Source organism: Amblyomma mixtum, chromosome 2 (genome assembly GCF_055824585.1).
Source record: "Amblyomma mixtum isolate Tamu chromosome 2, ASM5582458v1, whole genome shotgun sequence".
NCBI lineage: Eukaryota > Metazoa > Arthropoda > Arachnida > Ixodida > Ixodidae > Amblyomma > Amblyomma mixtum.
In genome coordinates, this window is record NC_143013.1 from 191,690,613 (window position 1) to 191,761,291 (window position 70,679).

General features: G+C 49.1%; 4 protein-coding genes, 1 long non-coding RNA gene and 2 pseudogenes across 5 annotated transcripts in view; 3 read left to right on the forward strand and 4 right to left on the reverse strand.

The window, feature by feature from the left end:
- Positions 1-6,613, forward strand: part of LOC149361916 (P2X purinoceptor 7-like) — a 9,162-nt gene extending 2,549 nt beyond the window's left edge. The window contains exon 4 of the mRNA XM_089568182.1: positions 6,430-6,613. Within this exon, the coding sequence (XP_089424308.1) occupies positions 6,430-6,583 (154 nt within the window). The 3' untranslated portion in view covers positions 6,584-6,613. The remainder of the gene's footprint in view (positions 1-6,429) is intronic.
- A 10,287-nt stretch (positions 6,614-16,900) lies between these two features.
- LOC149361917 (uncharacterized) lies at positions 16,901-31,124 on the reverse strand. Its single transcript, XM_089568183.1, has 8 exons — positions 30,972-31,124; positions 30,462-30,626; positions 30,190-30,376; positions 28,825-29,088; positions 28,402-28,573; positions 21,030-21,178; positions 19,880-20,053; positions 16,901-17,157 (listed from the first exon to the last, which is right to left on the reverse strand). The coding sequence occupies exons 1-8, from the start codon at positions 31,122-31,124 to the stop codon at positions 16,901-16,903; spliced, it is 1,521 nt and encodes a 506-aa protein (XP_089424309.1).
- Positions 31,125-33,452: 2,328 nt separating this feature from the next.
- On the reverse strand, positions 33,453-35,001 carry LOC149361918 (uncharacterized; the record flags this gene model as incomplete). Its single annotated transcript, XM_089568184.1, has 4 exons — positions 34,915-35,001; positions 34,761-34,836; positions 34,207-34,386; positions 33,453-33,493 (listed from the first exon to the last, which is right to left on the reverse strand). Coding segments are annotated over exons 1-4 (384 nt in total), but the record flags the coding sequence as incomplete, so codon positions are not given.
- A 3,780-nt stretch (positions 35,002-38,781) lies between these two features.
- Positions 38,782-40,364, reverse strand: LOC149361919 (uncharacterized; annotated as a pseudogene).
- Positions 40,365-42,534: 2,170 nt separating this feature from the next.
- Positions 42,535-43,379, forward strand: LOC149361920 (uncharacterized; annotated as a pseudogene).
- Positions 43,380-57,810: 14,431 nt separating this feature from the next.
- LOC149361921 (uncharacterized) lies at positions 57,811-58,824 on the forward strand. Its single transcript, XR_016288462.1, has 3 exons — positions 57,811-58,014; positions 58,209-58,301; positions 58,433-58,824. It is a non-coding gene; the product is annotated as an uncharacterized LOC149361921 (long non-coding RNA).
- A 5,597-nt stretch (positions 58,825-64,421) lies between these two features.
- On the reverse strand, positions 64,422-69,145 carry LOC149361922 (uncharacterized). Its single transcript, XM_089572873.1, has 3 exons — positions 68,935-69,145; positions 68,111-68,330; positions 64,422-64,626 (listed from the first exon to the last, which is right to left on the reverse strand). Exons 1-3 carry the CDS (start codon positions 69,099-69,101, stop codon positions 64,441-64,443), a joined length of 573 nt encoding a protein of 190 aa, XP_089428999.1. The 5' UTR covers positions 69,102-69,145; the 3' UTR covers positions 64,422-64,440.
- Positions 69,146-70,679: the final 1,534 nt, after the last annotated feature.

Genomic DNA, 70,679 nt, shown 5'->3' on the forward strand with positions numbered 1-70,679 from the left:
ATTTCATGAAAAAACTGAAAATTTAGCCGGTGTCTAAAAACCTCTGGCACCGCCGTACGGTAGACACGGTAGCTGGCAACGGTTATGCGTTTCCGTGCGGCTGTCCCCGGCTGCGCTAAAGCTCTCCATTATCACGGGCGCGTGCATATTTCCGCGCGCGCTCTAGAAACACAGTAGTAGTAGTAGTGAAACTCTACTGCATTAAAAATGCATCAGTTAGCTTTTATGAGTCTGCATTTACCTATTGTTTTGTGCTCCCCGCAGGGAGGCGTCTGCAGCATGCAGACGTTGGTGAGTGGCGACACCACGGGGTTAACCCGAGCATCCGCAGGGACATCCCCGCAGGGGGATGATGGTGAACAATGCGTCACCACGGACCCGAGCATCCGCGCTTAGCCGTGCGTGGCATCGCCGTGTCCGGGGAAAAGGGGACCCTGGTGGTTGAGCCGATGCCGAGCGTTTGGACCCTTAAGGCCCCTCGGCGGAGGCAACACACCACTTTGGCCCCAGCTTCCTGTAGACGGCACCTCCGGCCTGACCCGACCGGGGGAAATCGGCAGTCGCCTTTTCCTGTCCTCCCCTCTATCTTTCACTTTCCTATTTCCTTTCTTACAACTTTCCTGTATCCTCTTCCCTTCTTGTTTTTTTCCTCTTTTTCCTGGCGGCGAGGGTTAACCGTGTGTGACCAACTACCCTGAGTTGAGTCATATTAGGTTATAGTTAAGGTGTACAGCTGGCTTGGGCAGGACTTGCTTTCAAGTTCCTGTCGCGTCCCCTTGTTGGACTCCATGGTGGGTGGCTGGCATAATGACCGAAAAACATCAAATATTTATGGCTCCCCCCCTTTCCAAACCTGATCGCTCTCTTAAAAGAGTGCGGAACGAGGCAGCAGACTTTTTTTCGAAAAAGAAACCTACATTCACAAAATTTCATGTAATCCACAGCAACTGTGACGAAAAGCAAGCCCGAATCATATCCCCATTCCTTGTTACCAAATGCTTAACAGATACCTTGGGGCCTGGCTACAAGGTATCAAAAATGGCCAGTGGCGACCTACTCCTCGAACTGCGTGAGAGCATCCAATGCTCAAAACTCTCAAACATCGATTCCATAGGGGACATCTCTGTCTCCGTGACTCCCCACCGATCCCTCAACACAGTCAAAGGCGTGATCTCAGAGGCTGACTTTATCCACCTAACAGAAACTGAAATGCTTGAAGGACTATCCGAACAAAATGTAATTGATGTCCACAGGATCAAAATCCGCAAAGATAACAAGGAAATAGACACCAAACACATGGTGCTCACATTTAACACCAGCAGCTTGCCCGAAACAATAGATGTCGGATACTTGAAAGTCAACGTAAGGCATTACATACCCAATCCCCGTCGCGGTTTCAATTGCCAGAAGTTTGGCCATGGCTCACAGAGCTGCCGCGGCCGCAAAACCTGCGCGAAATGCGCATCAAAGGACCACCAGTCTGAGGAATGCGACGCAGCACTACGCTGCGCAAACTGCGAAGGCGACCACGCTGCGTACTCCAGGGCGTGTCCGTCCTCGAAAAAGGAAAAAGAAATCATCACCGTCAAGACAAAAGAAAACATTTCATTTAAAGAAGCCAGACGGCGTTTTGCAATGACAAATACATTCTCTTTCACAGCGAAACCAAACTTCGCTGAAGTGGTGCGCGGGGGCGTAGCACCACACAGCGCTCCGGCACCTGCCGCGGCCACTTCCACCGCGCCTGTGGCAGTGCCATCCACGCGCCAGGCCGAGACAGCGAAAGCTGCTCTGCCAACTACAAGCCAGGGAGTGCCGGCCCACAGGTCAGCATCCCGCAGGACTTCCCCCCGTCGGGGGAGGCCTGACACCCACACACCCGCGGCTTCTTCGCGGTCGTCCAGCACCTCTTCCGAGGTGATGGACCAAACTCCCAGCCCACCTGCTTTACAGCGGCGGAACAGCTCTCTTGAGCAGAAAAAAGGCAGGGCTACCATAACGGCCCCAGAACATAAGTAAACCTCTCGTTGCTCCTACCCCAAAACATAAACATGGCTTTTCTAGTTCAGTGGAACTGTAGAGGAATATTGAGAAATTACGATGACATAAAAAACATTTTAGGGTCAATGTCACCCGTAGCCTTATGTCTCCAGGAAACCAATCTAGGTCCACAACATATGAACATCCTGAAGCATTATAAAACTTTTAGACGCGATCGTGAGCAGGCAAATAGACTCTCTGGAGGCGTCGCGATTATCGTACAAAGCGGCGTTCCTGCTCGAGAAATAAAACTCAAAACAAAACTTGAAGCCGTTGCGGTCAGTGTCGTCAGCTATAAAACAATTTCTCTCTGTTCTCTATATATTCCTCCACATTCTACATTAACAGTGCACGATTTACAAGAACTTATCAATGAACTTCCAGAACCGTATCTAGTAGTTGGGGACTTTAACGCTCACTCCCCTTTTTGGGGAAGCGAGCACTGTGACTCTAGGGGTCAAATAATCGAAGATTTTATCCTCACAGACAATGTATGTCTTTTAAATACAGGGAAAGCCACCTACTGCGCCCCTGCTTGGGGAAAATGACCTTTTTAGATTTGTCTTTTAGCTCCCCTTCTGTTTTTAATGATTTTAAATGGGATGTCATTGACAACCCATATGGCAGTGACCACCTCCCTATACTAATCACTTTAACATCCCCACCGGAAATAATCCCCACAAGGCCACGGCGCTGGAAGCTTCACCTCGCCGACTGGTCACTTTTTAGAGCAAAGGCAAATTTAGAAAATATACTTTTAGATAATCTCACCGTCGACCAGATAAACGAAAAGCTCACTAATTGTATCATAACTGCCGCACTCACAGCTATTCCTCAGTCGTCAGGAGTGGCGCAACAAAATCATAAAATATGGTGGACAAAAGAGTGCAAGGAAGCAAAAAAACTACAAAACAGAGCTTGGGGTAAATCTCGCCGGTATCCGACACATGAAAATCTCGTTAATTTTAAGAAGGCAAGAGCCAAAGCTCGGTACGTCCGTCGGGGTGCCGAGAAAGCATCTTGGCAGAGTTATGTATCATCCATTAACAGTCAGATGACATCTAAAAAAATGTGGGAGCAGGTTCGCAAATTAAATGGAAACTTTTCACCCTTCACAATTCCTTTTTTAACAACACCCGGCACACAAACAAGCATAGAGGAACAGGCAGACATACTAGGGGAACATTTCGCTGCAGTTTCAAGTTCATCTCACTATACACAGTCTTTTTTAAAATACAAAAACACAGCCGAAAAACAGAGGCTTCCAACAAGTGGAGGCATAAATGAAAAATACAATTGTCTAATTACCCTCCAAGATCTCAATAAAGTACTATCTGCCGGCAAAAAAACTGCTCCAGGACCCGACGAAATACATTATGAAATGCTTGCACATCTTTCCGAGCCAGCCGTGGACGCAATTTTAAGATTCTTCAACACAATTTTCATGTCTGGGAAAATACCGGAAGCCTGGAAGAAAGCTATTATTGTACCGCTTCTTAAGCCTAGTAAACCCCCAACTTCTCCTAGCAGTTATAGACCCATAGCCCTGACCAGTTGCCTTGCCAAATCCTTCGAAAGTGTCCTAAATATAAGACTAACCTTTGTTCTTCAATCTGGTGAACTTCTTGATATCCATCAGTGTGGATTTAAAAAGGGATGCTGCACTACAGACCACCTAGTCCGCCTTGAAAATACTGTCAGAGAAGCTTTTATACACAAGCAACACTGTCTTAGCGTCTTTTTTGATTTAGAAAAAGCATATGATACTACCTGGAGGTTCGGGATCCTCCAGGACTTAGCTGAGCTTGGCATCCGTGGCAGAATACTGAACTCCATTAAAGACTTTTTGACTAACCGTTCATTTAATATCCGTCGAGGCTCAACCCTTTCGAGGGATTTTATTCAGGAAAATGGAGTGCCTCAAGGGTGTATTTTAAGCACAACCCTTTTTATTGTAAAAATGAATTCTCTTAACAAAATTATACCAAGGCCCATAACATATTCAGTCTATGTCGACGATCTTCAGATAGCGTGCACATCTTCCAATATATCTACATGTGAAAGACAAGTACAACTTACAATCAACAAACTGGCAACATGGGCAGAAATGAATGGTTTCCAGTTCTCACCACAGAAAACAGTAGCCTTAATTTTTTCACTCAAGCGAGGCTTGCACACAGATCCCACATTACACCTAAATCAAACCACACTGCCTTTAAAAAAGGAACACAAATTTCTAGGCATCACCTTCGATAAAAAGCTTACTTTCCTGCCTCACATAAACGCACTAAAGAAGAAAGCGTCGCTATCACTGAACATACTTAAAGTCCTTTCACGCAAACACTGGGGCTCTGATCGGGTATGCCTTCTACAGATTTATCGCTCGGTAGTACGTTCCGTTTTAGATTATGGCTGCATAGTGTATGGATCAGCAAGGCCATCGTACTTGAAGCGACTGGACCCTGTGCACAATATGGGTTTGCGTCTTTCAATTGGTGCTTACAGGACATCACCCATAAAAAGCCTTTACGTGGAAACCAATGAACCACCACTTGCAGACAGAACAATGCTCACATGCACATACATTTTAAAGATCCGTTCCCAGCCTAGACACATCTGTTACCCGCTCGTTACAAAGTGCCCATCTCGAACACTGTTTACCAACAAACCTCTAGCAATCAGACCACTTCTTCTCCGCTTTGAAGAGAAATGCCAAGAACTAGACATAATGAACATATTACCTAATATTGCCCGCAAACCTGATCCACTCCCGCCTTGGTACTGCCTACCATCTGTGTGCAACTTCACATTAACACAATTTCGGAAAAAAACATACACCGCACGAGCAGATATTATTTAGCACTAAATGAAAAGTACGGCAAATATGAAGCATTTTGTACTGATGGATCAAAATCAGCACACTACGTCGGAAGTGCTGTCGTTCAGAAAAATTGGGAAAAAATAGTACGGCTACCTGAGTGTGCATCCATTTTCACTGCCGAGTGTTACGCAGTCTCGGTAGCTGTAGAAAAAATAATAAATGAGAACATTCAGAACAGCATCATTTACACTGATTCTCTGAGCATACTAACCTGACTTCACCATAGCAATGCAGTGACACCACTAATTGGGGATATCATACACAACATAACAAGCGCCACAATACAGGGACAAGAGATAAAATTTTGCTGGGTTCCCAGCCACATTGGAATCACTGGCAATGAGAAAGCAGATGAATGTGCTGGAAAAGCTCGGAACAAAGAAATAAAGAAAGTGAACATCCCCTACAATGATTGTATGAAGTTGGTACAGTGCAAGCTAAGAAATAAATGTCAGTCGCAATGGAATATCGAAAGAAATAATAAGCTACATTTAGTAAAACCCATTCTAGACGAATGGAAATCATGCTCACACCAAAAACGATTCATCGAAGTTATTTTATGCCGTCTCCGTATAGGACACACACATCTCACACACAACTTCCTGCTAACAAAGAAAGACAAACCTGTTTGCGAGCAATGCGGACATGAACTTACCGCAAACCACATACTACTATCATGCACAAAACTTGAATCATTAAGAAAAAAATATTTTGCTACATTTTACAAAGAACATATCCCATTTCATCCAGCGTTGATTTTAGCTGAATATGCACTCGTTAGTATACTTGATGTTTTTAGCTTTTTAAGGGAAGCCGGTGTTCTTCAAAACCTGTAATGTTCCGACCCTGTGCTTCTCTACTTAGAACGATACACCTCAGCCACTTTCTCAGTCCTGAGAAGGAGGCTGAGGTTTTTATCTGAGTAGTTGGGGACCTCGAGATCCTTGGCAAGCCAAGGATGTCCACGGAGGTTAACCAACTTTTAAAAGCTTCTGCAAACAGCCATTTCTAAAAAGTTTGTATTTAATCAGCCAGGTAATAAAAATAACTTTTAGGCCCTTTAACCACTGTTTTTATCAACTTTGTTGTCACACTCTGCTCAAGCCAATCTTTCCATACCTTGTTCTTGGCGCATGATAGCCTTAGCTGCTTATGCGCCAATAAACCCAACACAACACAACACAATATTGTTTTGTGCAATGCAGAGCGCCATGCAGTGCCATTAGATTCTTGCATGTTCTCACGTGCTCTCTACATATAGACTAAATGCGCCATTCACGAGATAAGTGCGTCGAGTCGAATCATGTGCACATTCACCGTCCGAGATTTTGTGTGTATATCCGAGAGTATACATTTGGTATCAGCAACAATTATGCTATCAATTTTCTGTTACCTACTGTTCAGAAGAAATGGCAGCTGTTAGCATTTGTCATTGACATGAGTCACTTGTAAAGTGGTACCAGCCTAGTACCAAATTTTTGCTAATTCATTCTTTTTCAATCCTTTAGCAGGTACAGGTACACTGCGTACAGGCAGTTTGTACGCTGGATGTGGGTCTGGCTCGGCCGAAAAAATCGCAAAGTGCTCCCCAGCTGTGTCGTCAACGAGATAAGGAACGCCTTTCCTGCCGCTCGCTATGCTGGGTTTAAGTACCCCGAGTAGTTGTGTAACACATGTAAGAAGAGAGCATGTTTGGGCATGTTGGTAGTTCGCACTTCAAAAGGAAATAATAGTGCACAAAGGAAGGCAGGATGAACGAGAAGAAATGGACTAGCGCTAACATTCAACTCAAGATTCGATAAATCCTGAGTTGAATGTTAGCGCTAGTCCATTTCTTCTCGTTCATCCTGCCTTCCTTTGTGCACTATTATTTCCTTTTCGAGGTGTGCAATGATCGACTGGCCTGAAAAAAATAAAGGTCATAAAAACTGTAGTGCTTTATTCATATGCAGGACAATCAGCTTCAACTCAGTATACAGAAGAAAAAAGGTAGTCAAAAAAAGCCCTTGAGGTGGGAGTAGGAACGGTACACATTTCGGCAAGTTGTTTACATGTTTTGCACAGATTGTTGAAAGGTGGTAGGGATACTGAGTTCCACGTTACATTTCTACAAGCTGTGGATTGACCAGTGGTGAAGAAAAATGGACGTGTGCGATCAGCATGTTCGAGGTTATCTGCTGTACGAGACTTTGACACGCACTTTTAAGAAGCCTTTCAATAATGCCATGCCTTTAGATACATTGTTGTGAATGAATGAATTGCCAGGCATTTGTTACATAAGCTCAGAGAGCTGTTGCACCCTGCGGCAGCTAGGCACATAGGCTGCATGGTAAGGTCTTGAAGGCAGCCATAGAAAATAACAGCAGCCATACATGTGGCCACATAGCCGTACATTTCCAGGTTTATGATGAAATAATTCCAACTCATATACCCGGAAGTTGAGACAGAGGTTATCCCACACACTGTCAAACAGCAACGCGTGACAGCAACCTGTGCTCTTGCCGCATTGCAATGCATTCACAACCGGGATGTTTAGACGGAGGTTTTCCCACACACTGTCAAACAGCAACGTGTGACAGCAACTGTTTGTCATTGCTCTTGCTGCATTGCAATGCATCCACATTGCTGATTTGGTGCTCGCAATAACAAAAAATGGGCTCCATGCAACACGTCCAAGCATGCCTGACACAGATTGTCCCACAACTTCTATGCTCCGTTTTACACATAGCAGACAACACTGCGGAGGCCGCGGAAGCAGTGCATCCGCTAAACCACATTACTCCGCCATGTATCATTTGTCGATCTAGAAACTGGTGAGTGTATGGATAAAAACCGCTATCAAAAGATGTGGTAGGATTGGAATCACCGTCAAAGCTATGAGGCACTCAGTGTCTGGGCCCTCTGGCTGTAACTTAACTGTGTGTGGACTACTTTATGGGCGCGAACTTAGTAGAAGCCGTTTGCCCTACTGTAAGGAGATAGCGCCACCCAGCGTCGTTTGTGAGGAGAAGACGAAGAAGCACGAGGAGCGCGTGTGGAGGGGTAAGCCGGGACAGGTGGAAGAGGATTACGTGGCAGAGAAGAGCGCGGTGGGCGACGGACGTGGACGAGTTCTGCTGGCTCCCCGAGTTCCGGGCTTGGCCCTCAGCCGCAGACGTTCGGGCCACCAGATCCGGACATTCGCCGTCGAGAGCCTCAACCACCAGGCCCAGGCGCCACTCTTCTCCGTCCATCCGTCAGCTGCTCCACACAGGCCGCCTCTGGTGCCTACGTGGCCTTTCCGGGATACCAGACCTGGGAACCGTGCTGGGAGCCCACAGACGCTGACGCTGCGGTAGCGCTGAAGACCAACGGGGAAACGCCGGCAGCAGAGCATCGACACTGGAACGCCCAGAGACTGCCTGACTGCCCGACACCCAGCCAATCCTCCCCGCTCGATGCTCGCATGAGAGACAAGTAGTGTGCCTTTCCTTTTTGACTTTCTTTTTCCTGTATTTGTCGCAAGGATTTTGTTCTGTTCCCCCCGTGTGTTTTTCCCTGTGTTGTTGCGTTGCTCTCTTGTTTCTTTCCTTTTTTCCAAGCTCATACTGAAATTGGTTTCCTTTCCTATAAAAGCCGCCTCGTTTATTGCTTATACCTTTAGTGTTTGTGCTGCCGCGGTGGCTCAGTGGCTATGGAGCTCGGCTGCTGGCCCGAAAGACGCGGGTTCGATCCCGGCCGCGGCGGCTGAATTTCTTTGGAGGATAAATTCGAGGCCCGTGTACTGTGCGATGTCAGTGCACGTTAAAGAACCCCAGGTGGTCGAAATTTCCGGAGCCCTCCACTACGGCGTCTCTCATAGCCTTAGCCGCTTTGGGACGTTAAACCCCATAAAAACAAACAAAAAACCTTTAGTGTTTGTGTTAAATACAACCTGGAATCTCACACAATCCTCAAAAATTTGGCGTCCGCTACGACAGGACGAGGTCGGTTTTTATTTCTTTGCCTGGTGTGTTAATTTAGGCACAGTATGAGCGCGTCAGAGTTGGTTGCTTTAGGCGAGCGCATGGGCTTGTGCGGCGCGGAGTTGCGAGCGTGGGTGGAGGACGAGCTTCGTAAGGCACGGGAAGAGAGAGCCGCTGAGCGCGAAGCTGCGAAGCAGAAATTGGAGTTAGAGCGAGAAGCTACGAAGCAGAAATTGGAGTTAGAGGCACGGAATTTAGAGACGGAGCGTGAAGCTGCGAAGCAGAAATTGGAGTTAGAGGCATGGAATTTAGAGACGGAGCGTGAAGCTGCGAAGCAGAAATTGGAATTAGAGGCACGGAATTTAGAGACGGAGAAGCAGAAATTGGAGTTAGAGGCGCGGAACTTGCAGTTACAAATAAGGCTCATGGAGGGTGGCGCAAATCCTTCAAGTGACCGTGGAGAGCGTAGCGTCGCACCGGCCAGCTCCATTAACCCGCACGCACTCATACCACAGTATAAGGAGGCACGGGATGACCTCGATGCCTACTTAAAGAGGTTTGAGCATGTGGCCACGGGGCAGGGCTGGCCAAAAGAAAAGTGGGCAACGGCGTTGAGCTTGTGCCTTGGCGGAGAAGCACTTAGGGTCTTCAGTCGGCTCTCGCCTGAGGATTCCGTGGACTATGACAAAGCGAAGCTTGCCTTGCTTCAGAGGTTTAGGTTTACCACGGAAGGGTACCGAGAAATGTTTCGCCAGAGCAAGCCCCAGGATGGCGAAACGGCCTCGCAATATGCTGCCAGGTTGTTTAGCTTCTTTGACCGTTGGGTCGAGATGCGGGGAGAAGGCCGAACTTTTGAGGTGGTTCGCGAGATGGTCGTGAGCGAGCAATTCCTGAACAACTGTCATTCCCGTTTAGCCCTTTTCTTACGTGAGCGGGAGGGCAAGACAGTTCGCAAGCTGGGGGAGGCTGCTGATAATTTTCTCGAAGCACAGCGGCAAAATAACTTGTTGTTCTTTAAAGAGCAGGGGGAGCATACGTTAAATAAGGCCAAGGACGAGGTTTCGGGTTCACAATCCCGCCTTCGGTGTTTTCTGTGCGAGAAGACTGGGCACAAGGCGTCGGATTGTCGGACGAAGCCGAAGCAATTGTATTGCACCTGGTGCCGCGAGGTAGGACATGATGCCCAGTCATGCAGAGCTAAGAGACCAGGAGACCGTGAGGAGTCCGCCTGTTGCATGACACCTCGATATTCACATCCCGATAACCCTGTAGAGGTAACGCGCATAGAGGGCCAGTTGGGGGAGATGGTCTGTCCTTCCAAACCGGTGGAAACTGCTATGCCCGTGGGGCACGGTGAGGTGTTCGGCCAGCCTGGTTCGGTATTACGGGATACGGGCAGCACCGGCATTGTTGTGCTTGAGTCCCTTGTACCGGCAGCGGCACTTACAGGGAAACAGGCTACATTATTCTTGGCCAATGGGACCCGGGTAGATGTTCCGGAAGCGGAGGTGGTGATTTCTTCACCATACTTTTCGGGTAAGGCCATCGCGCGGTGCTTGTCTACACCCCTGCACGACATCATAATAGGCAATGTCCCTGGCGCTAAACCTCCATTCTCGGTCGACCCGCCAGTTCTATCTGATCAGGCAGTTTCCCTTGCCATGACGAGTTCGGTCGATGTTCCTTCCCTTACGGTGAGAGCAAATGTTTCAGAGAGTAGTAAAAGCCTCACTCTGAACACACTCCACTTGTCACGGCCGGAGTTTCGCCTCAAACAGGAAGAAGACCCGACCATAGAGGTGTCTCGCAGGAAGTTGGGGCAAACATTTCGTGGCAAGGGACAGACCGCCCACTCTTTTGATACAGATGACGGTGTTCTTTTCCGTACATACCAAGTGTGTCCCGGCCGAGTCGTTGAACAAGCGGTGGTACCGAAGTGCTTACGCACGCAAATCCTCATGTCGGCGCATGACAGCGCATTATCCGGTCATCAAGGGATACGCAAAACGATCGCTAAGGTGCTCAGTGAGTTTTATTGGCCCAGTGTACAGGCTGACATTAAAAGTTATGTCAGATCGTGTGATACGTGTAAACGAACTGTGTCGAAGGCAAGGGAGAACAGGGTAAATAACGCCGTAGGACGGGAAGATTTAAAATCATGGTGGAGACCGAGGTCGGTTTGGAGAAACCGGTTTCACAAAGGAAAACAGAAGTACTAGCTGAAAGAGTTCTCGGGGCGGTGAAGTGGTTTGATGTGAAGAATGGAATACGGAAGAATGTAGCCCACACCTGTTCTTGTTGGCATTGTCTTTGTTTGCTCATGTTTGCTTTTGAGTGTCGGCTACCTACTTTTTATGCCTTCTGTGTTTCTTCACCCTCTATGGACGCTTTACTGTACGTTGACTTTTCATATACTCTCTGTGTTGTGTGTGCGGTTGTCTGTGTACGCTTCGAACATTGACGACCGTCGTATTGTGCGTGGCGTGTAGTGTGCGCGCTGTGGTGTGGTGTTCTGTGGTGCGATCGTCGAACGCTTCTGGGGTCGCTCTCCTGAAGTTGAGTTCTTTCCCTTGGAAAAAACTTCCGAAGAGGGGGCCTTCTGTAAGGAGATAGCGCCACCCAGCGTTGTTTGTGAGGAGAAGACGAAGAAGCACGAGGAGCGCGTGCGGAGGGGTACGCCGGGACAGGTGGAAGAGGATTACGCGGCAGAGAAGAGAAGAGCGCGGTGGGCGACGGACGTGGACGAGTTCTGCTGGCTGCCCGAGTTCCGGGCTTGGCCCTCAGCCGCAGACATCCGGGCCACCAGACCCGGACATTCGTCGTCGAGGGCCTCAACCACCAGGCCCAAGCGCCACTCTTCTCCGTCCATCCGTCAGCTGCTCCACACAGGCCGCCTCTGGCCCCTACGTGGCCTTTCCGGGATACCAGACCTGGGAACCGTGCTGGGAGCCCACAGACGCTGACGCTGCGGTAGCGCTCAAGGCCAGCGGGGAAACGCCCGCAACAGTGCATCGACACTGGAACGCCCAGAGACTGCCTGACTGCCCGACACCCAGCCAGTCCTCCCCGCTCGATGCTCGCATGAGAGACAAGTAGTGTGCCTTTCCTTTTTGACTTTCTTTTTCCTGTATTTGTCGCAAGGATTTTGTTCTGTTCCCCCCGTGTGTGCGGCCCATTTGATCGTGCCAGTCCTGATACACCCATGGATAGGAGCGGTGAATTTTTGTCTGTTGTTTCGCACTGGCCTGCCTGGCCCTGCCATGCTCATTCGCCTTGTCCGCCGCCACGACCACAGCGTCTTCGCACGGAGGCCGGCCACCGAACCGCGTCAAGGTCAAAGTCTTCTACCGTGTGTTGTTTCGTTGCTTTCTTGTTTCTTTCCTTTTTTCCAAGCCCATACTGAAATTGGTTTCCTTTCCTATAAAAGCCGCCTCGTTTATTGCTTATACCTTTAGTGTTTGTGTTAAATACAACCTGCAATCTCACACAATCCTCACACCTACCAACCACGTATCATACCGCCACATGCATGTTTACTTCTCGAAGCCTTGATGAGTCGCAGGATGAAAATGTGGCCAGTCACGGCACTTTAGGCTTCTCGCAATGATATATAGGGTCTGTCCGGAAATTAATGCAAGTATTTTTTTCTAGCTCTGCTATCAGCCCTACCGCGCTCGGATTGGTTGGGTTAGGCGGGGGGGACTTTCCACTTTTCATCACTGCGCAGTCTGCCCCAAGCTCTGGGAGGGTCAGGATCGCTGATTCCATGTACCTACTGATAGTGCTGTGTCACGACATGCGATGGCATCTGCACGCGAACACAAATCCCCTTGCCCCAAGAAGGCAAGAATGAGAAGTCGAAAACGAAAACAATACAAATTGTCTTTTTGGACGCCAAGGGTGTGGTTCACAAAGAATTTGTACCCTGTGGACAAACAGTCAAAGCGCTCTACTGCGTGGGTGTGCTTGAGAGACTGAGAAAAAGGGTCCTCCAAGCGCAAAGGGAGATCGCTGATACATGGCAGTTGCATCCCAACAACACTCCCAGCCACACTTCTCTGCGCGTATGGGAGTTCCTGGGCAAGCACAACTTGGCGACGCTGCCCCAGCCCCCCTATTGTCCTGACCTTGCTCCAGTAGACTTTTCCTGTTGCTGAGAATCAACAGTGCCCTGAAAGGAGTCCGTTTTGGCAACATCGAAGAGATCCAAACCACTGTGACAAAGGCTCTAAACGAGGTTCCTGTCGACGCCTTCCAGGATGCGTGCAGTGCATGGCAGAGTTGCAAGAAAAAATGTATAGATGCCAAAGGGGACTTTCAAGAATTTTGAACATTGTAACAATATCTTCAATAAATATTTTTTCACAGATAAAATTGCATTACTTTCCGGACATACCCTGTATGCTTGTGTTCACTTTGGTTGTATGGCAGATTACTTTTTGGGCACGAACTTAGCCTTTGTGAACAGGCACACTAGCTTTGGCAGTGTTGCCTGCTATGTATGAAATAGAGTATACACACAAGCAAGAACTCCATATACCTTCATCACTGGTTTAACTGTGAGGATGTAACAAATGCTTTGGCTAGACAATATTCCAACACACACCCCAACTGCTTTTCAGGCAATTATTTCCAAACTGGTGTTGACTTCTGGAATAAAATAGCAAGACTTTTCTTGGTCACCCCATACAACAACAAAAAAAGAGCACTGACATGGCACTTGCTTGAAGCTCAAAGCGTGACATGAAGTGCAGCCAATCTTCCTCAGCAAAATAACAATAATAGCCATCTCGAGCACTAATGCGACAAGAGTAGAACTAAACAATAATCTTGGTATACCAGCCATAACATGCTGACATAAGCAAAGGAACAGAAAGGCAACGGAACAGTTCTTGGGGTCTCAATCTTGTCACAGCAGAATAGACCACTCATTTTCCCCCACAGTAACAAGTTGTGCCAACTCCTGACGCAAACAAACATCTGTAACATTAAATACTGACTGATAGCTCGATACCCCTTGGCGCCAATGCACAAAACAGAAAATGACAAAGCAAATAGTGACATAGGCACAAACTATGAGGCTGATAAAAAGCAAGCAACAAGAGCTTGCATGTGTGCCATATACAGCAGGACATGTTGCACAGCAAGTAGCTTTGTAGCAAAAGACATTCACAAGAGGGACAACCAGGAGTAGCACCTGCCCCATCTGTCCAGCTGGATGTCATTTTTTTCTGCAGAGCCCTTAACTCTCATGTCACATTCAACCTCTTCGCATTTCCTGCCAAGGTCACACCAGAAGACCACAGCTTGATAAAATCGCTGGTGGGTGATGGATGATTTTAGTAGTATAGCATATGTTCAAGTACTGGGACTACATTGCACTTGGATACAATATTCTTAAAAATTCTCCCAAAAGTTTGTCACGCACCGAACACCTCCCTATCTTGCACTTTTGCAAGGTTTCGACAGCATCACTGCTTTCTTGAGCAGCCACCTTGCCCATCTGCTGCATATGGCACGACACCTTTCGTCATAGCCATGCCTGTGCCCTCCATCCTCAGTGTGCATAAGAATACTTGTTCTGTGGGCGCATTATGGGAGTGGAGAGCCGCTGCAGCAGCGCAGTGGCTGTGGCGCTCGGCTGCTGACCCAAAAGATGCGGGTTCAATCCTGGCCGCAGCGGTCGCATTTAAATCGAGGCGTAATTCTAGAGGCCCGTGTGCTGTGCGATGTCAGTGCACGTTAAAGAGCCCCAGGTGGTTGAAATTTCTGGAGCCCTTCGCTACGGCGTCCCTCATAGCCTGAGGCGCTTTGGGACCCATAAACCAAACCATTATAGGAGTTGAAAAACATCACCACCCACAGTGTCCTGGTTTCCTGGATGAAACTGTCGCGTCAACCAATATGAGGCTGGGCAAACATCGGCTGATTTATTGGCAGTAGTGCCAAGGTTCAATGAGCGAGGAGGGGGTCCAACCAGGACGCTACTCCACAGGATACTACTCCAACCAGTGAGTAGTATCCAGTTGTGCTTTGAGGGCTGTCTTTAGCAAATGGCGGAACTTTTCAATCATGCTGTTGGCGATAGGATGGTAAGCAGTAGTGCGAATTTGAGACGTCCCAAGTAGATCCATGAGATTCTTGAAAAGGGAAGACTCAAATTGGAGGCCATGGTCGGCGGTGACAGTCTAGGGAACCCCGTATCATGACACCCAGCCGGCGACGAATGTTCTGGCGATGGTGCCACAGGTGGAATCGGGGAGAGGGAAAGCTTCAGGCCAGCGAGTGAAACGGTCAATGCACGTAAGCAGATAGGAATATCGAGTAGAAGGTGGCCGAGGGCTCAAGATACCGATGTGGCCACTGTCGAAACGTGCTGATGGCGGAGGGACCAAGTCGAAAGGAGATGTCGTGTGTCACTGTGCTTTAGACTGTTGACGTGCTAGGCAAGTACGGGCCCAGGAGCGCATGTCTTTGTTGATGCCAGGCATAATACATTGCATAATGAGATGCTGCGTGGCACGAAATCCAGGATGGGAGAGGCTGTGTAGGGCTTTGATAACAAGGTGACGAAACGCAAAGGGAACCAACAGGCGGGGAGTGCCTGTCACTGTGTCGCAAATGATGGGCACGAAGGGAGGAGAACTTCACGAAGAGCCAATCCGCTGGGGCCCTTGAGAAGGTCCTTAATTTCCGCACCCTGGTGCTGTGCTGTGGTGAGAGCGGCAGAGTCGAGGTTGGCTGACGAGGTGGCAGAAGTGAGGGAAGCAGTGACAGTGCATCAGCCGGGCGTTGTCAAGGTTTTGCACATGTCTGATGTCTGTCGTGAATTCCGTCACGTACAAGAAATGGCGGATTTCACGTGGCGAAAATTTACTGCTCTCCGACTTGGTGGCAAAAGTGAGTGGCTTATGGTTGGTGACAATGTGGAACTGCCGACCTTAGTGGAGGTGCTTGAAATGCCGAACGGACATGCAGATGGCTAAAAGCTCACAGCCAAATGTACTGTAGCACCTTTCAGCAGGGGAAAACTTCCGGGAGAGAAAGGATAGAGGGCTCCAGGCACCATCCACGAGCTGGTGAAGTACAACTTGAACGCCGGTGTCCAATGCCGGTGTCTGTCACTCCAACGCCGGTGTCGGTCATGAGGTGTAGGGGTGCATCAGGACGAGGATGGGCCAGGAGGGCGACACTGGATAGCTTCACTTTGGCAACTTCAAAAGACTCTAGAGCGGCGGAAGACCACATAAGTTGTGCAGACTTGGCTTTCTTGCCTTGAAGCATGCCTATCAATTGTTTGAGGAGGGCTGCACAGTGAGGGATAAATCGGCGATAAAAATTGATAAGACGAAGAAATTCACGGAGTTTGTGAATTGAAGTAGGCTGCGGCAATTCTTGAATGGCCTTGACTTTGGATGGAAGAAGACGGATACTCGAATGGTGAACGCGGTGGCCGAGGAAGTCGAGCTCCAACTTGCCAAAGCCACACTTGGCTCTGTTGATGATGAGGCCATATTTAGAAAGACGCTGGAAAAGCTGCCAGAGGTGTTGCAAGTGCTGTTCAGCATTGCCGCTGAAGACCAGGAGATCATTGATGTAAGACATGCAGAAGGGAAGACCCCGAATTACGGTGTCCGCAAAGCGTTGATATGTTTGTCCTGAGTTACGGAGCCTGAAGGGCATGTGGATATATTCAAAAAGGACGAAGGGTGTAATGAAGGCAGTTTTGGGTACGTCAGATGGTTCCACAGGGATTTGGTGGTAGGCTTTGACCAGATAAATTTTAGAGAAAATGGTGGCGCCATACAACAATGCTGTGAAATCCGAGATGTGAGGTATGGGTAACGGTCCAGAACTGTTGCGTTGTTGAGAGCGCGGTAACCACCACATGGCTGCCAGCCCCCGGTGATTTCTTCAGTACCATGTGGAGAGGTGATGCTCAGGGGCTAGGGGAGGGTCGGATAATGCTGAGTTCAAGCATGGGCTCGAACTTGTTGCGGGCAATCTGGAACCGGTCTGGAGCAAGGCGCCGAGGTCAAGCGTGTGCAGGCAGGCCGGTGGTCCCAATGTGGTGCGTGACCTGGTGCTGGACGGGCAGTAAGAAGTAGGATGGGCTGAGCAGGGATGGGTATTTGTCCAGGATGGTCTCAAAGGCCGACTGGGGTATGCTGGGCATAGAGGCAAGCGGTCCTCGAAGATAGAGGTCCTGAACAGTGAGGTTCGTCATGACGTCCACAAGACGCTTGCAGTGCATGTTGACCAACACAATGTAGTGGCACAGGAAATGAGCTCCTAGGATTGAATAGCACACGTCCGCAACCAGGAAAACTCACCAAAATACACGTCGGAGGCCCAAATTTAGTGCGAGGGCATGTCCTCCATACATAGCGATGGGGTGAGATTGGCAGCTTGGAGCTGTGGGCCAGAATGGTGGGGGGTGACGATGTAAGGGTGCGGGGTAAAACGCTCACCTCTGCCCCGGTGTCCACAAGAAATTGGAGGCTAGAAGTGTGGTCACGAATGAAGGATAAGCAGGTGGCCTCCGTGCCGACACCACTCGCCGCTTCTAGTGGTCGATGATCGCCCGATGTTCATTCAGGAAGTCCATTCCCAAAATCACGTCTCGCGAGCATTTCTGTAGGACCAGGAAGGTTGTAGCATAGGTTCGCCCATTTACTGTAACTCTCGCGGTGCAGCGTCCTGACGGCGTAATAAGGTTACCACCTGCGGTGCGGATCAGCGGGCCATCCCAAGTTGTCACTTTCCTGAGTCGGACAGCGAATGGCCCGCTCATGACGGAGTAGTCAGCTCCTGTGTCGACCAAAGCAGTAGCCGTGTGACCGTCGACCGTAACTTCAAGGTCACTTGTTCGCGTTTTCGTGCTACACGTGGTCTTCGGTGTACGATCTCGGCTTCGTCGGGTAGTGAGGCTGCGGTGGGCGTACTCCGAGGTTACTTCTATGGGCAGCGGTAAAGGCGTCAAGTCTGGCCGCGTCGTTGTCGGTGTTGTCATCGAAGTTGTCGTCGAAGTTGTCGTCGGAGGTGTCGTCGGAGGTGTCGTAGGTGGAGGATCTTTGTCCTTGCGCTTAGAAGCAACCTCACCTCCAGAGGCTGCTTTATTCAGTTTAACCTTCGCGGGCTGTGGGAGCGTCCACGCACCGCGTAACCTCGGTTAGGAGATTCAAAGCGCGGTGAAGATGGCGACGGGGAACTTGATAGGCGGCTCGGCGATGAGCATCCTTCCCGACGCAAAAACTCCTCGATTTCGGCTGGTCGCTGGACGGGTCGGGGTCGTGGAGCGTCGTAAGAGAACCCTCGGATGCCCAGTCTTCTGTATGGGCAGTGCCGGAGGACATACCAGCTTCGCCACAGTGGAAGCATAGTGGACGGCGCTGGTCGGGAGTTCTCCACTCGTCGCATTTCCTCGTCTCTGTGCGGCGCTCGTAGGACGGGCGGGTTGTGGCGAGAGGGCGGCGGTCCAATGCAGCTGGCTGTGAGCGATAGGGGCTTGGGCCCGTCGTCGAGGTTGCAGGACGGCGCACTGCTGCGGTGTAAGTCATGACTGGGGGCTGCAGAGGCTGCGTGGATGATGGCGTCACACCCAAGGCCTGCTGAACTTCACCCCGGATGACGTCAGTGAGCGAAGTAAGCTGCGGCTGCGTTCCCGTTGGCAGCAATCGTCGGAGCTCTTCACGCACAACTTGACGTATAACCTCCCGCAGGTCATTGTTGTTAGCGGTGTCCAGGCAGCTTGCTGAGAAAACGCGCTGCTGGCGGTCATACTGGCGGGCTCGGGCATCAAGAGTTTTTTCCATCGTGGATGCCTCTTCTACAAATTCCGCGACGGTTTTCGGTGGGTTCCGGACGAGGCCGGCAAAGAGTTGCTCTTTGACTGCTCGCATAAGAAGCATTACTTTTTCTTCTTCTTTCATGTCTGCGTCGGCACGCCGGAAGAGACGCTTCATCTCCTTAGTGTACATTGCAACGGTCTCGTTTGGATGTTGTATGAGAGACTGTAGCAGCTGCTGGGCTCTCTCCTTTCGTACGACGTTCGTGAAGACCTTCAGAAGCTGCTCCTTGAAGGTTTCCCAGTTCGTGAGGCTAGCTTCCTCATTCTCAAACCAGATTCTTGCTGGTCCCTCCAAGGTGAAGAAGACGTAGCTAAGTTTCGCAGCATCATCACAGTTGTTGAAGACAGCCACACGGTCGAACTGTTCCAGCCATTCTTCGGGGTCGGCGACAGGTGAAGCGTGGAAGGTTGGTGGCACCCGGGGCTGCTGAAGAATGATTGGAGTCATCGTCTGGGGCAAGCTCATGGTAGACGTTTCTGCTGGCTTTCGCTTCCGGGTAGGGTCCGGCAGAATCCCGAACTCAGGTGCGTCCCCTTACAGGCGTCGGCTTGCGCGGTGGACTGGACTCATGTTCTGCGGTAGATGACTCAGAGGGCTGGCGTCACGACTTGTAGGGGGTGCCCGGAACATGGAAGGCTACCCCGCACCTCCACCAGATGTCACGTTGTAGTGACGGCAGTCCAGCGGTCAGGAAGACACCAGAAATACTTGCAAACGAAGCTCTTTATTTGGGCTGACTTGCGCCCGGAAAAGAACTGAATCACTGGGTGGCGGCGTAAGCAACAAGCGTGCTCGTCAATCGTCGAACTACGAATGCCCGCTGCTCGCGGCATCGTTCCATTTAAAGCCGGCAAGGAAACTTCGAGATAACAGGTCGAGATCATCTAGAGTAATCTAGAAACAAGTAGATGCAGCTGTTCATGGCTGTGAACAATCGAGATTAGTCCGGTGGCTTCTCGCGTCACGAACAAAAATGATAACACCCCTTTTGTGCCGCCTTGCGCAAACGAACGGACGCTACAATGATACGTGGCAATATAAACAAGCTTCCTCAACACAACCTGTGGGAAGTTGCTGGCGCAGATTGCCACCACCATGGATGTGCCAGTGTCTCACTCATCATGCAGCCTCATCACTGGTGCGTTCCATGCGCCTAGCTCGACCTTCATCCGACTCAAACCTTGAATGGTGGTTCCGCACGAGCGCTGCTTTGTCCACTGCCCCAAAAGCGCTTGTAAGTGGTGGCGGTGGTGAAGGCAAAGTTGTCAAATGCGATGCACCAAAACTGCCACTGTCCACCAGCTCATCCACAACTTCCAGCAGATGTCCAACATAACCTGCACCAGGCACACAGAAAGCAATGAAAAAAACATATCAAACTTGATTCAAAAAACAAAGTATGAGGGTTTCTCCTGCTGTCTCTCTTCTTTCTTTACGTACCCAAGGCAGCAGCGTAGGTATTTAGTTTAAAAGTACCCAAATTGCTGTTACAAGTTGAAAACACATGACGCTGAAGCTTCCTGCTCTCCTCTGGCATCCTGGAGAAACAATACGCTGCTGCAAGGCACAGAAGCAGCTTTTCTAAACACGTCACTGAAAAGTAAGTGCATCTCTTTAAACCTTGCACTTTGCAAAGAGCTGAGCGTCAAAAGTCCCAGTGAACCATATATGTTGGTCTAGAGTAAGGTGAAATTGTCTCTGAAAAAGATGATGATAGCACAGTGTTGTGTTCAGCTGTGGGCGCCACACTGAGCAACATTTTTTTACCACGGCCAATAACCATGATCGGAAAGAAAAGTTTTTAGAAATGTTATCCATGAAATGTCAACATTTTGCGCTCAATGAAGCTTACGAAAAAGGGTGACTGCAGGCATGCGGGCCACAGTTTGAGGAATGTCTGCATACTGCAGCTGCCAGAAACATATATTTTTGTTGCAAACTCTTGGAAAAAGTTCTCCCAATGCGTTTTTACAGTGCTTACTGAATGTGCGAACAGGTGTGTCCTATACACTAGTGCGATAATGTGCGTATTTTTTTGTGAAGCTGTCATTTACACATGGGTGCAACTTATACACAGCAGTAAGTTCAACAAAAAAAAATGGTATACGACAGCCCGTGCTGGTGTCAACCTGGGTGGTCCCTCCTGGTGTACAGTAACGCTGGAAGCAGCTTGTGCATGCCACAACTGCTACAAGCAATATCATTTTTTCGTATAATCTTTGGTGCACGCATCTGCAGCAAAAAGTGGGCTAGATATGCTGTTTTAACTGTAGGCATTCAAGTTTTGCCTTCCCCCTGCAGTTGTATACGCACTAAAAGTTGCAGGCTCTTTGACTGGGCATGCGACTGGGTTGCGTTTCCTGGCTTTGGGGTGTTTCACTGCCCACTGACGCCTTCCCATGGCAGATCTGTGTTGCACCCTGTCCGCATTCTCGTTGTAGTGCAGAGCAGCCAGTTCTGATCTGTGCAAAGAGATGCTGAGTATCAAAAGTGCACACCACAACCTACACAACTGCTAAGGAGAACATACTTTACATCCAGTTTTGCAAAAAGCATGCCTACATGCACGCTGCAAGGAGAGCAAACCTTTGAACACCTTTTTTTGGAAAACACGATGAAATGCTTTGTCGTACATTGTGGAGAGCCCGGAGCTGTGTGCCTCAGCCCGGTGCATTTCTGTCCTAAATCCCAGCCAATTTTTTCTTTTGTGTGTTGCTTTACTGCTGCACATGACCATAAACTTATTGCAGCATCGGTGCATCTTGAACAAAACATGTTTCTCAGTAATCACTGCTCACTCTTTCATCACCCTCGTAGTGCTGTAAAGCAGCATCTCTATGACTTCTTTATAACAGACATGACTGTGTGGGCGATTCCTCTGCGCGGGGACGCACAGGCAGTCACTCGAGGCAGGTCTTTGTACAAAACTGTTTATTCTCTCACATGGCAGTTGGGGGGCGGTCGTCGTTGGGGCAGCGGGGTCAGGTGGTCCTCTGGCAGGGCTGGTCCAAGAGAGAGAGCTAGCCTTCGGGGTGGCGCCTTAAGAACTCTTCCTCCTAGCCTCGCTCCCCCCCCGCCCCGCCACTCGGGAGAAAGGGTTCGAGGCTACCCGCGGTGAGCGGCGCGAGATTTGACCTGCCCGCGAGCAGACCCTACATCTCCCCCCCCCCCCTCAAACGTCCGTCCCGGGGTCCGCCAGTAGGCGTTCGATGACCTCCGGGTCCGGGTCCATAGAGTCGTCGCAGGGGGGAGGGGTGCTCGCCGGAGGGCCGCTCACCGCTAGCTGGATGGGCTCCTCACAAGCCGCCTGGGGGAGCGAGGCGCCTGGCTCCGCTGGGGGCCCTGCCGGCAGCGCCCTCCAAAGCTCCTCGGCCGCCGGGGACAGCAGGTCTGGGCGGCTGGACTGGAGGATGCGGAGGGCCGCCTCCTCCGGGCTGCCCCTCTGCAGTGGCGCAGCGGGGAAAGGTGTCGCAGTCGCCGTTATGCCAGGTATGCAACGCACCGGCCTCATGGCGGAGCCGGTGCACGACAAGTGTGCCGCAGAGCGAGCACAGGCCGGCCCGCTCCTCGTCGTTGTACAAGCGGCCGATGGCTCCTGGGCTGCTCGGCGGCCGAAGCGCCGGCTGGGTGCTGAGGGGTGCCCTGCGCTTGATGATCCCTGGCGCCCTTGCATTGGCCTGCACCACTGGGAGGTGCTCTCCAGTGGTTAGGCACGTGGTTTGGCTGGCGGTGGGGGCCACCGCGGCCGTGGAACCTGCGCCACTCGCGCGGCTCCTGCCGCCAGCCGGGTGGCGCGCCTTGATGGCGGCCACCGTTCGACGGTGGTCTGCCTTGCCTTCTGGAGTCCGAGCCACGGGCGTCGGTCCGCTGGAGCTTCCTAGAAGACATACTGAGAGGGCGAGAGCATGGCGAGTGATTATTAATCGAGAGACACGGGTGCTACCTGGTCCTCAGGTTGTAGCGTCGGTTGCGAACCGCACCGCTACCTGCTCGTCCTCCCGGGGGTGAGATCGCCGCATCGCGCTGATTTTCCACCGCTTCGCAGCCATCGTCCTTGCGAAGGTGGAAAGCCTTCAAATCAGCGACATGCACCGGACCGGCGTTTTCGCCGTTGGTCAACAACCGCAGCTGGTAGGTGAGCGGCGTAGTCCGTGCCGTAACTTCGTACGGCCCAGACCACTTGTGCGCTAGCGACGCGGCGAAACCGCGCGCTGCGTTACTAAGTGGGTGCGTTCTCTTGAGTACTAAGTCGCCCGTGTTGAAAACTACGTGACGGCGACCTTTGTTGTACTGATCCGCCTTCTCCATGCGCGCGACATCGAGGTTTTCGCGGGCTGCTCGCTGCGCTGCCTCCAGGCGCTCCCGGAGCCTTGCCGCGTACTGCCAAAGTGGAGGGGGCGCAGGCCCCGCCGCGTCGAGTAGGGCATTCTCTAGCGGAAAAGCGATCTCTCTCCCAAAATTCAAGTAAGCGGGTGTAATACCCACTGACCTGTTCACGGTTGTCCTTGTAGCGAACGCCAGTTCGGACAGCCGCGCGTCCTAATCTCTGTGCTGCTTGGTCGTCGCGACCAGCATGCTCTTCAGATTTTGATTCACCCGCTCGGTTATGTTGCTCTGAGCGTGTTAGGGACTCGTTCTCCTGTGGCGGATTTGAAGCGCCCGACAAGAGTCTACAAAGACTTTGCTTGTGAAATAAGAAGCATTGTCTGTAATCAGGTCGGAAGGGAAACCGAAACGAGTGAAAGTCTCCAACAGTTTTTCCCAAATTCGTTCCGACACAAGCTTCCTAAGGGGAAAAACCTCAACCCACTTGGAATAGTGGTCCGTTATTACCAGGATGAATTGGTTTCCGCGCGCGGACCGAGGGAGGGGTCCCATGATATCGCACGCGACCACTTGCCACGGGTAGTTGCTAACTACCGCCTTCATCATGCCAGCGGGCTTGCCCGCCCGAGGCTTGGCTACCTGGCATACCGGGCAGGTACGGGCGTATCCCAGCACATCCTTTCTCATGCCTGCCCAGGTCGCGACACAGCATAACTTGTCGTAAGTCTTACTGCCGCTGCCATGGCCTGCCAGCGCTGAGTCATGGAAGTACTGCAGGAACCGTTTCCGCAACCTTCTCGGGACTACGACTCGGAAAGGGGATGCTATCGCCTCTTCCTCGTCAAGTTGGGGAATATAGCGGAGCAGCAAGCCATAATCGCCCAGCAGATACGCGTCGTACTTGCCCTCAGCGTTCCCGGTGCAAGCTGCGCTGCTCGCAAGCTCCTTCAGCACCCGCTGGCAAAGACCGTCTGCTCTCTGGGCCTCGATCAGCTCTTCTCTACTGACCGCTACTCCCCAAGACAGATTTCTTTCTGCCTCGCTCCTTGGCAGGCGAGCGGTCGCCGCCACGAGCTGCTGTGCTTCCCTTTTCTCACAGCACCGTGCGGGACCTTTGTCCGCCTCCTCCTTCGTCAAACCGGGCGCGACACTCCCGTCCGCCCTCTCGTCCTCTCCAACAGCGGTGACGCCGCTTTTTACAAAGCTGGGCTGCGCCTCTGAAGCGCTTCCGCCAGCATTCCACGGTGCGCGCGATAAAGCATCGGCCACCTTGTTCAAGCTGCCCCGGCGGTACTCGATGGCGTACGCGTAACGTTGGAACGTCAGCGCCCATCTCGCGAGTCTGCCTGCGGGGTTCTTGAGCATCTTTAACCAAGACAATGCCTGATGATCTGTCTGCACGGTGAAGACCGCTCCGTCTAGGTACATGTCGAACTTCGACAATGCGAACATGATCGCCAGGCATTCCTTTTCGGTCACGGAGTAATTCCGCTCCGCCGATGTGAGCGTGCGACTAGCGAACGCGACAGGGCGCAGTTTGCCCTCGTGTTCCTGTAACAAAACAGCTCCAACACCGTAGTCACTAGCGTCTGTCTGCAAGACAAACTGCTTGTTCAGGTCGGGGATGCGCAGACTAGCGGTATTCGCTATCGCGCGAGCCAAGGCAACAAATGCGTCACTCTGTTCCTTGCCCCAGACCCACTTCGAGCCTTTACGCAACAGCAGGTTCAGCGGCCTTGCAAGCTCCGAACAGCGCGGGATGAATTGCCTGTAGAACACAACCATCACCAAAAACCTCTGCAAGCTTTTCACATCCATGGGGCAGGGGTAGTTCAGAATTGCCTGCAGTTTGTCATCATTCGGTCTCAGTGTGCCATCATCCACGACAAAGCCCAAGAGGTTCACTCTCTTCGATGCCAACTGCACTTTCTTTGGATTGATGGTTAGACCGGCACGTCTCATTCTATCGAGAACGGAATTCAGGTGAATGAGGTGCTCCTCGAACGACTGTGAGATATCACAACGTCGTCGAGGTACGCCATGGCGTAGTTGAACCTTGCATCGCCCAGCACGATGTCCATCAGTCGCATGAACGTGCTCGGGGCGTTAGACAAACCAAACGGGAGTCGAGTAAATTCGAAGAGCCCGCGGTGGCAGGTGAATGCGGTTTTCTCAATGTCACCTTCGGCCACCTCAATCTGCAGGTACCCTCTGCTTGCATCTAGGACTGTGAAGAACCTCGCGTTCCCTAACGCGTACATCACAGCCTCGATCGACTGAAAAGGGTACGCAACCGTAGGCGTCAGTGAGTTGAGCTTACGATAATCAACACACAGCCTGACCGATCCATCTTTCTTCGGTGCTAGAACCACTGGTGACGCCCAGGGACTTTGTGAGGGTCTCACCGCACCGGTATCATTCATCTCGTCAAGGGCACAGTCGAGAAGCTGCCTCTTATGCGCACTTAACGGCCTCGGGTTACACCTGAAAGGGCGCGTATCACCCGTCTGAATCTCGTGCTGAAGCAGGTCGGTTCTGCCCGGTTTCTCCATGAAGCAATCCGAAAACGGGAGTAAAGTTTCCGCGAGGCTTCGGCGCTGACTACTGGGTCCTGAGAAAGACGCAATAATCGCTTCTAACGGGCCACCGTCTCTCATCATCTCGAGGGAGCTCCCCTGCCTTTCTGTCGCACAGGTGTGGACACCCACCTTTTGTGCAGGACAGCCGGGCAAGGATGCGCTTTCGAAGGGAATGAGGGGGGCGAGCTGGCTGTAACGATAGCCATTCTCCCCCATGTCGAGCACAATGCCTTCGCTCGAGAGAAAATCCCTTCCCAGAATTACTGGTATCGACATGCCAGGCAGATAGACGAAGCGATGTCTCCGCTTTCTGCCGTCAAAGCGCATCGTAAGACGCACTGCTCTTTTTGCCTTTGCCGCCCCAGCTGCTAAGCTTAACGGGGTTTCGGCCGGTCTGACACGGATGTTACCTATCCGGCAGGCCTCGTACACCTCGTCACCGACCAGTGACAGCGTTGTGCCCGTGTCTACGAGTGCAGAGTAGCGTCGACCCGCTAACTGCACTAGCATAAATGGGCTTGAGCACTGAACGACTCCCTGAGCTCTACAGGCGAGCGGGACAAAGGCCTCCCCGTCGCCGGCGCGGGAGTTCTTTTCCTGACTAGCGCCTTGACAACCACGAAATTCTCCCGCTGACGGTGAAAGGCCGGTGCCACCAGACATCACCGCCAGCGTCTGGCGTTTCCCTGCATACGCCTAGCTGGCCGGGCTGGTTGCAATTCCAGCAAAGCCGGTCGTTCACCCGCCGCGTGGACGGAGGACCTCTCGTTCCACGAAGCGGTTGGGGACGACTCTCCCCTTTCTCCGCGCCTTCCTGACGCTCGCTCGGCGCGCGGCCGGTGAGGCCGGCACGACGCCGCTGCTCGAATGCGTACGGGTCGAGCGCGCGAGGGACAACAGGGGGTTCCGCCTGCCTTTCCACGGCCATTACCTCGGCGCGCCGAGCCCTCATCGCGCATTCTCGGCCTCCATCCCATGCGCATCCCGGTTCTAGCGATTCGGCTGGCCTGGGGGGCGGCTGGTAGCGCAGTTCGGCCAGTAAATCCGCCTGCACGGTCTTGGCCTCCTGCGCTAGGGCCTCGAGGTTTGTAAAACTGCGGCCCCGCATATACGGCTTGAAGCGTGGATGGCACTGCCTGATCACACGCGCAACCTGATCTCGGTCGGTTGCCGTCAGATCTGCCCTCTTGTACAGCTCTTGCATTGCGCGTACGTACTCGAGGAGGCTTTCCTCTGGGTGTTGGGTGCGCAACGCGAGCTCCTCCAGCATCCGGCGCTCATAATCAGGCGGCAAGAACTCGGCGCTGAAACGGTCTTTGAAGTCCGCCATCGACTGGAAAGTCGGCTGGCAGCGCCTCCATCGCGCCGCGCTCTCGACGAGTGCTACAGGCAGGACCTGCCCTAGCATTACGTCATCTGGGGCGCCCAGAGCCGTCTGGTAGTCCTCGAGTTGTTGTAGAAACTCGTGGACTGATTTCGCGTCCGTGTACCCGGAAAAGGAGGGGACCTCCATATTTATCCGCGGGCGCGATGTTGTCGCCGATGCTACCGATGCTGCGGCCTGGCTGGCGCCAGCCACCGAACCGAGCTGACGGGCTAATGCGGCAAACATCTCAGTCACCTGCCCTATTACGGCCGCCGCGTCGGCCGTCTCACTACCGGCTGCCCCGCCATCCAAAGCCGTGGCTGAAACATCCTTTTTGGGGGGCATAGTTCGCGCTAACTGTCCGGCCGCACCGGCTAACTGCTCATGGCAACAAGAGCATTCATATACACAACAATCTATCTACAAACACACGGAAATACACAACAGAAAACGCCCGACAACTACATAAATAACACAAAACCCCTAACAAATTTACAACACTACACAAGTCGCTACCCCGCGAACATTCCGCCTGACCCGCTCCTTAACCCTATCGGTCCGGCGTGGCCCCGAACAAAGAGGGCCTGCCACGAGTCTGGCTGCACGTCCCAAAATCGGCAGAGAAATCGTCCACAAGGTGTTAATTAAAGCCCCACGTTGGGCGCCATTATTTGTGGGCGATTGCTCTGCACGGGGACGCACAGGCAGTCACTCGAGGCAGGTCTTTGCACAAAACGGTTTATTCTCTCACATGGCAGGCGGGTCGGTCGTCGTTGGGGCAGCGGGGTCGGTCGTCGTTGGGGCAGCGGGGTCAGGTGGTCCTCTGGCAGGGCTGGTCCAAGAGAGAGAGCTAGCCCTCGGGGTGGCGCCTTAAGAACTCTTCCTCCTAGCCTCGCTCCCCCCCCACCCCGCACCGCCACTCGGGATAAAGGGTTCGAGGCTACCCGCGGTGAGCGGCGCGAGATTTGACCTGCCCGCGAGCAGACCGTACAACTGTCACTGCAGGTATTCATGCGAGAATGTTATTTCAGAATTCAATAAAATTGAAAGTCCTTTATTGTTAAAGGGGAAGCCAAAATAATTCTATGAAGCAAGGGGGTTATCGGCACAGTAGCAAACCCAAGAAAAAGTGCAGTACAGAATACCTAGTCGCATTTTCCAACTTGCGGTCACATGGAGTTGCACTAATTTCATACACAGCTACACCAACTTCCACGATTGCAAATTTCACAATGAGAAATCTTGTGTATACTGTCCACCCTAACTTTGGTAAGTAGATAGTGATAGCTCTATGCATGACTTGTACAGCAATGCAGGTGCACTGAACACACAAGTCTGGCGGTTTATGATATTTAGCACACAATTGCACCAATGTACTGTTGAGGCGTATATGAAGAAACTGATATCTTCATACCTTGCGAGCATTCCATGAAAGGAAAATGTGTAGGTCTTTGGAGCAAACCGATTCAGTAGGGAATGGAATGACTCCAGACTTGAAGTTTGGCAAGCTGGTGACACCTGCTTGATATCCGCAAGTAGGCGATGGTTTTCAACCACGCCACGCAGCTTCTCAAAGGCATCAGTACCTGGCGGCATAAAATTCAAGGATACAACATAAATGCAAGAAGAAACCTTCTGAAGGGTTAGTGTAACAATAAATAATGAAGAGTAGAGCAATGAGCAGGCATGCACTCTTCTTGCTTTCAATGCATCAACCGAACTATCATCAAGTTTGAAAGTGTCATTAGTGACTGATAAGAGTTATTCGTCCTGCGTAATAACATTGAAAGATATCCCTTTTATACAAATGGCAAGTTAACAGGTTCGATAGAAGTACCTGAAAAAATCCACTTCCTGGGTAAGAGGTCTCCATGCTCGCAGTCGGCATACTCCTCACTGTGGCCACAGTGCTTGTTCTGCACGTGGTTGAGGAGTGACCGCCAGATGGCTACCGCGAGCTCGCCCCTTTCTGCAGCAGTCTGTTGTCTCCTAGGAGCAATCTTGACGAAAAAATAGAGGTGATTGATGATAGAAGTCACCCACTCTTCTATCACACCACAGCCTCGTGCCCGGGAGACAGCGTGCAGCTTCTTTTTCAGCCCTGGAGTAAAAAAAGAAGAAATTAGGAAACTACGCAACTATTCTGGACTGCTCTGCTTAAAAGCAACTGGCACACTCCCATCACTGAAAAAGCCATCATGCAATTGAGAGGTAGTCTTGTGAAATGATGAGTACACTACTTTGATTTATACTCTAAAAAATAATGCAGTGAATAGCACCGTGCACGGACAAAAAATGGCAGCCAATCTACATAGGTGACGAAATGTCAGTTAGGTGCGCTAGCACTGCTTTTCCTGGTTAAGAACCAAAACCCACCCGAGGCAGCCTGCCTTCCTGCCACCAGTCTGCCAGAGGTTTCAGACAAACGTCGGCGATATCTTAGATAGGATACTGTCTGGCTGGCTGGCTTGCAAGCAGGCTGCCTTTAGCCTGCCAGATGCCATAGACTAACACTGGCGAAATATGGGACCAGGGATTTTAGCGCTAGAACAGTACAGACCTGAAATTGAACATACGATATACGCATATAATATGTATGCACAATATGATCACTCTACATGCACTGAACAGCAGGGCTAAGTCTGCAGTGATCAGAAATTGTAGATGCATAGAGGTAAGCACACTTGTCTGGAGCGTTCGAGCAGCGTACAGTGGAGCAAATGAACAAAGATTTTATTTCATCTGTTTGGCTAGACAATAAGGGCATGTGACTGAACGGTTTTTATCTCTCTGGCTGTGCTTCGAGTACAAGGGTTATTTCTAAAACTCAGTTTATACTTTAAAATTTCCATTTCTTTCTGGTGCAGAGCTCGGCTCAAGCTTCCCTCTAGACAAGTGTGCTCACCTCTGTACTCTTTTGTAGCTGTAGGGCTGCCGATTTTGCAGTTTACAAGACAGTGGTTCTAGATAGAACAATATGGTAGGAGCACTTATGCCTGTAAAAGCTCCCTACTCTGCTAATATAACAACCTCTCTCATCTGCTGGCTGGCTTGATATGGTTCATGGTGGCAGCAAAGCAACTCGTTCGAAAACACAGGGATAAAAAATACTGATGAGAGCTTTTTTGAGCAACATTAGCTATGCCTAAATATGGCACGAACAATTTTCCAGCGCTGAACAGAAAAAAAAAGCCCTGCTAACCTTTAGAAACATGCCAAGCATCAATGTAGTGGGGAATATCTAGCCGGTGCTGTCGCATGTGGCTGCGCACCTGAGTGTGCCTGTCGGTGACTATCTCGAGCACACGGACATTGTTGTCATCAAGGCCCTTCAGTGCCCTCTTGAGGCCTTCTAATTCCATGGCACCACTGCTGGAAACTTCATTGGACTGCAACGGGAGGTCGAGGGAAAGAAAAGTTTAATCTGATCGGAGCCAACATACTGTACGTGTGAAAACCAAAAAAAGCTCTTACCTGTACAAGTTGCATGTCAATTAAACGATTCAGTGAAGTGTCCAGCAGTGAGTATGTGCCGTATTTAGCACTGCAGCCAGGGGAATCTGCGCGGCTGTCACCTGCCAACTGGGCTCCAGTCCTGCTCACACAGTTTACCAAAGACTGCTGTTCACGTTCCCACAGCTGAAATAAAATTATATATATATATATTATATATATATATATATATATATATATATATATATATATATATATAGAGAGAGAGAGAGAGAGAGAGAGAGAGAGAGAGAGAGTGTTGCAGGCCAGAAGTAAGGCAAAAAAAGGAAACGAAGCGAGAACGTTGAAGCAATGCATTTAACAATACAAATGCACTAATCGGTATGGTAGTACTACGTAGGATTGTCCATTTTCTCAGGACTGGGCGTTGACTCACTTCAGAAATTTATTTTCATAATTAGCCACATGCCCATCTTAGTGTTTAGGATGTATTGGTCGACACAGAAACATTTCCAGAAAAACCATGCTCGCCTTGTGCACAGCAGGAACCAAAATGTCCCTTTGCAGGCGATCGTATGTGCGCTTACTAAAGCATGCAATTCCAGCACTCTTGAAGAGCCGCAGTACTTGTGTTGGGCTTGCACCTGTGAATAAAATTGCAGCGGCCAGAGCAAGGTTCCCCATGGCAAAGCGCCTCCTCTTTGGCTGGCTGTGCCATCTCAAAACATGGCCATCTTGGCATGTGGACGTGACCACAGCGAGGGAGCCAGAAACATGCGCAAGAAAGAAAACGGACCTATACAGTGCCCTATATGTGCCAAAATTTAAGGGCTACACCTCCTGTTTCATTTCATTTATTTTGTCTATAAAGGCCCCACGGCATTATATAAGGGGTACAACTGGTGTAAATACATGCATAAGAAAAACACACGCACAGTGAACACAACACTGCAAACTGTAAGCACTAAAAAATAACATGAAGAGGACCACGGAATAACAGATAAAGGACGGGCAAAATACTGAAAAAAAATGCATGTGCAGCAGTTTGCACAAGTGAAAGTCGTTGAATGATTCATAGTGAGGCCGACAAAATGGTTTGTAATCATTGCATAAAATGACTGTGTCGTTGCGTGAGGCATTCCAGAGGGTTATTGCATTGGAAAAAAACTTTCATCGCTAAAGTACGCTCTTGATGCTGGCTATGGGGTGGCTGCGGCTAAGGTGACTGGAAATTCTGATCAGAGGTTTCATCAGGGGATGCCTTGACGTCGGATGGCAGAAAAAGCTGAAGAGCAGGCAAAGGCGTGAGGTGATACGGCGTGACTGGAGTGTCTACTGCATTAGGGGGAAAAGCAGTAGGGTTCCATACTTTCGGTATTTACTGATAAACCATAAAATAAGAGCCCCGAGGCATTTTCGTTTGAAGTGGAAAAAAGAAAAACCCCAAATTTTAACTGACCTTGAAAAACAAAATGGCATTTTCACATGAAGAAATGTTCTACACTACTTTTTTTCTCAACCTGGAACACAGCCCCACTGAACTGTCCTTGGGGTCATTCCTTTCTGCAGAAACCATATTCCCTACACCGAATTCCCTTCCAGTACCTTTACCATAATTACAGTTAAAAATCCAAAGTAGCGGTGCTTCAGCGATAGTCTTCGACTCTGCATTGTATATGCAGGAAATGACTGCCGAACTTAACGAGTCATGTTGAGAATTTGTCGCGGTGCCCATAAGAGAGATTTGTCATCTTTTGAACGTTGTTGTGACGGAGTCTATGAAGATGCCATCTTTCAGTGCTGTGAGAGAATTGGCTGTTCATGTACCAGCAATGCTTACAGGCTCCAGGGGGGCATGCCGTGAATTTCATGTTGCCTGCACGTCCCTTGGATTGCCAGTTCAGCAACTGGCCACAGTGATTCCTATGCGCAGGTACTATTTTTTTCAAGCACTCACTGATGTTCTTGCTTACTGGAAAGTAATCGAACAATTCGCGGAGACCACAGCTAAAGGTGAAAAGTTCGAGAAGGTGCGAACACTACTCGCTAACGCTGAGGACATGACTGTACTTTTTGCAAAGTGTGATTACTCGGCCAAGAACGTCCTGCCAATAATCACAATACAAAAAGCCTTCAAGTCTGAGGAAGTGCTCGTCTGCTACGTGCCTTCAAGCGTGCTTGGTCTAGAGTCCCCCTCGTTAGTCAATGCCTTCCTGAGCAGCAAGAGTTTGTCGCGAGCACCGACACTCTTACACTCGACCAGCTCTGATGTGCGAGAGAAATGCGCGCTCAGCTTTCATGAACACTCGCTTTTTCATAGTCTGACGTCTAACTCAGGTGAAGGTCAAAACTGGGCACCTAGTGATCGAAGCACGAAGTCCCGTAGTGAAGATTTTGCTTCATAACTCTTTCCCATTTACGGACGGCATGGGTGACAACAATGACGGATGGGAGAAGAGGTGTGCCGCATACACATCCCTCAAAAAAGGTCCATTCCAGAAAAGCTTGCTGTTTGCTCTAAAAGACAAAAAGTATTTCCATACCTCTACTGATGACTGTGCAGGAAGGTGGCATTTCCTGCAAAACTTCACAAGGTCCAGGAGGCTTTGCTCGAACACAATGATTTTTCGAGGACGTGGTTCAACAAGAGAACTGTAAAGCGAATGTATGTTCCATTTAACACAATTGCTTTGTTTCCATGCAGCATCTTTCACACCTTTCCTTCAGATGTCAAGGTTTTTAAGAGGTACTACTTGAAAATTAACTTTCTGAAGTGAATATCTCGAAAAACTTTTACAGTTAAACTACCTATTTTGACCAAACATTTTGAATTCCGTAAGCCATGCATGGAAAGAAAAATCAGCTTCGAGCCATGAGGCACACTTACGCTGCCGAATTCTCCAAAGATGGCTCATACGTAATGTCCATTGGGTCATCCTGAAAAGTCAGTGACAACTCCGATGGCTCTGGTGTTGGTGGCTGTGGGGTTGAGCACCTCGGCTGTTGGTCCTCCGAGAGCACAATGTCCGCAAATTCACACTCGGTTTGACATTCTGGAATCGAAGGTTAGGCGGGCTATGGATGTGCACATGTTGATACTGAAGAATGTAGGAGCACAACAGCTCTGTGAAAAGCGTGCATTTTGCAACAAGTACAGTCATGAAATTTATGAGCGTGAACATGGGAGTGCGTGACAGATAGCCTCGAACCCTACTTGTGGTGATATGTGGCAGCCGCTTTCATAAACAGAGTGGAAAGGGAGGTGTGTCTCACAGCTCGCCGGAAGCAGGCAAGGCGGCATAACCCTTCCATCAAGTTGCAGAAAGCAGCCGTCGCGTATCGCCACAAGTAGCTCTCAAGGCTACTTGCCACATACTGGAGAGTTCACTGTAATAAATTGTATGACTGTACAGTTGTGGTGCTACTTGTTTAACACTTGCTTATAAAAAAAGTTTTCCACAGCGAAAAGAAACATCTGCACTAAGCCTGTTGCTTGAGAGAACTGCACACTAAAACAGTACTCTCTATGGCCACATTACAATAAAAAACCTACCATCAAAGTCGTCAGTTCACAGATTGTTCAAAAAATCGACTAAATCACACTCCCTGGCCAAAGCTATTCAGAAATAAATTGTCCACATCCCTTGATACTTCTCTTGAGCACATTATGGAATTAAAGTAGAAACATGATGTGTACTGTCAGGAGCAAAGGTAGTATACAACACACAGCCACCGCCAGATTTTCCCGGAGAGATTTCATACTCACCCACAGTCCGGGTTGCACTGTCTGTCTGCACACCAATACTTTTCATTTCTGGACGCACTGTAGCTTGTGTCGCCTTCACTGACACTTGCACAGTGCACTCAGTCTGGGCATCGCGTGTACTGCACTCAATGCCCGCTGTGGCTCCGCGTGGTGGTGATATGTCCAGATGATGACCAAGTGCTGGACCAAAATATGATTATCAGAGAAGTCTTGAAGGCAAGTTTTACACACAAAGCGCACACCGTATGTGACATGCCTCCAACTATCACGTTAGTGATTGGTCCATCAGGCGCACTGTTCACTCATTTCCATTAGTACAGATAATTCCATCCATATTTCCCATAAAATCACACATGAGCCACATTGAACATGCCAAGAAGATTTAAGATTAATGACACAGCACTATTCTGTAAGTGGTCTAGCCGACGTAGGGGAATCGGTAATCGTACTTGTTAACAACGACCGTCTCTATGATTTTGAGTTCCATTTTTCGACAGTGAACATAACAGTGCGATTGAGGCTTACAACGAAACTGATCCAAGGAAAAGTAATACCTGCGCTCGAAGATTGCTCTTCCATGGCCGCTTCCTCGCAGAGACCACCATCATCGCTGCCAACCTCAGCTACACACTGCGCAAAACATCAATACGCCAGCATTACCGCCGCTCTCAATGAAGGTGCCCGCAGACAATCGGATGTAATACAAACCTGACGCTTTGGCGCTGTTGCTCCGCTTACAGGCGGTAGGAGACGTTGTGCAGCAGTGGGATACACCATCGGCACGGCACCGGGCATGGCATGAGACAACGCTTCTTCGGAATCCCGAAATTGGCCGCATACTTGTGCTCGTACGAGTCCGAGCAGAAGTGCAGAGAGCAAAGCATGCTCGATCTGCCCGGCGTCCAATAGTGCCGCCCAGTAGCCCGAACAAAGTCTATCCTGGCGTTTCTTTGCGCATCGTCCCGGGGGAACTTGTGAAAACTCACAGGGTCTCCGGATTTGCTGGAGCAGAAGTCCACCGCACAGTAATTCAAAGGCATGACGGTCGTTGCGCGAGCAATCGTCCGGTTGTCCCAACACGAGCACGATCGCACGCTAATATCGCCTTCGCGGGTTCGCGTGAGGATGCGAAGCACTTTGCGAAATTCCAGTAAGCCTGGCTAGTTCGGGAATAAGTTCAGAAAAATAACCGAACGAGTGGCGGCTCGCAGCAAATGAAGCTCGCAGGTGCGTCAGCTGCGCTCACGCGGCTCGTCACTCGTGCCTCATGGCTGCGGCTGTGCTAGCTGTGCCCCGCTCATCTACGTCACAGTATTTTAATGTGACGTCACTAAAACTTCTGTTATATTTCCCCCGTTGTGACGTCAGCGTTGATTGCGCTAGCGATGGGCATAGATTGCGAGAGTGAGCATTTAGGTAATCTTTGGAACCGAATTAAAATATCTTTTAAACGTTTGTTGTGTCCAATATCTGGCTGTGAGTGCCCTTGTGTACAGAGGAATCCAATAACAGGCTTTTTATAGCCTCAAAATTTGGTGCCTCCACCCCTTTAACCAACAGGGGAGGGCGCTCGCGGCGCAGCGACACTAGCGCCACGGATGACGTTTTGCTGCGCGCGCGCGGGGGAGAGACGGGTCTCTTCTCCGTGGGAGCGGGAAAGCGCACGGACCTGTCGCGCGCGGCTCCGCTCTTCGCCGCGGGCGCTTCGTGGTCGGAACATGCTCCCGCCACCCCTTCCCGTGTGGCCTCGGAGCTTCCCCTTTGCCCTAGCGTGGGCGAACGTTCGCTCGTAATCGTGCTGGTGAGTATGACATTCTCGATTCCTCATTGTATTTTGTTGCTAGCTGTCGTTATTGTTGTTATAGCAATAAATGCCTTGTTTGTGTAAGCCAGTGTGTCGTTCCTTTGTTCCCGTAGAGCAAGGTCCGCCATGGCCGCCGTGCACTCGGTAGCGTACGCGACCACGGGGTGGGGTCCGCATAGTTTTGATCTCGTTCAGCCGCGGTTATTTGGGAGAACGCATTTATCTTCCCCATTAAACCCCACATCTCGCAGCCCAACGTGGGGCCTGTCTTGGAACATTGGACGACTGTCTGTTCGGTTCGATGAACTCTCTTTGTCTGGACTTGACAAGTGCTAGGCCTAGTGTGAATTTTGATCGCTAGGACATGCGGCATGCTTTCTTGAGTGCGAGGTGTATTGCGCTGCAGCATGTTTGAACTTTTCGACATGTTTTCTCAAGTTTTCTCGGGAGTTTCTTCAGCAGGAGAACCACTTGGTCCGCATCGAGGGAGCGCGTGGCCTAGCGCCCGCAGAGTTGCCGAGCCCGAAGCGAGTGAGTACGGAAGCCGCGTGGGTGGTCCGATTTTTCTCTATAGATTTTCTCGCTGTCTCGTTTTCGGCTCTGGGAGTCGCGGCTCCAGGAGCTGGGTGGCCTGAGGCCACGGGTGCCGCTATGAGCTGGCTGGTATTGCAGCTTGGCACCGGGCGCTCCGACACCGTCCGATACGGTGGGTACCGACCGCTCAGAAGCTGCTTCATGCAGTGAGCGGGGTAGGACCACCCCACAGAGCTGATAGGTCTCTTCGATTTGGCTTGCACTGGCTGCACCAGTTCTGATAAGTGCCGCAGCGGTGCCGCCAACGTGCAGCGCCAGTTCAAGTGCAGCGGCGACACCAGCAACACCAGCGCTGCCAAAACGAGGACACAAGTGTAGGCCTAGCATAAGCTCGGTCAGGGTGCGTGGAGTGCACCGTCAATTCGTCCGTATCGCTTGCCGTAGCACCACCGTAATGGCCCTTTTTGAAGCCACTTTGGAGCTGCTCGACGCTGAAAGCGACGACTATGACTACATTGACTTTCATGACGACTCCAACGACGACTGCGACGATGAGTTTGACGAAGTGTGCATTTTGGTTGCGTGCGCGTTGGTGCGGCAAGATGCCACTCGTGTGCTTGGCTACGAGGACGTTATCAACAGGTACGACGAGTACGAGTTTAAAAGGCTCTTAAGGCTCTCCAGGGAGACTTTTGACTGGATCAGTGGTAAATTCAGGGCTTCGGCCTTCTATCCAAGCGCAGTGCAAGGTCGTAAACAAATATCTGCCGAAAAAACATTCCTCGTTGCACTGGTATACATCAGGTCCCAGATGCCAGTGTATGCCATAGGCGACAAGTTCGATGTTACCGAGTCATCCGTGCACGCTTGGTTGACACGGGCCATCCACTTCCTGCACGCTATTGGCGGTGAAGTTATATGCTGGCCCAGTAGTGTGGAGATGAACCGCATCAAGGCCGGTTTCCTCGCCAAGAGCGATGGCAAGGGCCCAAAGAACGCCATCGGCTGCATAGACGGGTCGCACATCCTGATCCTAACCCCTAGCGAATCTGCGCAGCCGTACTTCAACCGCAAGAAGTGGCCATCCATCATCCTACAGGGAATATGTGACGACAGGAACAAGTTCCTGAATGTGTTCATAGGCTTTCCGGGCTCAGTGCACGACGCCCGCGTACTAAGGGAAATCCCGTTTTTCGCACGTGCAGCCTTGGAATGCGGTGAAAGCTATATTCTCGGGGACAGTGCGTACCCCTTGACGCCTTGGTTAATGACACCGTTCAGGGATAATGAGGGCCCTTTTCCATCATAGAAAAGAAACTTTAATAGGCGACACAGTCAACAAAGAGTGTCAATCGAAAACCCTTCTGAGATGCTGAAGCAGTGATTCAGGATCTTGGAAAAAACAGCGCTAAACGAAAGGACAACGAAAAAGAGTACAACAGGACCGGCGCTGACTATCAACTGAAGGCTTTATTAGGAACAACACGCAATATATACTCCAATGACAACCAAGAACGCATGGCAACACCAAAAGCTACAGTGATACATCAATCACCTGGATCCAGATACTTCAGTTCACAGTCATGAACTGTTACAGAGGGGATGCTTACGCACGAGTCACTGTTTTTTTTTAATATGAAAGGCTTCACTGATTTCACGTGTTAGTTTATCTTTGTGTTTGTACAGAATCTTAGTTTCGTTAAAAATGGGGGTACATGATTTTTCAGAAGAATCAGGTTGGTTATTCTGGGAACAGTTCCTGTAATGCAAGGCCAAGTTTGACGACGGAGCCCCCCTTAATGATCGTTGTCGTTTTTCGTTGTCCTTTCGTTTAGCGCTGTTTTTTCCAAGAAACATGTACCAACTAGCTCAACTCTCCGTTTTATTGCAGTGATTCAGGAGGCTGTATCATGTGGATGCCAAAAGTGTTGCGCAGAGCCGCTATGTTGTCATGGCCGCATGTGTGCTGCACAACCTATGCAACGACGAGAGAGACTTCCTCCTAGAGACGACGTCATTGCCACAGGAAGATGTGGGCAACGACGACTCTGAAGGGGCCTTTGACTGCAGCCTGCCTGACTACAGCCGCTTTCTCAGAGAGTACATTGCCAAAGAGCAGTGCTAGATATCTTAAGCTCAGTGGCGGGTAATCACACGTGTTTTTCATAATATATTGGCCCATATATGAGCAATGTTTTTGAAATGAAAGTTGAGCGTGCAGTGCTTTTGTAGAAACTTTATTGTTGATCTTGTTGCTTAGCCAATAAATCAGCTAGGCGGTCAAACCGAGCCATTGGTTCTTCATGCCGCTTGGCCTTGGCGTCTTCCCACCTCTTTCGAGCTTCAAACTGCTCAGCTCAAGCCTGCTCTTGTTTTTTTCTTACCTCCCCAATTTTTTCTAAGGGCTTCTAGGAGGGTAGCAAGCATAGAGCAGCTGTGGCGCTTCCTCTTTGGTGCTCTGTCATCCTCGGTTGGTGCTGGCAGATGTTCAATCTGTCGTGCTTCCTCTGTTTAAAATATACACAAACAGATACCACTTCACTTCCCGGGTTTTGCACAAACTATATGCGTCTTCCTCACCCTGGGTTCCCACTTGGGAGTATTGTTGCCCCAGGCTCCAACAGCAATGTGGGGTTCACGCTGTGCTGCTTCTCAAGAATGTCAGCCAGCTCTCTGTGTGATGCACAAATGATTAAGCCACTGAATAGGCTAAGAAACAATTGGAACTTACTGCTCGTATGCACAGCTCACACGATGGTACCCAGATGAACTGTTCTCCTTTTTTTACCGTTTATATGCCCGGTCCAGCGATTTAAATCTATTTTGGACTTGAGTGGCAGTCGGGTTGCAGTTGAACTCCTTGGTTACAAGTTCTTCAAGCTTTAGTCACAAAAGTTTTCGCGTTCTAAAACAAAAAGAGAGCATAGTTTAGAGCAAAACACATAAATCAACCTTTTCACAGTAGCTCTTGCCAGGTCCTGCATACAAGGGCTGCACAGTGTTTCCTTAGTATTTTTATACTACAAGTTCGCTGCTATCAAGTATTCTATTATCAGAATATTTGCATTTCGGCTGCCACACACTGCAAGCACTCAGTGTATGATAAAAAGTCGTGTACCAAGCTGCAAGGCATACACCGCGGGGTAATCTGGAGAACATTACAGCAACATTGAGACTAGTAATCCGAGAAACTATGCCCAGTGCCACTGTAAGTACATTTCTCTTTTGCACAAACTGTTATTTTGAACATGAAGGATATCATACCCGAGGGCTCTAGTTTTCCCAACCACGTCCTTCATCTCCGAGTCTTTGCAGAGGAAGAAGTTGATTTTTCGGCTACCCCATAGTTCTGCGTCTTCAGCGGACGCTTCTTGACAAAGAGGGGCTAGCGGGCGCCCATCGTCATTTTCGATGGCGGAAACTGGTGTCGGAGGCTGCGCTGGAGGGGGAAAGTCCTCATCGCTGGCCGCGAACCGCAGCGTGACACACTGCCCGTCTAAAAAGACAAAGACAAACATTTGAAGTGTCTAAGCAGCACACCATGACATTCCAGAATGATAAGCAGCACCTAAAACAAGCGACAATCGTAGTCTACACGTCTACTGCTACACGTGCAAAACCACCCCTTCTGACAGCTAACCACGTGTTTAACGCCAGCATGCAGCTAGCTTCACTTACCTGATGCCTGGTATACATAACCATCCGAGTTCTCCATGGCTGAACCATACTGGTTGCGAACCAAACGAACTTCCTTCTCGACACCTTGGAGAACGAGCTTCAGCGTCGTCAGCTCGGGTTTGGGCGGTATGTAGCACGCCATCTTGAACTTCTTTGACACCTCTCCTCAAGCTGGTGGCGCACGGCGGCCGAGAACCCGTGCAGAACCAGGCCTGCACCTTGACATAACAAAGAAAAAAGTGCAGAGCGCGCGCGGCACCGGAAAAACGAGGACAACGGTGCTGCACCCTTTGAACTGGTGCAGCTGGTGCTGCGAAATCGAAGAGACCTGATGTCTCTTCGCGGCTGCGCGCACGAAACTCGTTCCGGGTCTTTCTTTTGTTGAGGGTCGGTTTCACAATAGCAGTGAGGCCTAAGGCTTTTCAGAGCTTCCTGCACCATGTCGGAAGAGGCACGACCACCGGACCATGGTGTTGAGAGGAGGGGACGCACTTTGCTGCCCACCCGTTTTGTAACCGCTCGACACGTTTTGCTAGCGAGTTGAGCATTGAGCCACGAGGCCCTTGTGGACGCCGTTTCCCCTCCCATGACCTACGTTAAAGGCATGCGTAGTGTGTTTCGGAAATCTTGCAGATCCAGTGGAGCCACTCCGGCTTGCTGTCCTATGCACATCGTCTTGCTGCCGCCTGCTGCGACGGAGCGGCCTGTATCCTGTCCGCCGTATCCATCCGGGGCAGCCGTGGCGAGACCAGACAGCAGCCACCTCCGGCTGCTGTTACTCTGGCGACTACTGCTGAATCCTGGCCTGCAGTGGTCGACCGGCCCTCCTCTTCACAGGCCTGCGGACACGTACTCCGCGGGCCATCCGAGTCGTCCCAGCGGAGACCTTCACGCCGCCTTCGGAATACCGCGGAAGACTGCGTGCACGTTGTCGGCGTGACCTCCGCTGCAAGACCTGCCCCAAATGCATGAAGACCAGGAGACTACTCCATAGCATGTTACTTGCAGGCGCGTGGGTCTATTTAAGATTGGGGGGATGTGGGGACGCCTTCGTCCCCTCTGGTTCGCTTTCTCACAATGCACCCCCAACTGTGATTAGCTACCCGCAAGGCACACGTCTCAGTTGTGTTACTTTAACCAACAGGGGATGGCGCTCGCGTCGCAGCGACACTAGCGCCACGGATGGCATTTTGCTTCGCGCGCGCGGGGAGAGACGGGTCTCTTCTGCTCGGTATCGGGAAAGCGCACGGACCTGTCGCGCGCGGCTCCGCTCTTCGCCGCGGGCGCCTCGTGGTCGGAACATGCTCCCGCCACCCCGTCCCGTCGGGCCTTGGAGCTTCCCCTTTGCCCTAGCGTGGGCGAACTTTCGCTCGTAACCGTGCCGGGGAGTAGGACGTCCTCGATTCCTCAGTGTATTTTGTTGTTATAGCAATAAATGCCTTGTTTTTGTCAGCCAAAGTGTCGTTCCTTTGTTCCCGCAGAACAAGGCCCGCCGTGGTCGGCTTGCGCTCGGTTGCGCTCGCGACCACGGGGTGGGATCCGCGCGGTTTTGAACTGGGTCAGCCGCGGTTAAGCGGGGAGAGAGTAATTATCTCCCCTTTTAAACCCCACAAGCTGCACATGGCACTGAGAGACGATGCGTAGTGGGGGTCTCATAGAGGAAGGTCGCAGGCCTCCGCGTAGTCCGTGGTGACGTGATCAGAATTTATGCGCATCACCTACGATACAAGCAACAAAAAACAAACGTTGCTTAGTGATACGGAAACACTAGCGCTGAATTAGTTCACCAGCACAAGCGCCTGTTAACCGTTTCTTCCCGCATTGCCACTAAGACTGCGTTTACAGCTTTTGAACTAAATTGTTCATCAAGATGAGCAATGCGTACTGTATATTGCCGCGAATCTTTGTAGCGTTTGTTTGTTGTATTTATTTGTTCACGCTTCAAGGCTGCCGGCACGCCGCTTTATAACTTCGTTTGTGACGCAAGACGCGCATAGAATTATCTCGATTGATTGCATCCAGCGGAGCCGATTCTACTTTGTGCCAGAATGTTCTAGTAACCTCCCAAGCTTTATCTAGAATGTTGGCTATCAGCTTTAAAAAGAGCACGGCCGACATCAGCGGGCATTCTGTTCGACGACCGCCGAGCACGCTTGTTGCTACGCCGCCGCCGAGTGATTCAGTTCTTTGAGGGCGCAAGTCAGCCCGAATAAAGAGTTATGTTTCGAAGACATTCTCGCTGTGTTCCTGTTCGCCGGACTGCAGTCTCCACCACGTGACATCTGGTGGAGGTGCTGACCTGCTATCCAGCTATGCCCCTCATAATGAAATCTGGTGCACAGCCAACGCCCGTGGTGCTTCGCCAGCCCTGTGAGCCTCCGTCTTTCTGTGGAGAACCACACGAGGATGTAGAAGACTGGCTGGACATGTACGACCGTGTGGCAGCGCTGAACGCCTGGGACGACAGCACCAAGCTACGATACGTTTATTTTGCTTTGGATGTCACTGCGAGAACGTGGTCTGAAAACCACGAATCTTCCCTCACGACTTGGGCGACCTTCAAGAAGCAGTTAGTGGGTACGTTCACTAGCGTTGTACGGAAGGAAAGAGCGGAGCTCCTGCTGCAGTCACGAATTCAGCTCCCAAACGAGACTGTGACTGTGTATGTGGAAGAAATGAAACGCCTTTTCACGCGTTCCAACCCTGACATGACTGAGGAAAAGAATCTCAACTTTCTGATGCGTGGCGTAAACGAGGAACTGTTCACAGGTTTGATCCGAGACCCTCCAAAAACCCTCACCGAGTTTTAGTTGAAGCTTCCACCATTGAAAAGACCCTTGACGCCAGGACCCGTCACTACAATCGACCACTTCAAGTACTCACGGCAAGCCCCCCAGAAGATACTCTTGCAAGCGGGGATGAGCTGCAAGATTCGATACACGAAATTGTTCGCGAAGAACTTCGTCGTCTACTGCCATCCCCAACTCAGCAGACGCAGCAGACTCAGGTGGCGTCGCTCACGGACATCATCCGCGAAGAAGTACAGCATGCAATTGGCTCCCCGTCACAGACGACACCAACGGAAGTTGAAGCCATGAACTACGCCCACGCTCTACGCAGTCCTGCGCCCCGACGAGACCGACCAAGCCCTCTTTGACAGTCACCAGCTCTACAAGAACGACGACCTCTTCCTCCCGCCCGCCCACCTTACGAGCGAAGCAACGGAACTAGGAAATGCGACCAGTGGAGGACTTCCGACAACCGCCCACTCTGTTTCCATTGTGATCATGTCGGGCACATACTTCGCCACCTCCCGTACAGACGCATCGGCCTGCGAGGTTTCGCCATCGACGCCCCACGACCGCTCCCCGGCCAGCGACCACGGGAAATCGACGACTACCTGCGCAGAGGGGAGTACGTGTCGTCAAGCCGTCTTTCCCGCTGCCCGTCACCGTCCCCCGCACGCTTTGCATCACCGGGCCACAGCTACGCCGCTGCTGTCCGAGGAAGGTCCCCAGCCCTCGCAGGGGAAACTAAACAAAGCAACCTATGGAGGTCAAGTTGCTTGCCGAGGAAATGACGGAGATCCTCCAGCGACCGCATCATATGAAGACGCCGCACCCACTACGCCCACGCCGCATACAACGACAACCTCGACCACGACGCGAACCATCTTCAAAACGACGCCGCCATGAAGAAAAGCTTCGACCAAACGCCCCATCTTCAATTCACATACCCGACGAAGCCGTAGCCCGACACCGAGGACGACGTGCAACTCCACAGCCAGGACATCCGACTTAGAAGTGGTTATCGACGGCCGGAAAGTCACCGCTCTAGTCGACACAGGAGCTGATTATTCGGTGATGAGCGGACCATTCGCTGTGCAGCTGAGGAAAGTAACGACCGCTTGGGACGGCCCACAAATTCGCATCGCAGGGGGCCACCTCATTACGCCATCAGGACGATGCACAGCGCCAGTAACTCTCAAGGGACATACCTATCCCGCGACCTTCGTATGCTAAGCCAATATTCTCGCGAAGTGATCTTGGGCATGGATTTCCTTAATGAGCATCAAGAGAGCATCGACCTGCGATCCAAGAATTGATCACACTTTCCACGGACGAGGCCATCCCGTTGATGAGAACTCCGGAACATCACGTTGCGCTTAATGTCCTGGAGGAATAAGTGAGTGTCCCACCCCGCTCAAGCGTCATCATCACCGTAGGCGCCACGGAAGCGAATAACACTGAAGCCATTATTGAGGGGAACATGCAGTTGCTTCTGTACCGAAGAATCAGCCTCGTAAGAGGCATCGCACATTTCCGCAAAGGACAAGCCGATGTACTGCTGACTAACTTCAGCGAAGAATACCGGCACGTTAACAGAGGAACGACGAGGACATTCCTCGACGAAATATCCGACGTACGAGACTTCTTCGCGCTCCCCGACCCATCCGTAGAAGATTCGCCTGACCAAGAGAATTCGCCCACTTTCGACATAAACCCAGCCCTGCATCGGAACAGACAAGACCAGATCCGCAATCTCCTTCGAAGGTACAGCGAGTGCTTCTCGTCATCGCCGAAGGTCTGACAAACGCCGATTGCCGAGCATCGCATTATGACCCACCAGCACGCCCGACCTCTCCGCCAGAGCCCCTACCGAGTGTCGCCGCGAGAAGGACAAGCTATCAGGGACCAAGTGGAAGAAATGCTGCGCGACGACGTTATTCAGCCTTCAAAGTCCCCTGGGCGGCACCTGTTGTTCTAGTGAGAAAGAAGGACTGTGCACTTCGATTCTGCGTTGATTACCGGCGCTTGAACAACACCACAAAGAAGGACGTCTACCCCCTCCCTCGCATCGACGACACACTGGACCGGCTCTGCAACGCCAGGTATTTCTCATCGATGGACCTCAAGAGCGGCTGCTGGTAAATTGAGGTCGATGAAAGAGATCGCGAGAAGACCGCATTCATCACTCCAGATGGCCTCTTCGAGTTCAAGGTGATGCCATTTGGTCTCTGTTCCGCACCAGCCACATTTCAACGAGTAATGAATACAGTGCTGGTAGGCCAGAAGTGGCAGATTTGTCTGGTATATTTAGATGACGTCGTTGTCTTTGCCTCGAACTTTGAGGAACACCTAAAAAGGCTTAAAACAGCCAAACAGACGCAATCAAATCGTCCGGCCTAACTTTGAAAGCAGAGAAGTGCCACTTTGCCTATGAAAAGCTGCTGTTTCTAGGTCACATCGTTAGCAAGGAGGGAGTATAGCCAGACCCGTAGAAGACCGCTGCTATCGCAATGTTTCCACCACCGGCCGATAAGAAAGCTGTGCGCAGATTCCTCGGACTGTGCGCGTACTACCGACGATTTGTGAAGGACTTTTCGCGCATCGCCGAGCTACTGACCCACCTGACGAAGGCAGAGGTGCCATTTAAATGGGAAGCGCTGCAAGTGGAAGCCTTCAAGGAACTTCGACGTCTTTTACAGTCCCCACCGATCCTCGCGCACTTCGATGAAAAGGCTCGTCCATGGCAGAGAGGCCACGACCACGCTGGACTCCATGCTGCCGAACGTTACCGAGGGAGATAACGTCCACGTTGCCGCCTACCTACAACGCGCAGAAGCCCGAAGTCTTGCCTGAATAAGGATCAAAGACCAGTAGCGGACCGACGCCTCACGCTACAACCTACGAAGACGCAACGCGGGATACAAGCCAGGAGACCGAGGCTGGGGTTGGACGCCCATTCGCCGCCGAGGATTGAGTGAAAAGCTTTTGCGCCGCTACTTCGGCCCGTACAGGTGCCCCAAAAGTAATAGGGAGCACGCGAGCGGTGGCCGAAATGAAAAAAACTGCATGCCAGCGCGCTCTGTCAGCAGATGCGCGGCAAAGAGCGGAGGGGCGTCGGCACATCCGGCTGACCCATCTCGATAACTTGATGCTCGCGTTATCGCCGCCACGAGCGAAGCTGCGCTGTTGCCATCCCTGCCCGCCAGGGGCGCTTTCAATACCTCATGGTTTGTTGTTCGTCCCAACCGTGCAGAAAAGTTCGCCATCGGCACTGTGCGCTTTATGCTACGTCAGAAACAGCGTTGCTTTGTGTGCGGAACAGCCGAAGTTTGTGCTACACATGGCGGCGAGTTTGTGCGCTGACGAGTATATGCACTCGAGCAACATTTTGGCAAATGCGTTGACAGCTCTAGGGAACGCATGACATATAAAAAAAATAGCATGCATGTGCTGTCTGATAAAAATAGGTGCTCAACGGCATAGCAAGTGGGCTAATAATTCAAGACCATTTTCTTCAACACAAATTCACTTTCTTACACTGGACAACCTTCGAGAGCAACCCGGATACGTCGACTCATTATACGGGTCCCTTCCTCGGCGCATGGTCGGTGTCATAAACGTGAGCGGGAGCTTCACCCGTCATTAAACTTTGAGTTTGCATGAAAAGTGCCTTTGGAAGTTTTTTTAATCGCCTCCACCCTGTTGCCCTTTTCTCCTTGCGTATTTGCAAAATATAGCCGATAGGGGACGACTAAATGAGAGACAGGCTCGTTTTTAAGGCGGAAGCCTTTAATGTCTCATCGTTGTAAGCAGCCGTTGTCGACAGAAAATGTCACGCTTTTCAATTTGTGGAAACGATCGTGACGTCACAGTGCGCGAATTTGAAACGGGGCCAATTGCACTTTGGCTAGTAACCATGCAACCAATTGAAGGGATCGTATAGTGATGCTCCAAGTAAGTGGGACTGAGCTTAGTTAATTGCTTAATTACCCAATTAGCTTAATTAGCTTTACTAGTCAGGCCATATATATAAATAAAAGCGACTAAGAAATCGGTCGAGCGCAGGAATCGAACCCCGGTCTTCGGCGTGAGAGACGAGCACGCTATCCACTCCGCCATGCTAGGTCGATGGTTTGGAATGAACAAAGGCGCGTCTAGTGAATACGGTGTCTTCACTCACTCTCATCCTCCTCCATTCCCTTCCGGCGAGGTTTAGGTGTCCACCGACAAATGAGAGACAGATACATTTCCTTTTCTCAAAAACCAATTTACCGACGAGCGAGGCGTAGAACCGAGTGGGCGATGGCGTTCTATGGACTCCTTGGCAGCGTTGCAAGACGCTGTCGCGTTCCACTCTTAGGGGCGAAGCTTAACATCTTAACCACACATCAGTGACCACACTTTAGGTCAAAAAAGTGCCCCCTTGAATTTTGACGGGTGTCCACTGAGATATGTGAGACCGTTACTGCGTAATTTACTTTCCTCAAATACAATTTTCATGTTCTTCATTACGGCTCCTCTTTATCTATCTTCTTTCACTCCCACCTCCCTTCCTCTACGGTGCGGTTCAGGTGTCCACCGAGATGACAGAGAATTACTGCGCCATTTCCTTTCCTCAAAAAGCGTTGCGTTCAAAGGGCAAGGCATCGCGCCGAAGGGGTGGTGGCGTTCCGTGGACTCCCTGGCAGCGCTACAACGCGCTGTCGCGTTCCACTCCTAAAGGCGGAGCTTAAGCGTCATTAATTAGCAGTTAATTAGTATTCAGGGATTAATCAGTAATTAACAATTAGTTAGTGATTTGTCATCACTTAGTAATTAGTACTCAATTATATGTGACACCACCAGTGCCACAGAAACAGCGAAGGTGGTGCGGAAAACGCTTCCGCCTCTACCCACTTTAGACAGTCAAAGTGCCCCCTGAATTTTTTTCCTCCATTGTAAGAAAGCAGATTTGTGCCAGGGGAAGTGATCCTTAATTTGTTCAGTTGCTATACTGTTGAGCCCCTATATTTATAATGAAAACAACGAAGGCAACACATGTTGATATTTTTTTCATGCACTTCCTTGAACCAAAAAAAGTTGATCGCACTTGCCAAACCTACGGACGAAGCATCTGTATTCTATAGCTCCCGCACAAACTCGACGAACACATCGTGAGCCTATCCATCACGATAAACGCAGCGCAAACTTCATGGCGAACGCAGAAAGGGAGACGATCAGGGTAAGACGTTCCATGGTTATATCAGTGTCTGTGTCTCGTCATCCCTTTCTGCATCCTTCGCGAAGTTTGCTCTGTTTTCATTGTCACAAACTCGCCGCGAAGCGAAGAGCGAACCACGGCGGTCTCGCAGGCTGCTAATGGTGGCATTCCTGAAAAAGCAAAAAGTGCAACCTGCCGAACGCCACTTTCTACACGGCGCGGACAAACAACAAACCCTTGCATGAGGTATTGAAAGCGCCTGAGAGAGCTGCTGCTGAGAGAGCGCGCTGGCATGCAGTTTTTTCCATTTCGGCCACCGCTCGCGTGCTCCGTATTAGTTTTGGGGCACCTGTACAACGTTCTTCGTCGGCTAGGTGAATTGGACTATGAAGTTGTCCCTGACCAAATGACTGCATCCCAGCGAAGCCGCGTACGACCAGAAGTAGTCCATGTCGTACGCCTAAGGCCCTATAATGCACGCTAAAGGACGCAGTGTTTCCACATTCGGTGTTTATTATTGCACAATGCGTTTTTGATTGTTTATAGCCGCATTATGTTCTTAAGCTTCGAGTCGATGCTTCTTTGAGAGGGGAGTAATGCCGCGAATCTTTGTAGCGTTTGTTTGTTGTGTTTATTTGTTCATGCTTCAAGGCAGCCGGCACGCCGCTTTATCACTTCGTTTGTGACGCAAGACGTGCCTAGAATTATCTGGATTGATCGCATCCAGGCGGAGCCGATTCTACTTTGTGTCAGAATGTTCTAGTAACTTCCCAAGCTTTATCTCGAATGCTCGCTATCAGCTTTAAAAAGAGCATGGCCGACAGCGGCGGGCATTCTGTTCGACGACCGCCAAGCACGCTTGTTGCTACGCCGCCGCCGAGTGATTCAGTTCTTTGCGGGCGCTGGTCAGCCCGAATAAAGAGTTAATTTCGAAGACATTCTCGCAGTGTTCCTTTTCGCCGGACTGCAGTCACCACCACGTGACAATATGAAGCGCAAAGCTACGTCCTTACTCTTCACCTTCCTCCGTTTATAGATGCTGTACAGTAACTCTCCACACCGTTCTTTATCCAGCACTGTGGTTCATTAGTTTCGTGCTTGTGATCACATGTCATAGTAACTGAACGGAACGCATCTTCTCTGCGTGTTAGAGAGAGGTGTTGCGGAGCTTGAAAATTCCCCAATAAATAATGGTGGTCGCAATAGGGCTGTGCTTGAGACGTAACGGTGAAATTTATTTTGCATCTGCTTCGCGACTCATCCTGATTTCTTCGTTGTCAGCTGTGGCGCGCGTTCGGAACGAGACGCCGCCAAATGGCTTGAAACGCTCGTCAAGATAACATACTGAAATCAGTGCATACGCAGCATCATGAACGCCTGCGTAGTAGCATCCGTTACAGTTACTATAACAGATAAAGCCGCCAGCGTCGACGTGGCGCACAAGCAGCCTCGTGGAAGGGCCATCGATGTAGCTGAGACGAAGCGTTGTCTCTGAATGCTGCTCAGTGCGGAAGACAGTAGTCATATTCGTGGGGCGGGGCGAACACAGTGAAAAGAGATCGAATGCTTGCTAAGCGCTTAAACCGTGTCACACTGTGGAAACAGAACAGTGATACAAAACAGATTGGTTCGCCAGTGAGCCATCAAGAAACAGCCGAACCAACTCATTCCCCACCATCCTGTCACATTTCTCGAAAGGCAGAGGAAGAAGACAGGTTGCTGCGGTGTTGCCTCGGTATGATAGCTTTTACGAACCAGAAGTACAAGCAAAAATTGTTCATCGACACGTTTCGGAATGTGCGCCCACCGGGCAGTATGCCCGGTGGCAACACACCACCCCAAGCACGCACTTGCGGTGATTGAGCGCTTTCGTGCCTTTCGCGTTTGCGAACGTCGTTTGCAAAACTTTTCTTTTCCTTCGCATTGTTATCTGCCGCGGTACGGCGTGTTGCAGGCGGGCGCATGCAATCTTAGAGGCTGCCGTAGACACTGCCGGCTCGCCGTTCCGGCTGTCGTGGAGAAGCACTTCTCCGATTTTCGTCCCAGTCTTATGCGTTAATTAGCGTACACACCTGACATGCACGGCGTCTAAAGAACCAAGTGTTAAGTCTGCTTCGGCCACCGACTGCTGTAAGTATCTTGACCTCATTGGATTTTGCGCGAGAACCACCCATGCGGGAGCCTGCAGACGTGTACGCCAATTGCTAGCTTTAACGTGGCTTCGTCGTTCTCCTTCCGCCAGCAAAGCCATCTTATCGTGGTGATTGAAGTTAGGCGGTTCCGGTGTGATATAAGAGACTGAAATCGCCGTGATGTGAAGGATGGTTAGTTTCAAAAGAGCGCTGCCAAGTTGGCACCGGATTTCACGGGTGAACGCGAGTTACCTGCCCTGCAATTATGAAACTCGAGATCAATAAGAAAGTAATTTGAGGTTTTTGTTTGAAATAATGTGTAATAATTTTACCGAGATTTCCCTTTTTTTTTTCAAGTATGATTTGTGTAATTATGCATTTTTGAGTGTGGCGGCATTTTGGATTACTCTGCTGAGATTGTGGCTTGATTTGTAGCGATGCATACTTAAGGTCATACATCCTGTAATAATATGCTTGAGTAAGGCAGAAAGCCGGCCGAGTCGGCTATGCATTGTGGAACACCAGTGCAAAAGACGGAATGTGTTGAAGTAGACGCAGGAATATTGAGTTTAATTCTGTGCGTTGCCTTTTGCACTAGCCTTCCACATTTATTATGCTTGTTCATAATGTATTTGTTGGGTTTTGTGCTGTGCCGTGATGTTATTTTAGGCGTGTTCAATATTTTTGTCCTTCGGTTTTCTTTTGTCCTTCAAAGATGTAGATCCCACATTGCTGCCGACCAACCTGGAGTTAGCAGTACTCTAATTAAAAAAAAAAATAGATCTGGTGTTGTGCTCGCCATCATTTTGTCGGTAGTTCTTCCACAGTTCTAAAAAGGTGATGCCTTATTTTCTGTGGAGACCAGGCAGGTCTAACAGGCAGGTCTTAAGTTGCATCCTACCATGGACACCATGGCAGGATACAACTTACGAAAACAATTGTTAACACTGCGCCACGGTTCGCGGCGTCCTGTATTAATCCGCAGGCAATCAAAACAGTAAACAAAATTATTTTTTAAATATTTATGTTTATCAAACAAGCCGGGTATCAAAATTCTTGAGCTTATAATTTTTTTCTTCTAATTAGCTTCTTGTTTTGGGTAACAGCAAAAGTTTTCACAAGGTACTACTTTTTGGCGTGGAAGAATGCTGGGCTTCGGCCTTGATTGTGGGCGGAACTTCACTATATACTTAAGTTTCTTCCGACTCTAGCCGTATTTTGTGCATGGGTGTCTAGACGTGTCTGTTCCCTTGAGTGCCTCTGTTTTAGCGTGTTATTCCATTGCAGCGCGATTCTGCGCATGATGCACTACTGTTACATAACTTGCTTTCACAATTCAGAAAAGAGCCCTACGTGCATCGCTTACAGGCGCAGCTAACGAAACAAATCCGTCGAAATATTTTTTCTCTTTCTCCGCAGGGGCGTTTGCTGCAGGCAGATGTTGGTCAGTTACGACACCACGGGTTCCCGAGCATCCGCAGGTACATACATCTCCGCAGGGGGGTGATGGTGAACAGTGCGTCACCACGGAACCGAGCACCCGCGCTCGTGTGTGTAATCGCTGTGTCCGGGGAAAAGGGGATCCTGGTGGTTGAACCAATGCCGAGCGTTTGGACCTTTAAGGCCCCTCGGCGGAGGCAACATACCGCTTTGGCCCTAGCTTCCTGTAGACTGCAACGTCGGCCTGACCCGACCGAGGGAAATCGGCAGTCGCCTTTTCCGGTATTCCCTTCCATCTTTCACTTTCCTATCTCCTTTCTTATAACTTTCCTGTCTCCTTCTTTCTTATTGACCTTTTCCTTTTTCCTGGTGGCCAGGTTTGTCAGCAACCTTGTGTTGCTGACGACGCTATGTCATGCCATATTTTGTTATAGTAGCGTGGGCAGTGCTTTTTTATAGTTCCTGTCTCGTCCCCATGTTGGGCTCCGTGTTGGGTGGCTGGCACTGTTGCCGAACATCAAACATTTTTTATGGACTCTCATTTTTTGTTAATACCGATCTCTCTTGCGAAAGAGGGCGCACCGAGACATCAAAATTATTAACAAAAATGCAACATTCTTCACACGCTTCTACTTTGTTCACAGCGCAGATAAGGACAAGACTGCTCGACTCGCCATTCATTGTTACCAGGACCTTGACAATCGTAAAAGGATAAAAAATCAAGAAGCTGGCAAACGGCGATCTTCGCTTAGAAATATTATACAACCAAAAACAAGAAAAACCCGCCGCGGTGGCTCAGTGGTTACGGTGCTCGGCTGCTGACCCGAAAGACACGGGTTTGATCCCGGCCGCGGCGGCCGAATTTCGATGAAGGCGAAATTCTAGAGGCCCGTGTACTGTGCGATGTCAGTGCACGTTAAAGAACCCCAGGAGGTCGAAATTTCCGGAGCCCTTCACTACGGCGTCCCTCATAGCCTGAGTTGCTTCGGGACGTTAAACCCCAATAAACCAAACCAAACAACAAGAAAAACTGTCAGAAGTGAAATGCTTTGGAGAAATCACAATAAGCACACACTGTTCGTTGAGCACTGTTTGGGAGTTATCTCGGATGATAACCTCAAGTATGTAACTGATGAAAAACTTTTGGAAGGTTTTAACGAACAAATTGTGCCCAATATATACAGGATAAAAATCAGAGACGAAAATAAGCAAGTACCCACAAGCCACATTTCCTTACTTTCCCCTTGAGCATCCTACCAGACTCCGTAGAAATAGGCTACATGAAACGCCAACTCATGCAATATATACCAAATAGGACGCTGCTTTGCTTCAAGTGCCAAAGGTACGGCCACAGTTCTCAGAGCAGCCGGGGCAAACTAACATGCGCCAAATATGCATGCCATGAACACGACTCGAAGAAATGTGAAATTGTGCCACACACGTGTCTAAAATATAAGGGCAGCCATCCTGCGTACTCACGATCATGCAAAGTTTTGAGACAAGAAAAAGAAAATTGTGACAGTCAAAGTAAAAGAAAACAATCTTAAGGGAAGCAAGGAAACGAGTTACATAGATGCACAAACCTTCCTTTTCCGTTGTGGTGCAACAGGGCACAGCATCACAACGGCCTTCGGCACCTGGTCAGGTCACACACAGTTAGCCTGGAGCAGGGCCACCCGTGCCCCTGGTGGCAGCAGCTAGCTCTGCACCACCACCCTCAAAACATGCCGCGCGGACCTCCAGCTCCGCAGGCCCTAAGGCCCCTCCCTACACGGTCCCCGCAGGGGGGCGTCTGCAGCATGCAGACGTTGGTGAGTGGCTACACCAAGGGGTTAACCCGAGCATCCGCAGGGACATCCCCGCAGGGGGATGATGGTGAACAATGCGTCACCACGGACCCGAGCATCCGCGCTTAGCCGTGCGTGGCATCGCCGTGTCCGGGGAAAAGGGGATCCTGGTGGTTGAGCCAATGCCGAGCGTTTGGACCCTTAAGGCCCCCCGGCGGAAGCAACACACCACTTTGGCCCCAGCTTCCTGTAGACGGCACCTCCGGCCTGACCCGACCGGGGGAAATTGGCAGTCGCCTTTTCCTGTTCTTCTCTCCATCTTTCACTTTCCTATCTTCTTTCTTACAACTTTCCTGTATCCTCCTCCCTTCTTATTTTTTTCCACTTTTTCCTAGCGGCGAGGGTTAACTGTGTGTGACCAACTACCCTGAGTTGAGTCATATTAGGTTATAGTTAAGGTGTACAGCTGGCGTAGGCAGGACTTTCTTTAGTTCCTGTCGCGTCCCCTTGTTAGACTCCATGGTGGGTGGCTGGCACAATGACCGAAAAACATCAAATTTTATGGCTCCCCCCCCTTTCCAAACCAGATCGCCCTCTCAAAAGAGGGCGGACCGATGTGACAGCTTAATATATCCAGAAATCTAAAGTGACTTTCACCAAATTCCAAGTGCTCCACAGCGAAGCTACAGATAAAACTGCCCGAACGATATCTCCATTCTTGGTAGCGAAAGGCCTGACCGATGCCTTGGGCACAGGTTACAAGCTAAAAAAAATTCCTAGTGGCGACCTCCTTCTGGAGCTTAAAGACAACGGCCAACTTTCCAAGCTCTCCACCATATTGTCAGTCGGGGAAACCCCAATCTCAATAACTCCACACCGTTCCTTGAACAGTGTCCGTGGTGTCATTTCCGAAGCAGACTTTGTCTGCCTCACTGAGGAAGAAATCCTTGAGGGTCTCAGTGACCAGAATGTTACAAACGTGCATCGTATTAAAATAAGGAAAGACGACAAGGAAATCCCAACGAAACATATTGTTCTGACATTCAACTCTAGCACACTTCCAGACTCCATCGAAGCAGGCTATTTGAAAGTAAATGTACGTCATTACATACCGAATCCACGAAGGTGCTTCAACTGTCAAAGGTACGGACATGGGTCACAGAGCTGCCGTGGCCACAAAACTTGCGCTAAATGCGCCTCAAAAGACCATGCTTCTGAGAACTGTGAAGGAGCAGCTGTTCACTGCGCAAACTGCGATGGTGATCATCCTGCATATTCTAGGTCATGTGCTTCTTGGAAGGCTGAGAAAGAAATCATAACAATGAAAACAAAACAAAACATAACTTTCAAAGAAGCAAGACAACTCTACCACGCAAAGAACACCTTCACGTTCTCAACAAAAACAAACTTTGCTGACGTGGTGCGCCGGGGCGGTGCACCACGCAGCACTCCGGCACCTGCCCAGGCCAGTTCCACTGCGCCTGTAGCAGGGCCACCCACGCCCCAGGCAGGGACAGCGAAAGCTGCTCTGCCAACTCCAAGCCAGGGAGCGCCGGCCCATGGGTCGGCATCCCACAGGACTTCCCCCCGTCGGGGGAGGCCCGACACCAACACATCCGCGGCTTCGCGCTCCTCCAGCACCTCTAGTGAGGTGATGGATACAACTACCACTCCGCCCGCTTTGCAGCGGCGGACCGGCTCTCTCGAGCGAAGAAAAGATAGAACCCCGGTAACGGGCCCAGAACAGTAAATTCCTTCTGTTCCATTCCCACCCAAAAACACAAACATGACATTTGTGGGTCAATGGAACTGTAGAGGAATGTTGAGGAACTACAGTGATATAACTCATATTCTAGGGTCAGTGATGCCTCTAGCTCTATGTCTCCAGGAGACCAATCTTGGTCCACAACATTCAAATATCTTAAAACATTATACAACTTTTAGGCGTGATCGCGAACAGGCAAGTAGACTCTCGGGAGGCGTCGCAATCATCATCCAAAGCGGCGTTCCGGCTTAAGAAATCAAACTGAAAACAAAACTTGAGGCGGTTGCGGTTAGCATCATCAGCTACAAAACCATAACAATATGTTCTGTATATCTTCCCCCACACATCACATTAACATGCCAAGATCTAGAAGGCCTGATCGATGAACTGCCGGAGCCATTTCTGGTAGTTGGCGATTTTAACGCTCACTCTCCAATTTGGGGAAGCGAACGCTGTGACCCTAGAGGCCAAACAATCGAAGATTTTATACTTTCGAATAATATCTGTCTTTTAAATACGGGAAAAGCCACATATTGCTGTCCAAGCTCAGCAAAAATGAGCTCTCTCGATTTAGCTTTCGCATCACCATTACTTTTTAACGATTTTAAATGGGATGTTTTAAATGACCCCATGGGCAGCGATCACTTACCTACCGTCATCAGGCTCTCATCATCCACTCCAATCATCCCCACAAGGCCACGGCGCTGGAAAATTCAGCTCGCCGACTGGTCACTTTTTACAAAAAAGAGCCACTCTGGAAAAGGAATTTTGTGACGACCTTAGCACGGATGAAATTAATGAGAAGTTTACTGAATGCATAATATCGGCCGCAACACTCGCCATACCACAAACAACAGGACTTGCACAAAAGAAACACAAAGTGTGGTGGACAAAAGAATGCACATTAGCGAAAAAACAACAAAACAAAGCCTGGAGCGCTCTGCGTCGATATCCCACTGCAGAGAACCTACTCACCTTTAAGAAGGCAAAAGCCAGAGCGCGGTATGTGCGAAGAAATGCAGAGAAAACCTCTTGGCAGAAATATGTCTCCTCAATAAATAGTTCAATAACATCAAAGAAAATGTGGGAAAAAGTTCGTAAATTTACTGGTGACCATACCCCTTTCACACTTCCTCTCTTGACAGCACCCGGGACACAAACATCTTTAGAAGAACAGGCCAACATATTGGGCGAGCATTTTGCTGAGATTTCAAGCTCATCCAATTACACAAACACATTTCAGAAACACAAAGCAATAGCTGAAAAACAAAAATTCCCATCTGGAGCAGGTGTACATGAGGATTACAACCAGCCTCTCACACTACAAGAATTAAATAAGGTATTAACTTCTGGAAAAAAGACAGCACCAGGACCAGACAACGTGCATTACACTATGCTTGCACATCTTCCGAGGCTGCTGTAGAGGCACTGTTAAAATTCTTTAATAAAATCTGGATAACTGGAAATATACCTGACGAGTGGAAAAAAGCAGTCATAATACCTTTTCTCAAACCCGGAAAACCACCAACAAGTCCTAGTAGTTACAGACCAATAGCCCTCACCAGCTGCATTGCTAAATCTTCCGAAAGTGTAATAAACATTAGATTGACCTTCATACTTGAATCTCGGCAACTATTAGATACACACCAATGTGGGTTTAAGAAAGCATGCTCAACCACAGATCACCTTGTCCGCCTAGACAACACCATCCGGGAAGCGTTCATCCACAAGCAGCACTGTATTGGGGTCTTCTTCGACTTGGAGAAGGCCTACGATACCACGTGGAAGTTCGGCATCCTCCGTGACCTAGCGGAGCTAGGTATCCGCGGCAGGATGTTGAACTGCTTGAATGACTTCCTGGCTAACCGCACATTCCGAGTCCGCCTAAGAGCAACTCTCTCCATGACTTTCACCCAAGAGAACGGCGTACCCCAGGGGTGTATTCTAAGCAGGACACTCTTCATAGTAAAAATGAATTCCTTAGCTAAAGCAATACCCAAGTCCATAATGTATTCAGTTTATGTAGATGACCTACAAATAGCATGCACATCCTCCAGCATATCAACCTGTGAGAGACAAATACAAATCACACTAAATAAACTAGGTGCTTGGGCAGACAGAAATGGATTTAAATTTTCTCCTCAAAAAACAGTAGCTGTTCTTTTTTCATTGCGACGAGGCCTACAGGTGGATCCCAATCTATACCTGAATCACACTGCGCTCCCAATTAAAAAAGAACACAAATTTTTAGGCGTAACTTTCGACAAGAAACTCACATTTCTACCACACATTAACAACCTTAAAAGAAAGCTTCTCAAGCCCTCAATGTCTTAAAAGTGCTCTCACGGAAGCGGTGGGGGTCCGATAGAGCAAGCCTTTTACAAATATATCGCTCTCTGGTGTGCTCCAAGCTGGACTACGGGTGCATAGTATATTGTTCGGCAAGAGCATCCTACTTAACCCTTTACTGCACGTTGTTGCATATATGCAACATTAGCATAAATGGCTCCAAAAACAAAAGGAAATCTGAGTTGGAGCTTCCTGTGCTCGTTGTTGCATTTCTGCAACATAGGTTTGAAAAGCGCGCCATCGTGTGTGCTGCCATCTGTCCTGCTTCAGTGGAATCACAGCCATAACAAACATGGTGGATGCTTCGCGCGCTCACGTGCTGTAACAACGGTAAGTTTTGCCGTTTTTTATGCCTTTCTGAACTGGATAATGTGCAGTGAAATTGTTTAGTCTTTAGTACGCATCATTGTTAATGTGTGTAAGGCAGAAAACGTTCTTATAATGCAATATTTTGTTTCTGGCGCGTTAAAGTTGGTATGTTGCACATATGCAACAATGTGCACCTTGGTTGTTTTTCTTGACAGAACAGGCGATGGATGCTAAAACGTTCTATGGCCGAGCACTTCCTTCAGAAAGCGAAGACAGTGACCTTTCTGGAAGCGATGATGACCCTGAGTGTAAGTTCTTTGAGTATGCTTTTGTTCGTAGAGTACCATTTTTTTATTCGTTGCAGTTTATTCATTTGCTCTGTATTTATTTTGTGATGAAAATTTCGTTACACACAATAGTCAATTTTTTCATGCTTCAGATATTCAACCACGTGGAAGCCTCACTGACAGTGAAAGCTTATCAAGTTCACACTCTGATGAGGAAGAAAATTTGACGCACGACATTGTGGCATTCATCTCTGCTCTACAAACAAGAGCAATTGCTTCTACGTGTATCACACAATGAAATGACCGTTTTACTGTGGTTGATTCAGTGGTCATTATTTGTATTTCATTCTAACCAAGAACGGTGTTCAGCTTTGCAAGGTGTTTTCATTGTGCACATTGTTGCAAATATGCAACATACCATTTTTCAGCCAATAAAAAATGTTGATAACCAGCGAATCAAATTTCCATGTGCATATAGTGATTTTTATGACTGCCTGCATGTCCTGAAATAATCTTATCATAAAATAAAAAATCGTGCAGTAAAGGGTTAAAAAGATTAGACCCCATTCATAATCTTGGTCTGCGCCTATCATCTGGAGCATACAGAACATCACCCGTAGTGAGCCTTTACGTTGAAACTAATGAAGCCGCTCTTGAGGATCGAAGAATCGCCCTTACATGCACATATGTCCTAAAAATCCGTTCTCTTCCGAAACATCTCTGCCATCCAATTGTCACCAAGTGCCCATCTAAAAGATTATTCATCAACAAACCACACTCTATCAGACCATTACTGCGCTTTGAAGAAAAATGCGAAGAGCTAACAGTGCTAGATGCCCTACCGAATATTGCACAAAGGAATGAATATTTGCCACCATGGTACAGCCTGCCTTCAGTATGTGACTTCACAATGACACATTTAGACAAAAAGCAAACGCCAAACGAGTACATATTACAGGAATTCCTTGCACTACAAGAAAAGTATGACACCTACATTGAATTTTATACCGATGGCTCAAAAACAGAAAGTCATGTTGGAAGTGCAGTACTCCAAGAAAAAAATAAACAGCTAATGCGACTACCAGAATGCGCATCAGTTTTTACTGCTGAGTGTTATGCCATCTTCGTAGCTGTAGAAAAAATAGTAAGAGAGAACATCAAAAATAGCATCATTTACACCGATTCCCTCAGTATGCTGAAAGCACTGCACTCCAGGAATGCTACTGAACCCATAATAGGAAACATCATACATAACATAGTTAAAATCACAAAACAAAAGCATAACATTAAATTCTGCTGGGTTCCTAGCTATGTTGGAATTGTAGGTAATGAAAAAGCAGATGTATGCGCTGCACAAGCCCGGAATGGCCAAGTAAAGCAAGTGAACATACCGCACAGGGATTGCTTAAAGTTTATCCACAGTAAACTCAGAAATAAGTGGCAGGCAGCATGGAAAGAGCACGCAAACAACAAATTACATTCTGTTAAGCCCATTTTAGGGGAATGGCAATCATGTAGGCATCAAGAACGTTTTACCGAAGTTATTTTATGTCGGCTCCGCATTGGACACACCCACCTCACGCACAACTTTCTGCTAACCAAACAAAACAAACCTCTCCGTGAAATGTGTGGTGCTGAACTCACAGTGAACCACATTTTAATTTCATGTATAAAACTAGAAGAACTAAGAAAGAAATATTTTACAACATTTTACAGGGAAAGCATCCCATTACACCCCATGTTACTTTTAGGTGATCGAGCACTCGTTGACGTCTCATGTATTTTTAGGTTTCTCAAGGAAGCCAGCATTTTAAACAAACTCTAAGTATAGAAAGCTTCACCTTTAGCAAAAACTCTAACCTTGTGTTTGGCGCATCATAGCCTCAGTTGCTTTTGCGCCATTAAAATCAATATAACTAACTAACTAACCTCCCTACACGGAGAGGGCCAACATGAAAACAAGCGTGCGTCTTGCACGTTCGTGCAGCGTATCCGAGGATGCGATGAATACAGTCAAGGGAGTCCTGTACCGTCAACGCCATAAGGGCGGCAGTGCTCTTTGGAGAAAGAAGCCCAGAATCAGGGCGCCCGAAACACAACCTAGTTCTTTCACTACCCCCCGTGTACTGTGCGATGTCAGCGCACGTTAAAGAACCCCAGGTGGTTGAAATTTCCGGAGCCCTCCACTACGGCGTCTCTCTTAACCTGAGTCGCTTTGGGACGTTAAACCCCATAAAACCAAACCAACCAACATAACACAACATGGCTTTCATATATTGGAACTGCAAGGAACTCAACTCCCACATAAACTAAATATCATGAAAGACGTACTAGCTACAGACTCACCTCTAGCCTTGTGCTTACAAGAGAGAAACTTAGACTGTGAGAACGAAAACTTCTTAAACACTATAAGATCCTCCACCGTGATCTAGAGCAGGCGAGGCGACTTTCGGGTGGCGTTGCCATCATAGTTAAAAATGGAGTGGCAGCTCGAGAATACAAGCTTAACACCAAATTAGAGGCGGTGGCGGCCATCCTGCACACATTTAAAACAATTGCAGTGTGCTGCGTATATACTGACCCACAGCTTTGAATAACAATTCATAAATTAGAAGACCTTTGCCTGGAACACACTGCCTGGCCTTGCGCAAAGACGACATGCACTCTCTGCTAGGTACAATATCCCTGCAATCTGTGATTTCACTCTTACACAGTTCCATAAAAAACAAACTCCACAACAACATACATTACAAGAGTTTCTTGCACTTGACGAAAAGTGCAGTACTTTCACGGCATTTTATACAGAATGTTCTAAAACAGATCTCTATGTTGGAAGCGCAGTGGTACAAGGGGATTGGAATCAAACAGTAAGGCTTCCGCAGTGTGCATACATCTTCACTGCCGAATGTCACGCCATCTCTCTAGCCATAAAAAAATAGTAAATGAGAACCTCGCAAATAGTATTATATACAAAGACCCACTAAGTGTACTTAAAGCCCTTCATTCTAGAAATGCAATCAGTCCGCTACTTGGTGACCTCATATACAACATAACAACAGCCATAGGTCAAGGACGAAACATAAAACCCTTCTGGGTACCAAGTAATATTGCAATTCAAGGCAGCGAGAGAGCAGACTTGTTTGCTGCTAAAGCCCATAGCAAGCAAATAAACAAAGTAAACATACCCTTTAATAATTGCATGCACTTAGTACACCGTAAATTAAGAAAAAAAAGGCAGTTAACTTGAAACAATGAAGTAAGTCACGAACTACATTTGATAAAGCCAGTTTTAGATGAATGGAAGGCTTGCACAGACCAGGAACGTTTTAAGGAAGTAACTCTCTGCCGGTATCGAATAGGACGTACACACTTTACTCATAATTTTCTATTGACAAAACAAGAAAAACCTCTTTTTGAAAAGTTCGGAGAGGAATTAACAGTAAATCACAATTTACTCTCATGTACAAAAGTCGAAAAAGTTAGGAAAAAGTATGTTGCACAGTTTTAAATCATTACATTCCTTCGCACCCGATGTTATCGTTGGGAGAAGATGCAATTGTTAACAGAGCTTGCGTGTTTGGCTTTTTTCTCTAAAAAAACTCTAAATTTTCACTGTGCCTCACTTTACTTTTAGATGCACTTCAGCCACCTTCTCATTCCTGAGAAAGGGACTGAAGTTTTTATTTGGTTGGTTGGGAGGCTAAACGTCCTTGCCCAGCCAAGGATGGCCGCTGAGCTTACCTGACCTTCTTTAAAGCTTTTATCATTAGCCATTTATAATTTTTTTCCTGTGTCGTCACTAGGTAATACATACCAATGTTACAGGCACTCTACACCGATGATGATTTAATATCCCTATAAAATTCTGCACAGGACCATTTCCTTATGCCCTGAGCTTAGCGCATGGTGGCCTTAGTTGCCTATGTGCCATAAAACACAACAAACAAACAAACAAACAAACAAACAAACAAACAAACAAACAAACAAACAAGACATTTTTAAGCAACTACCAGAAACGTTTTTGATGATCGGAGATTTTAACGCCCACTCCAGCTTTTGGGGTAGTGACAAAACACTAGGTGCCAACTGGCCGCCGCGGTGGCTCAGTGGTTATGGTGCTCGGCTGCTGACCCGAAAGACGCGGGTTCGATCCCGGCCGCGGTGGTCGAATTTCTTTGGAGGAGAAATTCTAGAGGCCTGCGTACTGTGCGATGTCAGTGCACGTTAAAGAACCCCAGGTGGTCGAAATTTCCGGAGCCCTCCACTACGGCGTCTCTCATAGCCTTAGTCGCTTTGGGACGTTAAACCCCATAAACCAACATACTAGGTGCCAACTGATTGGGGATTTTAGACTCTGTAATAACCTTTGTCTATTAAACGGTGGAAAACCAGCGTATTGTTCTCCTAGCTAAGGAAAAATGAATTGTATATCTTTAACTCTTAGTTCGTCCTTTCTCTTTACAGATTTTAATTGGGATGTCTTAGATAGCCCATATGGAAGCGATCATCTGCCCGTACTAGCCAGCTTAATATCTTCACCCGAAGTAATCCCAAAAACCACGACGTTGGAAGCTGCACTTCGCCGACTGGGCACTGTTCCGAGAAAAGACCAGCCTAGAAAAAATCGTAACTGACAACCTCAGTGCAGACGAACTTAACGAACTTTTCACAAACTGTATTATTACCGCTGCGCGCCAAGCTATTCCGCAGTCCCTCTGTAATAGTGAAACAAATCGCAAATACTGATACACAGAATTTATTTATTTATACAAAATACCGCTAAGGGCACTCAGTTCGAGGGTATTACATATTACATAAGACGGGGGGTTGTAAAGGTCTGTAATAAAAAGTAAACAAATAAACAACAATTTCAAGAAACTCCAGCGAAACAGATAAAAGAGTATGAGCCATTGCAAGAAAAATACAAAACACAGAATTAAACATTGAAGCGTAAAGGGGCCAAAAACATAAACAGAGCAGCAGACATTAACTTTAATAGAAGTTGTACATCATCATCATCATCATCAGCCTGACTACTCCCACTTCAGGGCAAAGGCCTCTCCCATGTCTCTCCAATTAACCCTGTCCTTTGTCTGTTGCCGCCACTGTATCCCCGCAAACTTCTTAATCTCTCCGCCCACCTAACTTTCTGCCGTCACCTGCTAAATAAAAAAAAATAAAACGAGAGTCATCCATAACAGAAATATGACAGAAACTTAATACACTAGTAAGTTGACAGTGTACCCAAGAAATTTAAGCAGAGGTGGTTGCAGCCGATACATTATAAAATCCGATAGATTAGAAAGAGCGTTCCAGTAAGTTATAGTACGTGCTATGAATAAATGTGCATAGTTAGATGTACGACACGACAAGCGCTTAACTTTAACTGGATGGTCGCGGCGGTCAAAAATGGAAGAAGGCAATGAAAAAAAGTCATTATGAAGCGTTGAGTGCTGATACAGTCTATGAAAAAGTGATAAACGTGCAACTTTACGACGGAGACATATATCCTGATGATCAGCGCGTTTCTTCAGGGCTGCGATGCTGGTATGACGGTATGGTATGATGCTGGTAAGAATGTAAAGAAGCAAAAAAGAAAGAAAACAAAGCCTGTCGCATTTTTCGTAGATACCTTACGCAAGGGAACTTCATAAATTTTAATAAGGCGCGAGCGAAAGCTCGATATAATCGTCTTAGTGCCGAAAAAACTTCATGGCAAAGTTACGTGTCGTCGATAAGCAGCTCAACCACTGAAAACAAAGGTGGGTTAAGGTCCGAAAACTTAATGGCAACTACTCCTCGTTGACAGTACCTCTTCTGACAGCTCCCGGTATACAGACATGTATAGAAAAACAGGCAGATATTTTAGGCGAATATTTGCGTTGCTCATTTCTCTCTCGAATATGCGCATTTCTCTTCGCTGTGTAGAAGTTTTTTTTCACTGGTACAAAGGTTCCCCCTTGCGTTCACGACACCTTTAAAAAGTAATAGCTGTAATCGGAGCATGCAACCGAAAGACAGCGTCTTGCAGACACTCAGTGGAAGATTGAATGCATTTTTTTTATTGCTGTGACAAACGCCGCCGCACAGTTTCACGGCGTCATCGTTCTGTATTCTGGTCACAGGCAGGGCAAGGGCAATCACCACAGTACGGGGAGCTCTAAGCGTCGTTGTAATCACTCTTACACTGTGACTCTACATTTGCATATCCGTCACAGAGCCCCGCAGTATATGTCATACTTGATGCTTGAATGCGCACCATAAACTTGCGTTGACGAAGCACTTGGAGAACACTTTCTTTACCGGCCTTGGACTTCAGGAGTTGGGAGTGCCTCTCCTTCACCGCCTGGTTTCATGGAAACCAAAAAAAAAGAAGAAACCATATTATTATCCAATCAAAGCACTATGGCTCTACTTCCATTACTTTCTAAACGTGTACATGGTTGCTGCAAACTACCGCCTCAGAAAAACTTTTGCAGCTGGATGCTGACTCCTAATTTGTTTACATCATGCAGGCGATAACAACGTAGTCTATTCGAAGTAGTAGGGACACCAAATTTTTCCCTACATTTTTCACTGAAAATAGTGAGCAGGGCCCGAAGAACGACAGAACATGACAAGATAAGTAGTTGGCTATGAAAAAAATATAGCTCACAAAGAATTTTTATAGCGCAAGGGCATCTGTGGCAAAAGATTTCCATGGCACGGGGTTTTTTGTTCAATTTGATTGGCGTCAAAGACCCATTTCCCAAGGGTTTTCACCCCCACAGAAGCCGAACAAAAGATCGGGGAAAAGCTTGCACCCATTGCATCACTGATGGTATCTCGTGTCGCTTGGGATGAAACCCCGGACCTCCAATATGCGAGGCGGATGTTCAAACCACTACGCCAGAGCTGCGGTACATCAAACGATATATTATAGATTTGTTTTTCGCCGCGAACCTCTGCTTCGGTTTCCGGGAGTTGTTAAGTAGAAGGCCCAGTACGCAGAACCGCAAGCCGCGTTTGCACACTAAGCAGTCACTCATGGCTCTTCATTGCTCTCGGTTTTCAAAGTACCAGTTCGATGGAATCGAAACTTAAACTGACAGCAAAGTCCTGTATTATTAAAAAGGGGGGAAATGTTTGTGTAACGTAAAGCGTTGGGAGTCCCAATGAATGAATTAGGCCTTTAAGTGAACTTGCTTTCTCCCCGCCCTTGCCCTGTGTAATCTTCCATGTTTACTCTCCTTGACCAGGTCGTCGAATTAGGCTGGTAGCAGCACGTGTTTTTGGTGGCGGCCACTGAAAAACTATTATGGAAGCCTTTCGTGTCCTCCAAAAATTAAATGAACATAAAGCAGCCCTGAACGGAGGTGAACCTCTCTAATAGAGATCCTGCCAAAAATGACTTATCTGCACGGGGTGGGCAGTGAGGGTAAGGTGGGTTGGTCTCATAAGCTGAATAAAGCTATTTTACTATTTTATATAGATTACTGACTGAAGAAGGATGGACAGTTGGACAAGTTGGTGACGGTTCGTAATGGAAGGTACAGCGGAAAAAGAGACGCAAGACGTACAGGAAGAGGACACAGATAAGCGCTGATTTCATGCACTCTCTCATGTCATAAGTCGGGAGCACTTGCGCGGACATATTGCAGGGGGAAATAAGAAATCACTATATCTGTACTAAACCTTACCGAACAGAATCCCGCCGCCTCCCTTGAACTTAAAGACAAGATTAGGAATTATCAAGGAACGAGACCTCTTTATCAACTAGCATAACAGAAGGATGGCTTAAACACTGCGATTGTCATTAAGGATGAAGTCTCTTGCGACTTGTTATCGCATTACAGAGTGGTATGAAATGTTTTTTTAATGAAAAAAAAAATAGTTTCGAGTCAGTGCTTGTCTGTGTCCTCTTTCTGTACGCCTTGAGTCTCGTTTTGCGCTGTACCTTCCAATACGAACATTACCGATCATTTGTTTGGGAGAGTGGAGATAAGAGAAAGAGTCTCAAAATGCTTCTCAGATGCTCTTTAATGGTAATACACTTCTGAATAAAATAAGATTCACGCTGCTCAAGTTCTCACGTATTTTCGAAGCCCCGTTCCAGGATTACTACTTTTAGTGCGTCAAATGAGTGTTTATCTTAAGTTTACACGTTTGGTTGAGGGAATCTTTGGAAGACGCTTGGTGAGGGTTTGGTATTTATTGAGCAAAGCGGAAAGTTGGGCAAGTTGGATAACGTTCATGATGTAAAAAATAGCGCACAGGGGACACAAGGGACGGAAAGTAAACGACGCAGACAAGTGCTAAGTCTACTACTACTTTAAAGTGACTACTTTATATTGCGCGCGTCAGCAATAAACCTCAGTTGCGAGTTAGCGCTTGTCTGCGTCGTTTACTTTCAGTCCCTTGTGTTCCCTGTGCGCTATTTTTTACATCATGATTCGGTATTTATTGAACCGAATGAAGGGAGAATACATATGAGTCCTATGTATTACTTCTTACGTAGACAGCAGGGAAGAAGATAAAAAAATGTTTGACCAATCGTAATGTGATTTTGGTGCCGTGATCTCGTACTTCTTGCGCAACATATGTTCTGCCTGTGTTTGCAAACTTCACAACGACCATTACCGCATGTGCAACACCTGCATTTAGGGGTGTCTGGAGAATTTAATTGGACTAAATAGTTGAAATGTTTTTCGCACGCCTCTAAGCAATGCGGGGTGTGGATATAAGAAAATAAAAAGTTGTTGCCTTTGTTGGAGGATATTAAAGTGCTTATTAAGGGTTATTCTCGGGTTCAGTGAGTTACTGGTCAATATAATTATGAGGCTTGTTGTTTAATCGTTTTCGTTGTCTTTTCGCTCTCCCTGCACTAATTCATTATGGTGAAGGTTATCAGCTCTTCGGATGGCGTCATCAGGGAGCGAGGGTGAGTAGCACTCTATTACGAGGAGGTTGTGCATGCGTTCGGAGCTGTCGTGAAATTCCTGACCGCAACGCCATTTTCTTTTAAAGCGATAAGCCTGCGAATATGATATTGCAGTGACGGGGACAACAGCTTAAGAAAAGTAGAGATTTTTTGGCGTCCTTTGTTTACCTATAAACGGTTTTTCGAGCCCGCCTTTTCGTCACAAGAATCTGAACGTTATGAAGACTGATAGTAGTGTAAGCAGGCGTGAGGTAACGTAATTGTGGATGTGTGGAGTTCAAACTATCAATGAATGAAGCAGTCGTGACTCTGCGCTCGTTCGCGTTATAAAAATACCATGCAAAGTTTGTAAAGAGACGAAAACGCAGGCACATACAGGCATCCAGGTCGCAAAAATTTCCGGAGGCCTTCACTACGGCGTCCCTCATAGCTTGAGTCGCTTCGGGACGTTAAACTCGGTTGTAGCCAAACATACAGGTATGTAACTTTTCATTTCACACTTCAGAACCATCAAGCGGAATAAAATATGCAGCAAATGTATCGCTCATCCACCTAGCTATAGGTCAGATAAGAGGAAGCGAAAGCCTGATGCCCAATTAGAGCCACTGGAACCCTTATGAAACGCAGTTGCCGCAAAAACTTTAGTTTGAAGCGAGGGGTTTGGCTTCAGAACTCATCCCCGTGTTGTCAATGCTTTCTTCTTGCGTACACAAGTCCCACACAGCATAAACTGATTAACTTGCGTACGCAATGCAAGCGAACGCTGTGGCTTGATCATAATAGCTCTAGGCGCATACGCACTACAAAAAAACGCCGTTTTTTTTCTAAGATGCAATACGATGTAGCTCAGTCAAGTAGCTGCCTTCTTAAATATACGCAGACACCGTAATAAAACATGCTCTTATATTACCGCTATCGAAGGACAGAGGATTTGGTAGAGCAGGACCGTCCAGGCCCAATCCCAGAAGCCGACATCATCCCAGGTTTTGGGGTCCATGTGGAGGTAGGCGTAGCTGCTCTGTGGGACCACGAAGCCGCTGAATCGGGGTCCCGCGCACCGCAAAAGCATGTTCACCTCTGGGCACTCTACCACGGACAAACAGTCGTCGATAAAGCCCTCAGTGATGTCCCTGAAACCAGTGCACACTGTGCATGTCAAGGAGCCTCTGTCAGAGAAGCAGTTACTAGTAATTTACTACTAATTTCTCGCCACATCATTCCATTACTTGCATTCCCCGATGGGAGCCGGGATAGGTGTTTTCATTCCGCAAATCTTGCTGCCAGGAGACCACGGAAAGTTAGATTCGCTGTGCCAGAACGGCCTCTTGAACACGTTTGCTCAGGAATAAGTAATACAGACAATTGAGCGCACTAGTATAGCATCATATAAATAAAATACAGGACAATGAGGCGAAGGATGAAGAAAAATAGACACCACAAGCGCTTTTGGTGTCCGTTCTTTCTTCATGATTAGTCTATTTTCTCTGTTCATTTCTAAAATAAGAGTGCCCGAATGCTAGCTGCATCAAACGGTTATTACATTCACGATAAACTAATAGTAACAAGCCAGTACTAAGGTAAAGGTATACGATTGGGGGTAATGAGATATTATCTTCACGGGGACATTGTTGCCCTCTGTAAGGAGATAGCGCCACCCAGCGGCGTTCGTGAGGAGAAGACAAAGCACGAGGAGCGCGTGCGGAGGGGAACGCGGGGCAGGTCGAAGAGGATTACGTGGCAGAGAAGAGAAGAGCGCGGTGGGCGACGGACGTGGACGAGTTCTGCTGGCTCCCCGAGTTCCGGGCTTGGGCCTTAGCCGCAGACGTCCGGGCCACCAGACCTGGACATCCATCGTCGAGAGCCTCAACCACCAGGCCCAGGCGCCACTCTTCTCCGTCCATCCGTCAGCTGCTCCACACAGGCCGCCTCTGGCGCCTACGTGACCTTTTTCCGGGATACCAGACCTGGGAACCGTGCCGGGAGCCCACGAACGCTGACGCTGCGGTAGCGTTTCATCGACGTTGGAACGCCAAGAGACTCCTTGACTGCCCGACACCCAGCCAGTCCTCCCCGCTCGTTGCTCGAATAAGACAAGTAGTGTGAACTTTCCTCTTTGACTCTTTTTCCTGCATTTATCATAAGCACTTTGTTCTGTTCCCCCGTGTGTTTTTCCCGTGTATTGTTGCGTTGTTCTCTTGTTCCTTTCCTTTCTTCTCGCTCATATTGTAATTGGTTTCCTTTCCGTTAAAAGCCGCCTCGTTTATTGTTTGTACTTTGGTGTTTGTTGAAAATAAGACCTGCAATCTCATAGAGTCCTCACAAATTTGGCGTCCACGACAGGACGAGGTCGGTTTTTATCTATTCGGCTGTTGTGTTAATTTAGGAACAATATGAGCGCTTCAGATTTGGTTGCTTTGGGCGAGCGCATGGGCTTGTGCGGCGCGGAGTTACGAGCGTGGGTGGAGGACGAGCTTCGTAAGGCACGGGAAGAGAGAGCCGCTGAGCGTGAAGCTGCGAAGCAGAAATTGGAATTAGAGGCACGGAATTTAGAGGCTGAGCGTGAAGCTGCGAAGCAGAAATTGGAATTAGAGGCACGGAATTTAGAGACGGAGCGTGAAGCTGCTAAGCAGAAATTGGAATTAGAGGCACGGAATTTAGAGACGGAGAAACAGAAATTGGAGTTAGAGGCGCGAAACTTGCAGCTACAAATAAGGCTCATGGAGGGTGGCGCAAATCCTCCGAGTGACCATGGAGAGCGTAGCGTCTCATCGGCCAGCTCCATTAACCCGCACGCACTCATACCACAGTTCAATGAAGCGCGGGATGACCTCGATGCCTACTTAAAGAGGTTTGAGCATGTGGCCACGGGGCAGGGTTGGCCAAAAGAAAAGTGGGCAACGGCGTTGAGCTTGTGCCTTGGCGGCGAGGCACTTAGGGTCTTCGGTCGGCTCTCGCCTGAGGATTCCGTGGATTATGACAAAGCGAAGCTTGCCTTGCTTCAGAGGTTTAGGTTCACCGCGGAAGGATACCGAGAGAAGTTTCGCCAGAGCAAGCCCCAGGATGGAGAAACGGCCTCGCAATATGCTGCCAGGTTGTTTAGCTTCTTTGACCGTTGGGTCGAGATGCGGGAAGAAGGCCGCACTTTTGAGGTGGTTCGCGAGATGGTCGTGGGCGAACAATTTCTGAACAACTGTCATTCTCGTTTAGCCCTTTTCTTACGTGAGCGGGAGGGCAAGACAGTTTCCAAGCTGGCGGAGGCTGCCGATCATTTTCTTGAAGCACAGCGGCAAAATAACTTGTTGTTCTTCAAAGAACAGGGGGAGCATACGATGAATAAAGCCAAGGACGAGGTTTCAGGCTCACAATCTCGCCTTCGATGTTTTCTTTGCGAGAAGACTGGGCACAAGGCGTCGGATTGTCGGACAAAGCCGAAGCAATTGTATTGCACCTGGTGCCGCGAGGTAGGACATGATGCCCAG

What these genes read in the sequence shown, in the direction of transcription:
- LOC149361917 (XM_089568183.1), bottom strand. Translation starts at nt 31,124, where the DNA reads ATGGGGAACCTTGCTCTGGCCGCTGCAATTTTATTCACAGGTGCAAGC. An exon ending in TGGTTCCTGCTGTGCACAAG is followed by an intron (nt 30,627 to 30,971) that starts GCGAGCATGGTT and finishes ATTTTATTTCAG; the next exon opens with CTGTGGGAACGTGAACAGCA. An exon ending in CAAAGAGCCTGCAACTTTTA is followed by an intron (nt 20,054 to 21,029) that starts GTGCGTATACAA and finishes TGCCTGGTGCAG; the next exon opens with GTTATGTTGGACATCTGCTG.
- LOC149361922 (XM_089572873.1), bottom strand. Translation starts at nt 69,101, where the DNA reads ATGGACGGAGAAGAGTGGCGCCTGGGCCTGGTGGTTGAGGCTCTCGAC. An exon ending in GCTCTTCTCTTCTCTGCCAC is followed by an intron (nt 68,331 to 68,934) that starts GTAATCCTCTTC and finishes CACTGGTTTCAG; the next exon opens with GGACATCACTGAGGGCTTTA. An exon ending in TCCTCTGTCCTTCGATAGCG is followed by an intron (nt 64,627 to 68,110) that starts GTAATATAAGAG and finishes CCATGAAACCAG; the next exon opens with GCGGTGAAGGAGAGGCACTC.